This window comes from Zingiber officinale, chromosome 2B (genome assembly GCF_018446385.1).
Source record: "Zingiber officinale cultivar Zhangliang chromosome 2B, Zo_v1.1, whole genome shotgun sequence".
Taxonomy (NCBI): Eukaryota; Viridiplantae; Streptophyta; class Magnoliopsida; order Zingiberales; family Zingiberaceae; genus Zingiber; species Zingiber officinale.
The window spans coordinates 93,246,099-93,318,187 of NC_055989.1; the positions used below are offsets into that span (position 1 = coordinate 93,246,099).

At 38.9% G+C, this 72,089-nt stretch overlaps 3 protein-coding genes and 1 long non-coding RNA gene across 16 annotated transcripts; 3 read left to right on the forward strand and 1 right to left on the reverse strand.

Annotated features, from left to right (window-relative positions):
• Positions 1 to 9,620: 9,620 nt before the first annotated feature.
• LOC122048456 (CBL-interacting protein kinase 21-like) lies at positions 9,621 to 10,693 on the forward strand. The gene is made up of 3 exons (XM_042610020.1): positions 9,621 to 9,882; positions 10,082 to 10,221; positions 10,265 to 10,693. The coding sequence occupies exons 1-3, from the start codon at positions 9,621 to 9,623 to the stop codon at positions 10,691 to 10,693; spliced, it is 831 nt and encodes a 276-aa protein (XP_042465954.1).
• A 2,239-nt stretch (positions 10,694 to 12,932) lies between these two features.
• Positions 12,933 to 17,547, forward strand: LOC122046396 (RNA-binding protein 38-like). Of its 2 annotated transcripts, none has more exons than XM_042607081.1 (6): positions 12,933 to 13,318; positions 13,417 to 13,549; positions 13,921 to 14,083; positions 14,418 to 14,454; positions 16,021 to 16,321; positions 16,393 to 17,547. In XM_042607081.1, the coding sequence occupies exons 1-6, from the start codon at positions 13,139 to 13,141 to the stop codon at positions 16,491 to 16,493; spliced, it is 915 nt and encodes a 304-aa protein (XP_042463015.1). In that variant the 5' UTR covers positions 12,933 to 13,138; the 3' UTR covers positions 16,494 to 17,547. The 2 variants fall into 2 exon arrangements, with proteins under 2 accessions (XP_042463015.1, XP_042463016.1); XM_042607082.1 differs by having other exon boundaries at positions 13,969 to 14,083.
• Positions 17,548 to 24,080: 6,533 nt separating this feature from the next.
• LOC122046398 lies at positions 24,081 to 36,494 on the forward strand. Of its 12 annotated transcripts, XR_006130282.1 has the most exons (8): positions 24,081 to 24,345; positions 24,611 to 24,803; positions 24,929 to 25,126; positions 25,211 to 25,443; positions 25,528 to 27,578; positions 27,662 to 27,769; positions 28,622 to 31,471; positions 34,065 to 36,494. It is a non-coding gene; the product is annotated as an uncharacterized LOC122046398 (long non-coding RNA). The 12 variants fall into 12 exon arrangements; XR_006130274.1 differs by having other exon boundaries at positions 25,528 to 31,471; positions 34,065 to 34,347; positions 34,547 to 36,494; XR_006130275.1 differs by having other exon boundaries at positions 25,528 to 30,776; positions 31,399 to 31,471.
• Positions 34,652 to 38,649, reverse strand: LOC122046397 (PHD finger protein At1g33420-like). The gene is made up of 5 exons (XM_042607083.1): positions 38,056 to 38,649; positions 37,736 to 37,862; positions 36,554 to 36,769; positions 35,715 to 36,308; positions 34,652 to 35,612 (listed from the first exon to the last, which is right to left on the reverse strand). The coding sequence occupies exons 1-5, from the start codon at positions 38,408 to 38,410 to the stop codon at positions 34,772 to 34,774; spliced, it is 2,133 nt and encodes a 710-aa protein (XP_042463017.1). The 5' UTR covers positions 38,411 to 38,649; the 3' UTR covers positions 34,652 to 34,771.
• Between the last annotated feature and the right edge of the window lie 33,440 nt (positions 38,650 to 72,089).

Sequence of the window (72,089 nt, forward strand, 5' to 3'; positions counted from 1 at the left end):
GGAGCTTAGGAACACAGGAAGTCGAGCGGAAGACGCGGCTAGCGAGAAGGACTGCACGGGAGAGAGCCGACGGGCTCGGTGCGTCCGAGGGACGAGGTGTCCGCGGAAGAGTACACCGGTGGATGAGAAGAGCGTGCGCGGCGCTCGAGGGACGAGAAACCGGGAAGGAAGGCTGCTCGAGGAGAAGGCCGGAACATGGGTTCGGGTGAGCCCTATTCCGGAAGGCCGAGATCACCCAAGCTAGCGGAGCCGGAGCGAACAGACCCGGACCGAGACTGGGACTTAACGAAGAAGTGATCCCGGACAAAAAGTCAACTACAGTTGACTTTTTGCTCTGGGGCGCCCGGAACCATTCCGGGCGCCCGGACCAGTACTATAAATAAAGTACTTATCCGTACATTGAAAACAACTCACTTGTAATCAATTCTTTCTGTGTTTTCAATTCTGTTCTTTTCATTTGTGCTGTCAACATTGTAAAGAGGCTACTCCGCCCAGAGGAGAATCAGATAGTGCGCTTACATTCCTTGGATTAGCAATCCCCTGATTGCAAACCAAGTAAAACTCTGGTGTCTGCTTTTCTTTACTTAGTCTCTTTTATTTATTTATTACAAGTGTTCATTATATAGTTGAAATCCGAGAAAGGTTCGAGTTTTATTTTGTAGGGCAATTCACCCCTCCCCTCTTGTCGGCCTCCAAAGGGACCAACAAGTGGTATCAGAGTCGAGTACGCTTCAGGAGGACTAACCGCCGATCGAAGCAACAAGATGGCCGGACCAAGCATCGTCCCACCAAAATTCGAGGGGAACTTCGCAGACTGGAAGCGTCGTATGGAGGTATTCCTAAAAACAGATTTTGAAATTCGATTTATTATGAAATATGGTTTTGTAGCTCCAATAGATAAAGATGGAAAAGAAAAAGAAGAGAGCGATTGGACAAAGAAGGAGCAGAATGAGTCGGTAGCAAACAGCCGTTCGGAACATCACCTGCTGAGTGTGTTACCGTCTCAAGAGGTCAACCGCATCGGAAACTATTTATCTGCTAAAGAACTTTGGGAGAAATTCTTGGAACTCCACGAAGGCACGTCCGAAGCAAAACTCGCTAGAAGGGACATCCTCCGCAACAAACTGATGAACATCCGTCTGGAGAAAGGTGAGAAAGTAGCTGGTCTACATGCGAAGGTAAAAGAACTAGTTAGTGGTCTCGAAAACCTTGGTGAAACGGTAACAAACCGGGACACTATACGCTACGCGCTCAACGCGTCTCCAAGAACTCCGGAGTGGACATCAATCGTCGACGCCTACTACATCTCAAAAGACCTGGAGGTAAGTACTTTAGAAGAGTTGTTTTCTACTCTTGAATTGCATGAAACCAGGTGTACAGGAACGACAAAGGATACAACCCAGACTATGGCGCTGAACGCATCCCAGAAGGATGAACTCGAGTCAGACTCCGAAGACGATCAAGAAGCATACATGGTAAGAAATTTTAAAAAGTTTTTTAGATCTAATAAATTTAAAATGCAGAATAAAAAAAATAAAAAAGGTGGAAGAAAGGTGCGGTGCTACCAGTGTCAGAAGGAGGGACACCTAAGAGAAGACTGTCCAGAACTCAAAAAGGTCAAAGGAAGTCTCCCAAGAAACACAACCTAAAAGCAACTTGGGACGACACTTCTTCATCCGAATCAGAAGCTCAAGAATATGCCGGGATAGCACTAATGGCAAGCTATGATAGACAAAGTATATCAGAACCTAGCATCGATGAAGGGGGAGCGACCTCGGATGAAAGCAGTGAAGCAGGGGGAGATTCAGGCTTCAAGTCCGACATGGTAAGTGAGGTATGCCTCTTACCCCCTGATCAGCTTTACTCCGGTATCAAAGCTATGACTAAATCCATGTATAAATTAGAAAATAAAAATGCCAAATTAGAAAATAAAATTTTAGAAACAAAGAGAATTTTGGCAAAATCATGTCTTATAGAGGATTTTGAAAAATTGAAAATTGAAAATGAAAAACTAAAAGAAGAAATAGAAAGATTGAAAAAATCCAATGGTTCAAATATTTCTACTTTTAGAAATTATAGAGGTTTAAATTGGTATTATAAATTTCATCAAAGTCAAATTAGAAATATATCAAAAATCTATATACCTAAAAAATACTTGGTTAATCCTGTAGGTAGGAACCTCTACTGGGTTCCAAAAACCTGTTTAACTTAAAATTAAAGTCAGACTTAGCATTTTCAGCAAGGAAATTAAACAACTAATTTCTTTATGAGGCTTTGTCTAAGGAAGTGGTTGTTGCTCCAATAACCAAGAAGGCCTAGTGCCTCGCCACGACCTGGAAGTCAAGTATCGAAATGAAAAGTTTAATTGACTAACCTGAAAAAGCATTAATTTAAATTATTTAATGCTTTAAAAAGAGTTATTCAATTTATGTTAGAAAACATTTAAAAAAATTTTAGAAATTTTTTGTCTTAGAAATTTTTATGAAAATTGACTCAGAATTTTTTTTGAAAAAAAAGTTAACTTAGAATTTTTTTTTCCTCCTTATAATATTGCTTAAAATTGACTTAGAATTATTTTTTATGAATATTAACTTAGAATTTTTTTTATATTAAGTTTCAAACTTAAAATGTTGTTTATCTGAAGAGTGTTTTTACTTAAATATTTTTACACTCAAAAGTTTTGTTTGAATTAACCTTAGACTTGTTTATAACCCCAATTTTTATGTGATCAAAGGGGGAGAAGTATGTTAAGTCTAGGGGGAGGTAATATAATTTTTCATTTGAAAAATACTTGGACTTATTTGAATATAAATTGTTTTTATTTCATATGTTTACCCTAACTTAACTTGGGTTGCTCACATCAAAAAGGAGGAGATTGTTGGAACCCCAAGGTGTTTTGATGTGATCAAACAAGCTAAGTTAGGTCCTGCGTTTGTTTAACCCTTGTGTCTAAGTGTGCAGGAGCTTAGGAACACAGGAAGTCGAGCGGAAGACGCGGCTAGCGAGAAGGACGGCACGGGAGAGAGCCGACGGGCTCGGTGCGTTCGAGGGACGAGGTGTCCGCAGAAGAGTACACCGGTGGACGAGAAGAGCGTGCGCGGCGCTCGAGGGACGAGAAACCGGGAAGGAAGGCTGCTCGAGGAGAAGGCCGGAACATGGGTTCGGGTGAGCCCTATTCCGGAAGGCCGAGATCACCCAAGCTAGCGGAGCCGGAGCGAACAGACCCGGACTGAGACTGGGACTTAACGGAGAAGTGACCCCGGATAAAAAGTCAACCGCAGTTGACTTTTTGCTCCGGGGCGCCCGGAACATGATTTTGACCAAGATCGTGATTTTCGCAATCTGATCGTTGGGGGATAAAATTTATCCCCCGGGGGCGCCCGGAACCACTTTCAGGTGCCCGGACCAGTACTATAAATAAAGTACTGATCCGTACATTGAAAGCAACTCACTTGTAATCAATTCTTTCTGTGCTTTCAATTCTGTTCTTTTCATTTGTGCTGTCAACGTTGTAAAGAGGCTACTCCGCCCAGAGGAGAATCAGATAGTGCGCTTACATTCCTTGGATTAGCAATCCCCTGATTGCAAACCAAGTAAAACTCTGGTGTCTGCTTTTCTTTACTTAGTCTCTTTTATTTATTTATTACAAGTGTTCATTATATAGTTGAAATCCGAGAAAGGTTCGAGTTTTATTTTGTAGGGCAATTCACCCCTCCCCTCTTGCCAGCCTCCAAAGGGACCAACACTATCAAGAGGCAATTAAAAGTGACAAAGAAGCATTCAAAATAAAGATTTGTGTAAAGTTGTTACATTCATTTGTATTTGTATATTTGTTTTGTTCTTATGTTATTTTGTAAAATAGTTTGTAAGAGGTTTCTCCGCTTTCGAAAAGTACTCGAGAAGGAGAAGATTTAGAGGAGGTAAATCATTAGGACTAGGCCTTGTATTAGTCTCCTTAAGAGACGGATACCAAGTAAAACCAAGGTATTGTACATGTGGCGTCAAGTTTAATTCAAGTATTCCACTACACATTCAAATAACAAGCCCACAATCAAGACAAAGTGATCCAAGCTATTCAACCCCCCTCTAGCTTCCAAGGTCCTAACAGGAGGCTCCTACCTTGGGCATATGACACTGTGTAGAGACAACAGAATGAAAATTTTGTTGGGAGATCTTTGGATTGGATAAAAAGGGGGTTAAATAGCCCGTTACCTAAATCGCTTTCCTATGTATTTGTTAGAACAGTGGAAATACAAACAATACAAATATGAATATGAAAGCTAAACTACAAAGATAAGAAATCAAACTATTGTACGTCGATTTACGTGGTTCGGAGATAACTTGCTTCTACTCTAAGGTTGTCCGTAAGATGGGCGATCTCTGTTCATTGGTGAATTAGCCTTCAACAAACTCTTACTACCTCAAGTCTCCTTGTGAGTGAAGAAATCTCACCACAATACTAACCAAGACCTCTTGGATTACAAAGAGCACTTAAGAACTAGTGCCTACTTATTAGAGTTAACCATCACTAATTTTGTCAACTCTAACCAAACTCCAAAGCCATGGTTATATAGACCACAGGTTGGAAAACCCCGCATATCAGTCGACTGGTAAGTATACCAGTAGACTGCCCTTGTGGAAATTTAACCATTACACTTCAACGACTCAATAGAAATCGACTAGTGACTTTACAGTCGACTGCTCCACGTTAGTTGAACAAACAAAAATATTATGTTCACTCCCAGTCGACTGAACCAGTTAACTGATAAAGTCATCAGTTGACTGGTAAACCCTAAGCCTAGCATTTTACCCCGAGTACAATCTCTCAGCACTCGAACCCTCATGACTCACTTGACTCTTCCTTGTACCTTGACATCTTATCTTTAAGCCTACTTCCTTTGGCTCTTGTCCCTCGGATGCATTCAAGTCCACAGTTTGCCCCAATGTCATCTTTCGCGTATGCCTCAAAGAGTGCTTCCCTAGGCTTATCTTTGTTACCTTGTTCACGATCTCTTCGATGCTTCATCCTTCATCGGACCTGAAGCTGTCAAGCTAAGTCATATGTGTATCCTGTAAATCTGCACAACTCAAATATACATATCAAATATAATGATAAACCTAACTTAAACTCTTTGCCTAAACATCAAAACTCATGGTCACAATAGACCCTCAAGATTGCTATAACAAAATACATTCAACTTTATCTCCTACATTCTCTACTTCCCTGTCGGGCAACCCTGCTGGCATCTCTTCTTTTGTTTTCCTGATGATAATGTCTGGATACAAATCAATTTGCTACAAGTTATTTGTACTTGATTGCTAACATAGAAAAGTCATTGTATCTTGAAAAATAAATACTCTTGTAAACCTCTAAGCACCGTCAAAGAGGGAACAAATCTATTTTTAAAAAAATTGTGTCTGACTGAGACCTTGGTAGTGCTCAGCACATCTCTTTGCCTGAAAGCCCTCCTTCTCGCCTGGCAACCTAGCTATCTTATCGGCCTTGACTTCACCAAGGTTTTCTAAAGTATTTTTAAAATCATTTTCAAAACAAATTTTCAACTACGATCTATGAGCTAAATGCACATGACCTGCATGTTAGTTTTTCCCATAAATGAACTTCACAAAATCTATGTGTTTTGTTAAAATTAAAACTCAAATAGATACACTAAATCAACATCTTGAGTTTTACTCATCCTCCTAATATTTTACTTGTATCTAATATATCTTAATATATATACAAGTCAACTCTATAGTCTTTATAAGATGTAAAATAGATTTTTCCTAAACTAAGAGATCATGCACCTCTATCTAATTAAGTATTTTAACTTTTCAATTTATGTCATTGTTCTTAATTTCAAGAAATTAGGAATTTATGCATGTAAATAAATATGTCATACATCAAATGAGCATTTTACAAAAAAAAAAAAAAAACTATTATAGTTTAATGATGCAGGTATGACATAACATGTAACATTTGTCAAAATAATATAAATATAAAATATGATATCATGGCATATGATAGGACATACAAAATATGGCAATTTTGGCATAAAGACATATCTAGATTTACTATCTATATTTTAATAACTAATCACTATGACAAAAGAGTCATAAGTTGCTCTCATTTCCATAGAAAATATCAAAATTCTAACTTAGCATTCCTTTAAATTGTATCATATTTGTGTCAATTTGATCAAGCTCAATATTTTAAAATTTTTAATTGGCACACTTTTACTTTTTAAAAGTAAAAAATTTACTTCTCATTTTTAAGCTATGACAATACCTTGAAAATTTCTTAAAGTATCAACTTCACTATAGTTGGATTAACCACCCTTCCAATTAGAGTTGACACATTCTAAAATCATTTAGTGTATAGAGATCATACTCTTAGGAACCCAAAATCTATTGATCCTCATTAGGTGTTCTAGATATTCACTAGGGATAACTTCCTTAGAAATCTTCCTAATAACTTTCCTAGGCTTCTTAGAAGCTTTAATCACACTAGTCTCTTCAAAGTCAACTCTAGGGATAGTCTTCCTTGTAACCTTGACTTGACTTCTAGACCTAGAGTTAATTCCATAGCTATATGGAACTTTATAATATAATTTCTCCATTAAAACAAACTATTGCTCTATGTCTATCATGAAGAAGTTCTCTATTCTTGATTTCCATAAGTTGAAGCTTCCAACTATGAAGGGAGGAGGTGCCCATACATCATATCCAAATCTATCTCGTGGATTCATTTTGAAGTTGAGCTCTCTCAATGATGAGTCCTTTGACATGTTGATATTTAGAACTTCACTTTCAACTTCTTCTTCTTCCTCTAGTTCATTACTCTCTTCGGCGATTAGTCCATAGAAGAACAACCTCACTTTGATATCACTTGTTAGGACATGTATGAGCTAGGGGTGAATAGCTACCTTCACCTTTTCAAACTTAATTTGCAGCGAAAACTTGGAGCATAGACTCCACAATGCCAACTCCTTCATTTTTACTTGGCATCCACCTCCTTGAGATGACTAATTCAAAGGTTCACTCCTCACTCACAATTTCACTATAAAAATATCCTTCTCAGAGACGGGGAATGTTGGATCGAGATGCACGTAAGAGGGGGGAGGGTGAATCAATTGGTTTTAAAAACTTTTCTTTTTCTTTTTAAAACTAAGTACAAATGCAGCAGAATAACGAGAAAACAAGAAAAAGAAAAACATACATTCTATTTTTACTTAATTCGGAGCCTTTGGTGACTCCTACTCTAAGATCCAGGTCTCATGGACCTATCGATAGGTAATCCATTAATAATCTCTTGCGGAACTACCAGAAGAGGGGATCGGGTACAATAAAAAATAATACAAGTGTAACACACTACACTTTCTTTTTCTGTAAAAATTAAGTGCAAAATTTACTTTCATTACTTAACACTTGTAGATGATATGATCAAATTTGATGTTGGTCGGCTTCTTAGTGGTAGTCGGCCGCAATAGTATCGTAGCAGAGTAGCAACATAAAGTCGAAGCAGTTGGAACATTAAACGGATGCATAGAAGCTTGTAATTGAAGTGTTATGAAAGCCTTGGTCGAATGTTTCTTTTATAAGGGATGGAAGGCACCTTCGATAGCACCGAAGGCACCTTTCATAGGCAAAAACTTATCCTGCAAAGCCAGTGTCGTATCACTGTTGAGATCTTCTGAGTCATCTGACTGAAGGTGTCTTTCAAGCTCCCAAAGGCGCCTTCCATGAGCAGTACTCTAGGCGCCTTCTATCACATTGAAGGTATCTCGGATACTGTTCACCCAAGGTAACTTGTGCTCCTTTTACCCTACAAGTTCATGTTCGTCCAAAACAAATAATAATATGCAAAACAGAGTTAGCACAATAAATCTAGTATTAAACAGTAATTAGATCTTATCTCCTCGAGACCAGAATTTAGTCAGGGTCTAAATTTAGGTTTTTGAAATAGACCTAAATTGGATCGACGCCTACTATCCCCTCAATCGGGATGATTCCTTAATGAGTCACCCTCCTCCAGTGACTTACTTCCACTTACCAAATGTCAAGTTACCTCTTTGACATCCAATCTGACCCACCAGGTTTTCCTACTAGAATCCCACATTAGGACTTCGTCAATCGGGAATCAAACATCCCGATATCCTGCCGGAATCGCACATCTGGACTTCCACCCGTCGGGAATCGAACATCTCGACCTCCTGCCAGAATCCCACATCTGGACTTCGCTAATAGGGAATCACACATCTTAGCTAGACTTCATGCCTTGTGTCTGGTCCTCTTGACCCGTCAAATTACTATACCCTGCGCACTCGGTAATAAGATTAAATCAACAACACATCTAACTTTAATCTACTTATCATTCATCAAAACTTAGGTTTGACCATTGGCGCCAAATGCACTAACAAAGAAGTCTCATACAAACTCGAGCATAAGAATACAATAAGAAATGAAAGCAAATACAATGAATACAAACAACTTTACATGAATCTTGCTTTCTTGTTGCTTGGAAATACCTTTTGATCGATTAAAAATGTAGCGGCACTTCACTTCAAACTTCTCAAGAATTGGCGTGTTGTTCTCTTTGTGAAATCCCCTTTTCTAGGGTTTCTCTCGGGCTATAAAATACCTCATAATAGATTGATCTTACCCCCAATCATTTGTCATGTCAGATCGACCATTCAAAACTTATAGAATGACTCTTTTTCGCTTGTCCAAACGATTGATGAGTCATACTAATCGATTAACAATTTCTAATCTATTGGCTCAATCAATTTAGAAACTTTCTATTCTCGCGAAAAGCACTCTAATTTATTAGGCCAATCAATTGGAGCTACTAAATCGATTAACTCAACCAATTCAACAACCTTTCGTTCTCTTCACAAAAATACTCCAGTTGATTGCCTCTAAGCCCAATTGATTGACTATTCGATTCCGGCCCTCATTGTGCTCTCATGAAAAAGTTCCCGATCGATTATCCCTAATCGAATGGCCTTGGGATAATCGATTGTCCAACCTTAAATTTTGAATCCGAGTTCCTTTGCCCAATTCTAAAGTCATATGTGACTCGTTAGGACTTTCTGTTGCTTAGCATCCAATTAACCTTGACATGTCAAGACTTTTTCATTAAGTATTGGTCATCCTTGATCTACTTGGGCTTTTTTTTGACAACTTCCCATTGGACTTTTTTTTGACAACTTCCCATTGGACTTTTAATCACTAAGTGTTCGTTCAACGTTTGATTCACTTGTACTTTTTTCATCAAGAATCCAGTCCTTCTTAAGCTACATGGATTTTTCTCTTGCTAACATTTTCGTTGAACTTCCTTTGCTTAACCTCCAGTTAGGACTAGTCACTTGGTAGACTTCTCTCCCTTGCCTAACCTCCAATTTTAACTTCTCTTTACCTAATCTCAGTTAGGATTTTCCGTTGTCTAATCTCCCGTTAGGACTTTCTCAGTCAAGTATATGTTCTTCCCTTGATCTACTTGACTTCTCTTTTCATATTGTCAGACATCGAAATTCAAACTCAAGTCCATCCAAGCTTAATCAACTTGGTCGATCTTGATCCGAAAATAATTGCACTAACATATATCAACATGCCCAGTACGAATGACCTCAAGTTTTTTTGACTCTCGTAAGGTCAGGAAGAATGACCCTAAGATCCTCCATAGCGATACGAAGATCTATTCATTTGACGAGGAGGAGGGTGAAGTTGACGACAATAAAACAGTGAAGTGGAGAGCTGTCAAAAGGGAGAGACCTTTGTACCCGAAGGATGTCAATGTTTGGCACTTGTTCGAAGAGGGGCCTAAATTTGAGGATGAGCCATTAAAATACGACTCAAAGGTCTACAACGAAGAATATGCCGAAGGTGTCAAGGCATTCTTAGGAGCAGAAAAGCCGGCATAAAAGAAAGCACCATTTGTTGACAATGATTGTGAAGAAATAGAAACAGAGTTCACGGGAGATCCAGTACATGACGAGTAGACCGTAAACGAAGTATTGTTGAAAAGAGATGTCGGGAGGGCTTTGGCAGTTCGGCAGATTGATTGTGGAATAATCTGTTTCAGTCGAGTCGACGTGTACCATCCGTGGTAAGGTCTCAGTGAGCACAACTAAGATTTACATGGTCCTGGAATATGTTAATGAGGGCAAGTTGTTTGACAAAATTGCGTTGAAGGGAAGGCTCTCAGAATGTGAAGGGAGGAAGGTCTTCCAGCAGCTGATTGATGTTGTATTACTGCCACGATAAGGGTGTCTACCACATAGACCTAAAGCCAGAAAACGTTCTTATTGATGCGAAAGGGAACGTCAAAGTATTTGATTTCGGCCTCGGTGCTTTACCACAACATTTGAGTATTGATGAATTGCTGCACACAACCTGTGGAAGCCTCAACCACATTGCTCCTGAGGTCCTTTCAAATAGAGACTATGATGGTGCAAGATCAGATATATGGTTTTGTGGTCTCATCCTATGTGTTACTCTGACAGGATCTCTGCCATTTGATGACAGAAACCTTGTTGTTCTGTATCAGAAGATTGTTAGGGGCGATATAAAGTTTCCTAAATGCATCTCTCCTGGTGCTCAAGACATCCTAAGGAGAATCCTTGATCCAAATCCTATCACAAGGATAAATATAACTGGAATCAAAGAACATGTTTTCTCCTGCTGGCCCCATTGATGATGTTGAGGCCATTTGAGAGCTAGGAAGAAGGAGATCTAAAATAAGCCAGATTTTGACAACGAGGATGAATTGCTTGGCCTTCCAAAGGGATGGGATGAGAGTGGAAAAGAGCAAACCGAGTGGGCTTTGAATCCCATTCTCGAGCATAGTGTTGGCCAGTATAACAAGCTTAGTTTAAAGATCGAAAGATTAAATCATGTGAGATATTCAAAAAGATCAACGATAATATTTATCGATTGTCACTCAAAGACTTGTGTTGTTTTTAATACAACAAAATATATTCTTTTTCATGGTAATTTTTCTAACGATTATAACCATTCGAGAGGTAATTTTCTTCACCCTAAAGAGAATGATGAGGGAACTTAAAAGTAATTATATTTTAGTCCTTTTTATTATTTTCATGGAGTTGGGATTTTGAGAATATTTTAATGTTAGGATCTGGAGTCTTTTAAATAATCATTTAATTGGTTTTAAATCCTTTAGTTTTAAATTAATAAAAATTTATGTTCGCGTCAATTCTTTTCAAATGCCGAGTTTGGTTAACTATATCTTGATATTATGTGGAATCAACAGATTTAAAAATTTATTTTTGATATTTATACATGAATTAATGGATTCAATAGCGTGAGTTGTATTAAAATGTAAAAAAGGAAAAGAGATGACGAAGACTCCTCAAAATAATCAATATTCCTTAGCTGACCCAATCCCATCTGAGATGAGGTCTGACCGGATGTTAGAGGAAACTCGATCGACCTACTACCGAAGCGTATTTAAGGTCCATCAACCCAATGATTTAATATTCCTTTTTAACGTTTCATATAATAGTTATTAGAAAATCAAGGAAATATTTTCTGTGCAATATCCATACTAAGGAAGCTTCTATCTTGAAAAACATAGAAATTGTGACTCTAATTTATGAAAGTTGTCAGAGTATCAGAATTGTCAATCATTTTTAGAAATATATCGATATTCATGCACAAAGAAAATTTAATATTATATTAGGGGGTTCCTTCTAAAGGTATAGATATACACAATTCAACACTCATAACTCATTACTCATTTTTATTATTTATTGTATTCGATTTTCTCCCAATCATTTATCTGATTTAAATGTCAGAGTGTCTACATCGAAGACTCCTCCTTGACTCAATTGTTAACGTTCTTTTTCATCTATATTTTTTTTTACACGTAGGACCGATTAACTCTATTTTCCTCCGGCCCAAAGTTTTTTTACGGTCAACGATAAATCCAGCTAACCTACTGGTCGTCTTGCCCGATTCTAAATAGGATCAATATCCAACTACTCAACTAAAAAGTATAATATTATATATCTACTTAATTTATTCGATAAACTAATTATTGAATAAAACTAATATGATTATTTGTAAAGCACTAAAGTATATGAGTGTAAGCATGTGCTCCCCTGCCGAAGAACACACCGGCTGCAAAGCATGTGGCGCTTCCTCTCGGTGCATATATCAATCCACTCCAACTCCTGAGGTCATCGTCGGCAATCCATTGGACAAGCACCTTTGTCCAACTCGAATACTCCCTCTTCTGTTCTACTCCCCACATACCGTACGTGACAATGTGGCAAACTCACTGCCACCACAGTGCAGGTGTGGTTTTATCATGATACACTCCAACGTTGAAGCCCCTTTAATTTACCTGGGTTTAATTTAGTTTTATGTGATAAGATAATCGAGTCGAATCTAAAATGAATTAAGTCGTTGAAATAATTATTTAAATTTGATTTAATTTTTTTTTATCAATTTGAGTTTGATTCAATTTTTTAACTTGAGCTTTATTCGTTTAGATTGATTTTTTAAAATTTTTACATGTTAAACTTATTTATTTATTTTTAAAGTTTTTTATTTCTTCAAAAGGTTCTTACAAGTTAAAACTTGTCCATTTAATTTAACGAGTTAACCAAATTTAATTAATTTTATTTGTATTAAACAAAGATAAATTAAATAGGCTCTTCCTAAGTTAAAACTTATTCAGTTTAATTCATTCACCACCCTATCTTTATCCGGCTAATTAACTCGATTTCTTGCCTACAAGTGGCAAAAAAAAAAAAAATGGTGAAATCGTTCGCTCGATACTCCGTCGCACCCGATCCCAGACCATCACAAGGGAAGTAAATCACGACAGTCAAAAGAGCAAGTGATAATGGGGTGAGTCGATTTCTTGCCTACAAGGTCGCACATATGTTTGCATGACCTAATTAGAGTTAGGCCAATGCTGGCTATTTTCTCTCTCCTCTCTTTTGGGTTTACTAGGTCTCTTGCTTTCTCACTGGCCTTCAACTTTTCTTAATCTGTTCCTCCTCTCTCTTTCTCTCCCTCCTTCTTCCCTCCCTTATGCTAGGCATCAGCTCGCTTCTTTAGGGTTTCATCAGCAGGCTGCTGCTGGAGGCTGGATTAATCGGAGATCAGGAAGATGAGCCCTAATTTAGTAGGACAATTTGGAGACACCACCTTCACCAAGATCTTCGTAGGGGGGCTGGCTTGGGAGACCAAAAGCGAGACAATGAGGAAGTACTTCGAGCAGTTCGGGGAGATCTTGGAGGCCGTGGTCATCACCGACAAGGCCACCGGGAGATCAAAGGGATATGGATTTGTGAGTCCTTCCTGTTCTCAATATACCATCATCATGCTCTCTCTCTCTCTCTCTCTCTCTATATATATATATGCGCGTCTATAATGTTCCGATCGCAGGTGACCTTCAAGGAGGCGGCAGCGGCAGTGAAGTCTTGCGTCGATCCAGCTCCGGTGATCGACGGTCGGAGGGCCAACTGCAATCTCGCTTCGATCGGCGCTAAGCGGTCTCAGCCTACGACACCTCGCCACGGTACGACTGCTCATGATAAGCTAGCTAGTTTTAATTTTGCATCAGAAATTATGCCTTCAAGCAGAAGCAATGAAGGAGTTAATTAAGTATAGCTTAATTAATTAGGTATCATGGCACTAATGAAGTGCCTAGACCTGCAAATATTATATTGATTAAGCAATAAAGGAATCTCTTGGCTTTGGGTAAAAGTGGGCACGTATAGTCAAGGTACAGGATGTTAGTTATCCTAGGAGTGAGAGATCGATCCAGACAATATTGTTCGGCTTAGTGCACTGTGCACCCTTTGACCGGTCTTGATTCTCGAGCATGAAACCTTCAAATATGTTTTTTTTGCCATTTATGATCATGCGTGATCTCTCGTGCATTTACAGGGGGAAACAGGAGTTTTAGGGCGGTGAAACCTTTTCATAATGTTACAGGATACCAGCAAGGTGTGGGTGGTGCTGGTGGTGCTGGTGCAGCTTTACCTCCAGCCATTGCCAGCTGCTTCCCTCATTATGCCATCCAACAAGGTGTCCCTTTTGGTCTCTACGGGTAAGCCTCCGATCGAGATGATGGGTAGTTAGACTAATCTCATTAGTTAATTGCGTCATTAGTGATGATTAATTGGAAAGAGGCAGCACATGCACGCTGATAGCTAAAGCTGCCATTTGGAGTGTGCACAGTTGTGCATGAGAAGGGCCTTTGAGGGCATGCTTGCTGTCTTTGCTTTTTACAGCTCTTTAATCACTTCTTCCGGACTCTCTCTCTCTCTCTCTCGAAACAAATTATATATATAATGCAGTGTAGTGTAACATAACAGAAAATTAAGGTCCATCTCTAAATATTATAAGTTGTATAACTTAATTTGTATGTCATTAAATTGCAGGTACGCTCCTTACTCTTTGGACTACAGCTACCCTACGGTATGTTGCTTAACTCCTTGTGTTTTTTTCTCATTACGTGCTAATTACAAGCTCCATATATTTCTTAATTATATATGCTAGAATCTGTTCCTCTAGATATTGCCGATCATCATTATAAAAAAAATAAATCGAACTACACCTTGTAATTGATTAAGCAGTTGAAATTAACTTTCTACGTACGATAAATTGTAATTAATGAAAAGGTAAATTGTCGTGAACTTGAGATGTTAAAACTTTGGAGGAGTTCTTGAATGTTCCTTTGGGCACTTGATCTTAATGAGGGCGAGAATTTTGAAGTATTTTCTTTTATGTTCTTCGTACTTGAAAGATTTTCAAGAGTTTATATCTTTAGTCAATTGAAATAGCCATTTAATTGAATGTTCATATTGCTCAAAAATTAGACTTTCAATCTCCACTACAGCTTGAATACTACTAGTTGTTATAATATTTTCAAATTGCTATAATATTTCTTGTTTGTTATTGTAGTTTCAGCCTGGGCAAACTCCTTACATATATACCTCTAATCATGATTTCAGACATGATTAAAATCCTAGAAAAAGGAGTTCTAACTTCTAATCATGTGGCTTACATGTGGGGCTATGCTCTTGCACATGATAGGCCACCTGCATGGAAAACTTGTTAACCCTAAAAAATAACTTATATAAAAGATTTTTCACAAAGGAACACTTTGAGAGTTATTAGGAAAGAAATCAATTTATATAGATAGTTAATTAAATTTCTCCATCTAAAACTAATGGACATAGAACCTCCTCCTAGCTTCAATAATTTCAAAGTAATATACCAAATTAGGGGAAAAGAGAAAAGGATGATAATATTTGTGACGACAAATATGGTCGCAATGAAAGAGATGATGACAATCCACATCATTCGTCCTTGAATAGTAAAACTTTTCGACTTTGGGTGCAACTACATGATCATAGGGCAACAACTTTGATTAATAGATAGATGACAATTGATAAGATATTAGCCACAATATTTTACATACTTAAACTATACAAAAGCTTCAAAAGGGAGCTAGCTTCTTTTGAAATTTGACAGTTTATAATTAAGTCAATAACAGACCACATGAATACTTAAATAGGTCTGAAGACTTTGACAGATGTCCAATCTAGATGTAATGTTCAAAGACCCCTAGTAGTCATTGAACACCAACTTTAAACTTTGTGATGACATGTTTCACATTTCTTACAATATTCATATCTTATATATATAATTAGAGACCTGTGAGCATGAATTCAATGGTCAAGCACATCACATGGCCTGCTACCTTTTCATCCCCAAACAATGTGTAGGTTGTCAGTCCTGATAGAGCAATAGAGGTGTCAGGTGTGGACCAAGTCATTCACTATTATATTAAACTTTGGTTCAGTGAAAAGAGAGTTAAGCTTTAAAACCTTTCCATTGTCTTGTACTTTAAAATCTAAATTAAAACAATTGGGAGCAAGCTAAGTTAGTTAGTGTTGTTTGCTAATTAATTTGTTAGATTACAAGTAAAAGTAATGCTATTGTTTAGCTTAACTAGACTGCATGATCAATTTTGGGCAGAGCTATTACAATGTGTATGAAGGAGCCACTGCACAGTATCCGGCATATGGCTCGCCGGCGGCCTACTACCCCAATTATTTCCAGTTCGGGGGTGGCGGCGGCGCCACTGGCAGGACTGCTCCGGCAGCAGCAACTGCTCTGGCCAATGGCGGACAAATGGGCTACAACGTTTCATACCCAACGGCAATGCTCCATTACCCGACGGCAGTGGCATCGACCCCGGCGGGAATAACTGCCTTCGGGCAGCATTTCGGAGCCGGGCCATTGCCCATTGCTGCAACTTCTACTGCACAATCTGGAGGTACACATATTGAAGTAGTGTAGTATTGTTTTCTTTGTTACGCTCAGTGACTGAAATTTCCCTTAAACTAGGCATAACGACGACCCTGCCGCCGTCGCCCACCGGCTATCCTTACCGCCTGGTTCCTGCTCACTTCTCTGCCTCAACGGCGCCACAGCAGCCCTTGGCTTAACCATGATTCACGTTGATTCTTCCAAACTCCCCAAATCATGCACCATATTTTTTACAAGTCATGCATACCTCAAGTTTAGTCCCATGGAAGGGGCCTAAACTATCCGAATTCTAGTGTTGAATTTGGAGAATCCTCAAGTTGCCTTCAGGCCCTCGGTTGGGCTTGAAGCAATCTTCTCCCATGGCGGAGAACACTAACTTTGCATATATAAATCAACTAATTTTCCTTGCATGCATGGCCTTAATTAATTAATAATTTCAAGTGTTTAAACCAGTCCGAGGAGGACGCCTGCCACTAAGACGGGCAAATTCAAGGAGAGAACAAGACAGTTCTTCTCTTGGAGATCAACACCAAGAGCGATATCAGTGGGGTTTAGGAGGCTGTGAGAAAAGAAGAATTAATTGAAAACCTCAGTGACTCCTTCCTAACACCTTTAACTCGACCCAACATTGGGTTTGAGAAATTAACCATTAGTTAAGGTAGATGACACCGGTCACACTGAGCTTATCCAGGAATTGGTGTGATCGAACAGGCATTCATGAGGTTGTGGTAGAACACCCCATGCAAGCAAAGGCACAGGTTCAAGGAGCACTGCTGATGTTTGTTTATTCTCGGCATGCTCTTGGCACTACCTCCTGGCCTCCATCACTTACTGACTCCATTAATGAGCTCCACAGGGTCTGGAGCTCCAAACATGAAGCTGAGGGTGGATATTTATGATCCCTTGGGTTCCACACTTTCATCTCTCTCCCTCGTTCACTCACTGATCTGCATGCATGCATCACCATGGTTTAGCTTCACAGCATATCTCTCTTCTCTTTTGTTGAGGACATTTGGAGCTTTTAATTTGTGTATTGAATAAGTACGCAAGACTTATGGATTGTAATAATACGAAGAGTACTTAACATTCATATTCATGCATCATGAGTTGTGTAAGGGATATTCAAGTCATGCGCTGCCTTTGATTTCTTTTTGTACTTTTAGGGTGTGGCCTTTGTTTAAAATTTGGCTTTTAGTGTGTTCTTAATTGTAATTATTCAAGTCATCATCGTAAGATATTAGCCTTAACTAGAGTCGCCAAACGGACCGACTCGTGATAGAATGGGCCGACTCCTAAAGGGATGGATCGGCCTGTGGTGGCGGCTCAGGACAATGATGTATATAATTTGCAAGTGTATAGTTGTCGTCAAGTAATAAAAAATATTGAACCTACAAGGAATGAATATAAGCACTAGAGACTAATTACGATGAATTAACTAAACAATCGGGAATTGAGAATCTTTGCACTAAAGTAAAGAGAAGTAAGTAGAGAGACATAGAGTAAAGAGAGTTTGGTTGAGGAAACTTGGTTGAGGAAATCATTATAGGAGCTCGGTTTGATTGTGATATTAATCAATGTATTAGGAATCACTAATTATTCATCCTCTATCCCTATACATATGTAGAAAGTTTTAATTCAATTCTGAGACTATCCCGTGACGGTTGGGACGGAGTGCTATCTCTATTGGTATCAAATGCTACCGAATGTAAGTGGTTCCTAGGAAGTTCGGTTCAAGGGATATTTTTATCACTAAGGCCCTCGGTCATATACATTCACAAGGATGCACTAAACATTTGATAACATAGATATAGAAATAATCCATTAAGTATAATTCCATACTTCCTTATAGAGAATTATCCTCCCCTTCAAGGCGGTGCTCAAGATCCGGTTAAAGGGATACCATTATCACTAGAGCCCCCCCCCCCACCCCCCCCCCCCTCAGTCATACGATCTAAAGCATCCCCTCTACGGGGTAAACAAATCAATACAATCATTCAATTATACATGAGATTTAAGCACAAATACACCGTACACATATAAGATCAAATAAATACAAGGTATAAGCAATGCCATATGGAAAGGAAATTGACAAATTCAAAGAGTATACATTAATTTCACACCACAACTACTTCCTCAATCCTAGAACAATGAGATATACTCCATAAAAGGAAGAAATGAATCCAAAGACATTAAAATTAAAAGCTTAAAACTCAATCTACAAAGAGAAGGGAGAAAAGCTTATCCAAGCCATTGAGTGATCTTCGGATCCAATCCTAAGCTTTTAGAGTCAAAGGAGATAATGAAAATAGATTTAGATCTTCGATTGGAGTGCAAAGAGAGTGTAGATCTGGACCAAGATTAGTCTTCCAAGAGGGGGAACCTTCCTCCTTTGAAAAGGGGAAGAACTCACCTTTATAGAGCTAAACACGACCCTGCACATGGCTCGTGTCACGACCATGCCTTTTGGCACAGCCACAGCTTAAAATGGCTATGTTGAAATGGCATGGTCATGCCAATTGGCACGACCAAAGTGTGAAGCTACTTTGCTAGAATGGCACGGTCGTGCCAATTGGCACCGCCATACCCTATATTGACTCTAGTTGAGTGGCATGGTTGTGCCTTTTGGCACTACCATGCTTTGCCTGCCCATGGGTGAAGAGACACGGCCGTGTGAAACTACATGGTTGGGCTCTGCTCTTCTTCTTTGTCTCTCCGAAGCACGTTTCAACATCGTTTTCGCTCAAAAATACATCCTATCAACATAAAATCAAACAAGAGCAGATCTCCGACAAAGAGAATAATTATACTAAAAATATGATAAAGACGGGTGAAAATACATAAAACATGTGCAAAGAAAGCAAGTAAATATACGTTAAAACATGCATAAAAGTATATATAATCTACGTATATCAGACAGGGTGGCCGACCAGTCATCTTGGCAGATTAAAAAATCCTCAACCTAACTGAACTCAACTCAAGGTCTCTCTCTCTCTCTCTCTCTCTCTCTCTATATATATATATATATATATATATATTGCTATTAGCTTCCACCTTTAACAATCTTTTGCTTGGTCATACGTAGACAAATGTATCATTGTATTAATGAGACGACGGGTCATTTAAATATTTCACATGTTCTTTTGTTTACTTGAACTGATAGGACAATTAGGTAAATCAAATGGTGTTTGATCCATTAGTTTTTATCATAAAAAATAACTTCACCTCCAATTGGTATTGTGCCCATGTATCCCCTTGCGAAATAAACCTTGGCATAGCCAAGACTTGCAAAAACACCACTATCTATCGAAAGTTAGGATTTGAATGAGGTTAAGTTGTGTGAGAAAAGAGGGTCGAGCAACCACTAGTCAACAAAAAGGAGGGGCAATAATGATACATAGATAACTTTGGTGTGCTAAGAATTGGTGATGATCATACAACAAAGTACAAGCAAGAATTGGTGATGACCACACAACAAAACTCCAAACTCATGAACCCCACTAAAGAGGACATAATATACAAAATAGGGTGATAATGCATGTACAAGAGTTAAAACCAAGTGACTACGTACTCTAGTACGCTAAAAAATATTCCACTTTAGCTTTAAATTTAGGATAATTATTTTTTCCTCAACATGCGGACCAACCCAAGACAGGCACAGGCCAACCCGCGTGGGTCACGGGCACAAGTGGGTCAGCGTGTCTGGATCCATCTTTAAACAGGTTGATAAAATTTCAACCTAACCCGTTTAAATTGTTTAAAAGGGTCGGCCAATCTGACATGCCCAACTCAAATTGATAGTTCTAGTTTTGGCATACTTAAAGCAATTGATTGAGTAACAATAACACTTGGTCGAGTGACTAGGTGGTCAGTCTAGCAACCACAAATGTGACATCAAATGGTTGGCAGAGTGCAACAACATATGCGACCAGGCATTATTTTCCCAGGCAACATTGCAATGACAAGGTGTTTGATAGATTAACCAAATACCCATAGTTCAATTCCAAGCTATGTCATACTATAGGGCATTTTTCCTAGTGGTATGGAAAATCTGGGAAGTTAGCTACTAGGCGAGGAGTCGCACGCGCTTCCAAATTTACCTTGGTGGCGATAGGAGCTTCCGTGGGATCAGGTCAGTCACCTCTAAGACTTAGTTGGTTCGAAGAACTAGATATCTAAATTATAAAAACAACATATGTGTTATGTAGGTAGGCAAATGAGTGATTGATGGACAATATCATATGCAATAGGTTGAGTGGGAACTTCTCCTCTCCGCTCTCTCGTTCTCCAATGTATAAATGTAAACGAGCCAAGATGAATCAAGTTTCATGATGTTCAAACTTATTTGATAAGGTAAATGAGTCAAGTCAAGCCGAGTCTAAAATGAACCAAGTCATTACGTTGAAATGGTTGTTCAAGATTGATTTGATTTTTTTTATTAGTTTGAGCTTGGTTCAAGCTTGACTTAAATATTATCAGACTCTCAATTCAAACTTATTTAATTGTTTGAAACTTTTATATTTGTTCCGGCCAAATACCGTGGATAGTCAAGTCACCAATCAATGAACAATCCAATGTACACCCTCTCTGGAGATTGTCAGTGCAAGGGATGAGGAGGACATAAACACACTTCAATAGAGGGTTAGAATGATGCTAGGGAGAGATCCCGGTAGGCCACTCTGATGCTTAAATTAGGATTTTCTTGAGATATGAAACCTAGCGAAAGAAGGAGAAGAAGATGAGGGCTTAGTGTATCCAATCGAAGAGAGTGTGTAAGAGACTGCTCCCCTCTTTGCGCTTACCTCCTCTGGGGTTTGTATAACTATTAGAAGTGTATCCTCACATCAGATGCTATTGCATTCTCATTTATCATCCTCATATAGGTCAGTGAGGGGACTAGATTCTATAGCCATTAACTGCCTCTCCATCCAACTAAGCGTCACATGTTTGAAGGATGGCATCTAAAGGACTATATCTGACTACCACATAACCGCATCTCTATATTGGTGTAATTGATACCAATGATCAAACCTAAGTTTTGATGAATGATTAATGGATTAGAGTTAGATGTGTGTGATTTAACCTTTCTACTAAGTGTGCAAGACTTGATGGGTCTGACATCAAGCTAAAATTCAGCCAGGTCTAGAGGACCTGATAGTTAGTGTAGAAGTTCAGATATGTCAAGAAGTAATCCGATATCTGATAGAAAGTCCGGCTGAATCCACGGGACCTGATAGCTAGCCGAAGTCCAATTGGGTATGTGAACCTGACAACTGGCGGAAATATTTGGTGGAGCGAAAGAGAGTCAAGCGATTCTGCATGATAAGGTAAGTCATTAGAGGAGAGTATCCAGTGGGGGCGAGTCCCATTTAGGGACTTTAGGCATTAGTCTAGTTGAGGTCCATTTTAGAAATTTAGACTGAGATTGTGACTAGATCCTGGTCTCAGGAAGATAGGATATAATTAATAATGATTATAATTTATGTTAACTTTATTTTATAGGTTAAATATTTTTCTACTAGACTAACATATTTTTGTAGGAGCAAAAACTAAGTCAAGTCTCGGATGAACAGTGTTTGAGGGCCCTCGAAGGGTCATGGAGGTGTTGGTGCAATCCTAATAGTTCGTGCGACCATGTGTTTTGGTGTTTGAGCAAATGTTTAAGTTAGGTTCACCTTTGTATCTGATATGTGTATATGAGTGTGCAAATTTACAGGATACACATATGACTCCGCTTGATAACTTCGGGTCCGGTGAAGGATGGAGCATCTGAGGGACCGTAGACAAGGTAGCAAGGACAAGGTCCAAGGGAAGTGACTTTGAGGCATACACGAAGGATGACATTTAGGCCTATTCAACTGATCGATTAACCGGTTTACCGATTTATCAGTTCCGGTTAATTCTGATTTACCATGATTTATTTAAAATCGGTTAACCGGTATCTTATCGGTTCTATCGATTCCGGTTGAACCGGTTCCGGTCGGTTAACCGATTCCAACCGAGAGGCGGTAGATCGATGAACTAAACATACATGGGGAAGGGCGACATAACTATTTCCTTGTCATAATCCTGATACATGGAGTTACATGTAGCAGCATGCAACAACATCCATTCCTTGTCATAATTTAAATGTCGAATATACCCCTAGTCCACCGTGGCCGCCATCCACTGTCGTCGGCTGCCGCTGCCCACCGCCGTCGGCCCCCTCTTGCCGGTCGCCGCCGGTGATCACCGCCCGCCGTCGACGACCACCATCGGCGACCACTACCCCCCGCTGCCACCGGCGACCACCGCCGGTCGTCGCCCGCCGATTGCCGCTGCCGCCGGCGATCGTCGCCGACGACCACCATTGGCGATCTTTGCCGTCGCCAGTTGCTGGTGGCGGCTGCCGGCGGAGGAGGCCAACGGCGACTACCGTTGGTTGCCGCAAGCTTCGGCAGAGGTGCGGTGCGGTGGCCATCGGTAGAGGTCGCAGGATATCTTTGTCATTTTATAATAATAATATGAATTACATTCTTTATAAAAAATAATGGACACCAAACAAAAGAATGTAATCATCCTTGTAATCAAAGATTACGTACATTACATTACCAAACGTAGTAATGTAATCAAGATTACATTACATTACATTACAAATTTGATTACATTACAAGCAAGATTACATTACACCCAACCAAACGTAGCCATATTATAGTGTGTTCCATTGCTTTGTAGGGTCGGCGGAGGATAAATTGGGGATAAATAAAAAAACTATTTTTTATTACTGATCCGGTGATGACCCAGAAGGGCCCACCTCCAAGGAAGTTCAGCGCTTTGGTAGACGTCAAAGTCAAGGGGTGGTCAACCAAGAGACTAGCCGGTCAGAAGGCCCTTCGTCCCCGTCCCACTAGAAGAGTTCGGAGGGGGTTGGCCTAGCCTACAACACACCGAGGCAAGGGACTGCACGTCGATCGACACAGACATAGGCGCATGAGGCCAAAGAAGAGATCGGTCAGACCGATCAAGGTGGAGTCCAGCGAGGCAAAGGACATTCGCGCCAATCGGCCCTGACATAGGCACACGAGGCCAAAGAAGAGGTCGATCGGACCGATCAAGGGGAATCCGGCCAGACGGACAACCGACAAATAAGACGGGGGATACGTGCCAACATCCTTCTGGGAGTCAGTGTCACCGATTAATAGAGCGTATGGATAGAATGTCCTTTTGAGAGTCAGTTTCGCCGACTAACGACGAGGAAGGACAGAGGATCGTACGGAGGAAAATCCCGCCGCCGTGGCAGAGATACGCTTGTCCCGTTATGGTAAGATGTCAGGGATCCTTTCTTAATGTTAGCTTCTGAGGAAAGTTTGGGAATACACATCCGTCCGAGAAGCGTGCAGTCTACTCGGCGAAGCCCTATATAAGGAGAGGAGCAACCCTCCCCCCCCCTCATACGTCTTTGGGAGTCACTGTTCACTACTTCTTCTTTGCTCTGTTTTCCTCGCTTGCTGGTGTGTGACTTGATCGTCGGAGGGCCGTCACCGGGAACCCCTTCCCGGCTTGACACTAACGACTTGTGGTTGCAGAAACGGAGGAGCATCAGCGAAGACGAAGAGCGAGCTACCTCAGCGTTGCTTCCCGATTACCATCTACTCAACTTCAGGGCAGGACCAATTACCATTATAAACAATAAATTTTTTTTTTTTATAATATTCCCTTTTTTTTTTTTCTTATTTCTCCTGATTTAATATCTTCTCTCTTGTTTTTTCCTCAACTAAAAATGAAAAGACGCGATAAAGGCTTATAGGTAGTTTTAGGTATGTTGCTACCGCTGTTTTTCTTGGGGCCTAAAATCGAAGTCTCGTTAGGGGAATTCGTAACCTTCGGCAGCCTCTCTTCCCTCCGGCGAACGTTCACTGCGCTTAGGGTAGAGCAGGCGCATCAACTCTCTTCTTCATCTGCATCGCCAAGCTACCCTTTGCTCAGCCGATTCCCCTGCTATTGGGTTCACCTGCAAGTAATCCTCGCGCGCTGATCTCTCCTCGCTATCAGAAGGTCCTTTCTTAGGTTCTTCTCCACTGATTATCTTCTCTTGTTGTTCTTTGCTTACTCGGTAATGTTGAACTTGAGCTCTTGGGGATCTTAGTTAATGGTTGCCTGTGGGTGGGAAAGTTGCTCTTTTTTTGTCTTCTTTGTTGTAGTGTTTTAGGGATTTGTTTCTGAGGTGATGGTTCTTGGTGTTAGGGATTCTTGGTGATCTGTTTTCTCCCTTGTGATCGGCAGTTTTGATGGATATACATTGTTTCTTTAATTCTTTCAGGTGTCAGTTAAACTTCGAATTGTAGAGCAAGTTTTCCTTTCAATTCTGTCTATTGCTGGTTCAGGATAGATTCTAAACATGAGCCGTGTCTTTCAAGGGAAGAATGTTAGTGATCAATATAATTGTTCGGATAGATGGGTGAAATTATTTCATCTGCTGTATGATTTTAGATGAGAATGATGGTGGATTTAAGGTCAGTAACCCTCTTCTTTCGGTCAGAGAATCTCCTGGAATTTGATTTCTAGGGTTTCTTTATCTTGCAAAATGTTACTTATGTTTACTGACTGCGATTGAATTGTGATGCCTTATCTGAGGAAGGTCGAGGTGAGCGTCATAAAGAAAACGTGTAAATGTTAACCACAGAGTAAACACCTTGACTCTCCCAACCACACGCTATCTGCTTGTCAAGTATGCATCAAGGATGGCAATCACTTCCTACTCTGGGAAGAATATGAAACATGGGAAAAGGGGGAAAAAAAACTTTGTCCCAAGAAACAAAGGTAACAGTGATCAAAGGTATGCTCTACTGAAGCCCTCATCAACTTGACTTTTTGATTTCTAGGGTTTCTTTAGATTGCAAAATGTTTCTTCTGTTTACAGACTGCGATTGAATTGTGATGCCTTATCTGAGAAAGGTCGAGGTGAGCGTCATAAAGAAAACGTGTAAATGTTAACCACAGAGTAAACACCTTGACTCTCCCAACCACACGCGATCTGCTTGTCAAGTATGCACCGAGGATGGCAATCACTTCCTACTCTGGGAAGAATATGAAACATAGGAAAGGGGGAAAAAAAAACTTTGTCCCAAGAAACAAAGGTAACAGTGATCAAAGGTATGCTCTACTGAAGTCCTCATCAACTCGACTTTTTGATTTCTAGGGTTTCTTTAGATTGCAAAATGTTTCTTCTGTTTACAGACTGCGATTGAATTGTGATGCCTTATCTGAGAAAGGTCGAGGTGAGCGTCATAAAGAAAACTTGTAAATGTTAACCACAGAGTAAACACCTTGACTCTCCCAACCACACACGATCTGCTTGTCAAGTATGCACTGAGGATGGCAAACACTTCCTACTCTTGGAAGAATATGAAGCATAGAAACGGGGAAAAAAACTGTCCCAAGAAACAAAGGTAACAGTGATCAAAGGTATGCTCTACTGAAGCCCTCATCAACTCGACTTTTTGATCCACCATAACATGTTTTAATGATTTAGGCATCAAAGGATTGACAGCTATCAATGTTCATCCTTAGTCCGCAAGCTAACATTGTCCAATATGGGGAACCAACCAAACTTTTCCAGATCTTCTCATTGAAGAATAATAATTAATACATTATTCTTGGAGACTACTTAAACTACAACTTTACTCCAGAACTAACAAACCCTGTGATGCTGAAGCTATATTTCTCATTGGTCGTGAAATGTTGACTTTATTTTATGATTTCTGTTAGGTAAATTGACTTATATATCTCATCTTCATCTTCCAATCATGTTGGTCCTAAATAATTGGGTGTGCATCTATTGAAACTTATATGGCTAGTAATATTTAGATCTTCTAAATCACTTTTAGTTACACATTTATTTGTGTGATTGTTAGGAAACATGTATTAAAATTAATTTAATAGAGATGGGAATGTTAAGACGGTTACATTACTGGATAGGATAAAATAAAAGATATAAGAACATGTTCAAAGGTGATAAAAAAAGATTCTATAGGTAGAAATATTGAATTGATTAAGTGGAAATTGGAAGGGGTAGAGGGAGAACAAAAAAAAATAGCTTAATAAAAAATGTGTTAATTGATTTAAGAATGACTAGTGATGTAGCATTTCATTGAGCTCAATGGTAGGGACCGGATAAGATTCATATAGAAACCCCTAAATAGTTGGTACACACACCGGTAATGATAGTCATGCTGAGTTGTTTGTGACTCTTAAAGGGTCTCATTACCCATATGTACAAGCCTCAAATGGAAACGGGCTCTCTATGCCTCAAATGGAGACACTAGAGACATTTTTCAAGTTCATTTATTCAATAGTTGATACCACTTTGGTATCACTAACATTAGATACTTCAATATTGTCTGCATGTTCAGGACATGCAGCAACAACAACAACAATAACAACAATCAAGTCATATATTATTAGGTAAGGTCGGCTATATGGATCCTTCTATGTCATTGGGCTCTGTCCCTTATTATATAATTATCTTTATTTAAATAAATTTAATACTACTTTTATCATTGTTAATCAGGTCTTCTTTGGTCTTCCACTTCCTCCCTTAATCTGCATATTTATCATAATTTCACATCGCTTAATTAGATCATTTATTGGTCGTTTAAGTGCATATCTGCATCATCTTAAATATGTTTCTCGGTGTTTTTTCTCAATAGATGCAATCCTGACTTTCTATAATATTTTCATTTCTTATCCTCTCCATCATATGTCCACACATCTCCCTTAATATCCTTATCTTTGCGACTCATCTTCTGCTTGTATGCTCGAGTCATAGTCAAACATTCAACTATATATAACATAGCATATCTAACTGTCATTTTGTAGAATTGACCTTTAAGTTTTAGAGAAATTTTACGATTAGAAAGAATATCTCTCCTCAATTTTAATCATCCTGCTTGTATTCTAGATAAGACATCTCTTAATCCCTTCATTCTTTTGTAAAAACGATCTTAAATACTGAAAGTTCTCGGGTATAGATAACTCATCATCTCCTTTTGTTCAATACATGCAAAGTTAAGAAACATTCTGAATTACTTCTTCTGTTGGTTTAACAATTGCAATTTTCAAATGAGATGGAGGTAATGAAAATTATAGAGATAGCCATGACATTCTACTTTACCTTCCCAAAAGAAATTTCACTCCCATGGTGTGCAATATCAAAATTGCTGTGACATTTTTATTTTCTACAGATGTGTTTTTGTTTGTTCTCTTGAGCATTCCTTTCCCTATCCGAGGTACCTGATGAAATATTTTATATGCTTTCCTTTTAGTGGGATTGAGGGAAAATTGATTTGATTTTGACATCTTCTCTTGCTAGAGCTTGGCATTTACAGTGTTAGTGGGTAATGGAGGTGAAATAGGAATGCTGAGATGGAGTATAATCTTCCCTTTCAGAAGCACTCACATAACTTATTGCACATTGTAGGTAGGGACTAGAATGTTTTTTTTTTTCAAGTTGGAATAAGTTATATAGGAATATTTTCACCTGAACTTTCTTTTTCTTCTACAATTGAGACAAGTAATTCAAAGTTAATGGTCTGATCTATTGTGAAAAAAGTCCAAGATAACTAAACCAATCTATATGTAATGCAAACAAGGAGTCAAAGGTTTGAAAAGTTTTAGATGATTCATAAGGAATTGACTTAAATTTTGATTTTGGAATTTGATTTCTAGGGTTTCTTTAATGATTCAAAAGAAAGCTTGAATCGATTTTGGTGTTGCATCAATATGTTTTTTCTTACTAACAATGGGAATGACTTTTACTACTAAACAAGCATGTATTGGTGCTTATTTTTTGTTCTTTAACGTCATGCAAAGTGAGAACCTTGTGGCAATTTTGGCAAGTCACTTGAGTTTTAGGTAATTGAATGAAATAAATATTTTCATAAACTCACCACTTTGAAGAGAGGAAATAAGATGTGGTCATCAGGTTACTCTACCTAGACCAGCAGAATAGAGTTGGGTGTGAGAATTAGTGACAAAGTCATCCAAACTCATCTGCTGCCATGTTATCAAAAGAAGAAAAGTAGATTGCTTTCTTTTCTCTGTTTATCTTGAAAAAAATATGTTGCTTATATTTCACCCGCCTTTTTGTCCTTTTTTCTCTCTTATGACTTCTAGAAGTTATTTGCCGATTGAGCTTTATAAACTAGCAAATCTTATTCTATAAGATCAGGCACGATATATGAAAGTGTAAGTATCCCGGGTTAGTTTTGATGCTGATCAACCAAGTTAAGTTAGGTCATGTGTGTTTGATGTCTTATGTCTAAGTGTGCAGGAACTTAGGAACAAAGAAATCGAATGGAAGACGCAGCGAGTGAGAAGGATGACACGAGAAGAGAGTCGACGAGTTCGGTGCATCCGAGGGACGAAAAGTTGTGGAAGAGTACATCAGTGGAGCGAGAAGGACGCGCGAGGCGTATCTGAGGGATGAGTAGCTATGAGGAAAACTACTCGAGGAGAAGTCGAAGTTGGGTTCGGGTGAGCTCAATTCTGGATGGTTGGACCATCACCTAAGGGAGTGGAGTCAGAAAATGGTCACCTCGAAAGTTGCCCATTCGAGGCATCTCCGATTGAACGGAGTCACCCTGATGACTTGAAGACTCGAGGTGCCTTAGATTGCTTGAGGCGCCTCGAATGGCTAAAGAAGTTGTTGTTGCACGGGACTCGAGGCGCCTCCGATGAACCGAGGCACCTCCAAAGAGTTGGAGCCGTTGCCGAAGGGATAAGCCGTGGAGTTCAGCTCAGCCTAACCAAAGTGCCTCCAACATGCCAGAACAGTTTAACGTTGGCAGCAATAAGGATAAAGTTTATCCAGTTGGAGGCGCCTCCAAGCATTCGAGGCGCCTCCGAAGTGCCACGTCAGCAACGGTCACTTTTGATCAATGGACTATAAATAGAGCCCTAAAGCCAGTTGTAATGCAAAACACTTTGTATTCAATTTTGTAGTTGGTTTTGCGCTTTCAAATGTTGTAAGGGGCTACTCCGCCTCCGACTTTGTAGAAGAAGGAGCTTGATAATGCATTCTAAAGTTTTGGATTAACAACCACCCAGGTTATAACCAAGTAAACTTCTGCCTCTTATTTTAATCTATGTTATTGTTGTTTTTAATTAATTAGTGTGTCCTTGCTAAGTAAGTAGCAAGAAAAGTTGTAATTTCAATTTGCAGGTTATTCACCCCTCTAGCCGGTCCAACCGATCCAACCGATTCAACCGAAAGATCTAGAATATAGAAGGAAACATAAGAAGAGTATGATCATAGTCTAATTATTTTTAAATGAAGCTATTTATGATTCCATTTAGAAGTTTATCCTTAGTTATGGTAGTATCAGTCTCCTTGAATTCATGTACTAGAATCTGTTTTGTAAGAATAAACTTTTTTTATATTAATTTGGATAACTTTCATAGTCGTTATTCTTTATTTTTTGTGAAATTTGGTTATAAGATGCAAATGCATACTTATTAAATTGCTTCCTCTAATACTTAGGAACTTAGGAACAAAGAAATCGAATGAAAGACCCAGCGAGTGAGAAGGATGACACGAGAAGAGAGTCGACGAGCTCGGTGCATCCGAGGGACGAAAAGTTGTGGAAGAGTATACCAGTGGGCGTATCCGAGGGATGAGTAGCCATGAGAAAAACTACTCGAGGAGAAGGTCGGAGTTGGGTTCGGGTGAGCTCAATTCTGGATGGTCAGACCATCACCTAAGGGAGTGGAGTCAGAAAATGGTCACCTCGAAAGTTGACCATTCGAGGCATCTCTGATTGAACGGAGTCACCCTGATGACTTGAAGACTCGAGGTGCCTTAGATTGCTTGAGGCGCCTCGAATGGATAAAGAAGTTGTTGTCGCACGGGACTCGAGGCACCTCTGATGAACCGAGGCACCTCCAAAGAGTTGGAGCCGTTGTTGAAGGGATAAGCCGTGGAGTTCAGCTCAGCCTAACCAAAGTGCCTCCAACATGCCAGAACAGTTTAACGTTGGCAGTAATAAGGATAAAGTTTATTCAGTTGGAGGCGCCTCTAAGCATTCGAGGCGCCTCCGAAGTGTCACGTCAGCAACGGTCACTTTTGATCAATGGACTATAAATAGAGCCCTAAAGCCCGTTGTAATGCAAAACACTCTGTATTCAATTTTGTAATTAGTTTTGCGCTTTCAACTGTTGTAAGGGGCTACTTCGCCTCTGACTTTGTCGAAGAAGGAGCTTGATAATGCATTCCAAAGTTTTGGATTAACAACCACCCAGGTTATAACTAAGTAAACTTCTGCCTCTTATTTTAATCTATGTTATTGTTGTTTTTAATTAATTAGTGTGTCCTTGCTAAGTAAGTAGCAAGAAAAGTTGTAATTTCAATTTGCAGGCTATTCACCCCCTCTAGCCGGTCCAACCGATGCAACCGAAAGATCTAGAATATAGAAGGAAACATAAGAAGAGTATGATCATAGTCTAATTATTTTTAAATGAAGCTATTTATGATTCCATTTAGAAGTTTATCCTTGGTTATGGTAGTATCAGTCTCCTTGAATTCATGTACTAGAATCTGTTTTATAAGAATAAACTTTTGTTATATTAATTTGGATAACTTTCATAGTCGTTATTCTTTATTTTTTGTGAAATTTGGTTATAAGATGCAAATGCATACCTATTAAATTGCTTCCTCTAATACTTTTCATAGTTGTATGCTACTGGTAGCTTTTGGATACCTTTTCATTGTGATCGTTAGTACTTAGAAAGTTAGTATATGACCACCTAATCTTGTGCACCTTTTGGAGCCTGTGGTTTCAAATCTCAAGTTTCACTGCTAAGTAGATAGTTTTTCTCTGCCCTTATGAAATTATGTTACATTTAGTTCCTTTTTAACCGCTCCAAGCATTTAACAATCTCCCTATAAATGCCATCCTTAATCTAAGTTTTTCTTCTTGTTTGTCTCTTTTATAAGATGATCTACTTGTGAGTTTTGACTAATTAAGGAACTTGCATGAATTCTTCATTTTGTTCCTGGAAATTAATTTTTTTATATCAACATCTCACTAGATCATCTAAACTTGTATACAGCTGCTGCCTTCACATTGTACCATGATGGAAATAAGACCCTTTTACAGATAAAGATCCCTACTGAAATTATGAGGTACTTTTTCTCTTCACTTTGATTCTGGTGAATTGTATTTATTGTGAATTGTACTCTGCTAATGCATATTGTTTTGCTGCTGTTTTTACTGATGAAATTCTGCTAGTAGTGCCAAATGTGTAAATATTTTGAAGCAATAGATTAGCACAATTCATTCTGAAGGATAAACTACACGACTTTTGTTGGCAATTAATAATGGAATATGGTGTAGATTCTATGGTTCTGTCAATCAATTGCTAGTTTTAGTCATGCAACTTTATACAAATTCCTTGATGAGTTTCAACAAATTCATGGGAACTATATACTTAAACTCATTATGTGCATCAACAATGTCGGTAATTTAATTGCAAATGTATTTGAAAATTTCTTGGAAGACAAACCCTTGGTTGTTTACTTGAATGAATGGGCAAAAAAGTTGGTGGATTGTGTCAGAGTGATTGATGATACAATGGATGAACGCGATGCAAGTCCATTTTAGTCCATTCTCCCAAGTAAATTTTATTCCCATTCTCCCTGTTCTGCCTATCTTCCACTTAAATTAAGCAAAAGTTACAATAAGAAACTCTTATCTTTGATTCAACTAAGAAAGCAATGGCAACTTCATATCATAGTTTCACAACTTAAATATATAATTCCAATATTGACCAATATCAATATTGGGTTGGCATCGATAAATGTCATTAATATTCATGCTAATAGTGCTACCATGTGTTAGTAGTTGGTATTGTTTAGAACCGATTGAGATAGGAATATTTGCTTCCTATGACTCTTCCTTTCAATTCATCTGCCAATCATGGAGGGGAGACAAATACTAAATGCTTCCATATCTTATACCAACCAGAGCAATAGAAGTAAAAAAGGTGCAATGCTTTCAAGTTGGAGAAATTAAGATGCTTCCATATCCTATATATTTGATACAGGAACATATTCCAACTCTTGTTATTCTAGTTCATATCTAACTCCTATATTTATGGATATATGAAAAAATCAATTTCAATACCAGACATCCTAGTAGCATTGTTTAATGAGTCACTAATCTTATTAGGGTGTTAGAAGAACCAATGCTTGCATCTGATAGCCATTGCATATTAGGAAGGTTTAATCATTTGTCAATATTTGATTATTTGATATATATTGTAATTTATTGCTCTAAAATTTTAATTCAATCAGCTTTCTAATTGCTATAGGATATATTTGGAACTAAACAAACTAAGTGGAAAGATACTATAACTCTATAAGATGAAAGTTCATTTTGAGTTGATTTCAGGACTCTTTAAAGCATTTTGATTATTGACACGGCATGATGAAATTGGATTTTTTTTACTTGGAAACTGAAACTTTTGCATTCAATGATATTTTAAACATTACTTCAGGTCGATAATAAGGTGTCATTTTGGGCAAAAGGAAACAAAGGTCTTAGGAAATTATTAGTTTTTTCTTGGAGTGTTAGCTTTGAATAGTTGAACCTGCTAACACCGATCTTGGGACGACCGGCCTGACCCTACGGAAGTTTTCCACCGGCCGCCAGGGTGTCAACTTTGAATAGTGGTTAAATGGGTGGAACCTCTAGTAATGAATCTCTAGAATGGGTGATGGAATTGAAAATAAAATTATCTCAGATTTTCTCAAAGCGGTAGATTAGAAAATCAGAGAGAACACATTTTTTATGCTAGAGAAATGTTAAAACTTATGTTGGGTTTACTTGGATGGAGAGTTAGGAAAGGGAAGGAGAGAGAATGGTTCACAAAAGTGCACATGGAGATCCGTCACTTTGTATACATTTTTATGCCATTTCATTCATCCCCTTTTTTTCTACTATCTTTCCTTCCAAGTAAAACCCATCCTTAGGATTTGTTTATCCCAGAGGACAGAAGCACTTTCTGCTGAAAGGCATGAGAGTCAAAACGCTAAAATTACCCATCTGCCATTTGCCCACATCATACTTAGGAGGAAAGGATCCAAAATTTCTTTCCACAGGCTCAATTTTTTCCCCATAATTCATCCACCTGAAATCAAGGCAAAAGCTTGATTCCATTTTCTTCTCTCCCCCTCGCATCCTCTCTTCCACATTTTCCTCCTAAGTTAACTGGTTCTTAAAAGATCAATGCTTTACATCAAAGATTACCAGTTAGGAAGAACAGTAGCCCATTCACAACTTCAGCAGTTTGTTGCAGCAATGCAAACTAAAGCTGGAAATGTTTCTAGTTTCTAGTTTCTGCAACATTTGAGTTGTGGATGAGAAGATTTTGCTGAGTATCAAAGACACTGAATATAAATGGTTCCAAGGATGTATGTCAAAACTTTGGCCAAAGCTGAAAGAGTTTATTACAATTATTTAGAGGAATCTGAAGAGTTAAGCTGCAAAGGTGAATATGGTAGAGTAAAAGAGAAGAGGAAGTGATGCAAAAAGTAAGGCATGTCAGAATGGGATACTTAGAACTACTATGGATGCATAACACACTTTTCTCCGCAGTTTACACGAAATGGGAATGCTTGCAGATTCATTTTCAGTTGCCTTTGTTGTTATTTCAGTGCACTTGTATGCATAGATTTAGGATTCGCAATAATTTTCATTTTCCTCCTTGTGGAACAGGCATCTCATAGCCAAGATTATGAAGTTTCCTACGTGGAACAAGCATCTTTATCCTCAAGATCACGAAGAACCTTTCTTTTGATCATTCTTTTTTCAGCTAAAGATGGAAGAGTTTATTTCTATTATTATACTATTCTTTTTTCAGCTAAAACTGCAAAGGAGGAGAATATGGTAAGGCAAACGGGATGTATGTATGAGGCAGCGATGCCAAAAGGCATATCAGAATGTGATACTTAGAACTGTGATGGATGAATAACATGCACATGCTTTTCCACAGTTACAGGTGACGGGAATGTATGCTGATTCATTTCAGTTGCAATGCAAATAGGCATGTTAAAATGTGGTTGAACTATGCTGGATGCATAACAAATTTTTCTCCACAGTTGACACATGACGGGAATGCTTGCAGATTCATTTCATTTCCTTTATTATTATTATTATTTTTTAAGGTTAGATTCATTTGTTCATTCTTTGAACTGCAGAGTTTCTGATGGCAAGTTAGAACTCAATGTTATTCTGAGGATGCAGGTGGACTCGTAAAGCCTTGTGAGTTCACAGAAACTCAATCCATTATTGTCAGGTGCCAGAAAGCAAAATTAGACAGACTTCCATGCATTGAAAATTTACTACAAAAAAGGCCAGAGTTCACACACCAGCTTGCATGATCTACATACATACGTCTCAAAACTATACAAACACAAAGTTAATTAGCCAACGGTTGTCAGGCATTCGAAGCTACCAGCTCTTGCAAAAGAGGACCTTATTTCATCCTGGCATCGTCCAATAGGATTACCATTTTCAAGCCCCCCTGATGCTTTGCCTCTGCGTTTGCAAATGCTTGTACATTTTTCACAAACAAATCTTGCAGGCGGATCCTCTGAATCGTCAATTCCAGCACACCTGGTGTGATGCCAGACTCCGCAGACATCACAGGCCATCATCCTCTCTCCATCATCATCCTTGGCGCCACAAGAACAATCAACAATCCAGTTGTCCAACCCTCGTTCCTTTCTGTATTGCCCAAGGTTTTGGTTGTTGCCATCGCATCTTCCTCTGATCTGAACCATCCCACGTGAGCCGAACAGAGTCTTGATTGGGGTCACATCACTAGCATCTTCATAATTGACTAGTTGCTCAACTTTAAACCTTTGGAATATCAAATAAGTCTCTTGGAATGCTTTTGTAACCATCTTTTTTAGGTCAAAAATGGTGGCTTCCACCGGCATAACCAAGAGTTCTGGTGGTAGGACAATGTAATCATCTGGATAGTCAACAAGTTCAACATGACACCATAGAGCCATGACAAATGGATTTGTCGGCAACAGGTTTAACACAGGCTCATCATAGTGCCTTATAAGTTGCTTGCAGTCAAGAAGCTTAAAGGCAGAATTGAGAGCAGCTTCTCTCACGGTTTTAGGCCTGTACGGCTGCATGGTAATTGGATTGAGCAAACTGTCATACAAGAATCTAAGGTCATGGACGAGCTGCCCTCTAGACAGTCTGGGAAGACAAGGAGTGGCAGCCAACTGGGAATTTGTTGCTTCAAGCCTGAAATTTACAATGTCACAATGCCACTTATTTCAGATGTAACAGAAAGGAGCACGCTGCCAACTGCAATATGATAGAGCTACAAGATTTATTTGAAATTACCTGTATTCAATTGTCTTTGAATCCAGATTGTAGCGAGCAACTATCGATCCATTACTGACTTGTTCTCCAACAATAACCTTGAGACAATAGTCAAGCAGTTCAGGTGGCTTGATGGCATGGCATGAGGCCCGTCTAAGGGCACGCCAAGTCACCCATTGAGGGCCCACAACAGCTCGAAGAAACTTAATTACAGTTGCCTTAGCTAAGTCCACTTGATCCCTCGACCAAGCACAAAGAGCTCCAACTGCAGCCACTTCTGCAGATTTGTGTCCAGGAGGAGGAAAGTGTAGCAGCTGCATGAGATAGCAGAAAAGGTCTCTGATGGTCAATAGTTGACAGTCCGAGAGGCTACAATACAAGCTAATAGTGTTCTGCAGTTGTGTCCGGGGGAATCTAGTGCCAGAAAGGAAGATAGAAAGTTGCAGACTGGAAAGGGTGTCGACGGCCTTCTGATATGACTCGGCAGTGAGAGCAAAGCTGCCAGTGCCAAACTTATACCCCCAATTCCCGTACCAAGGATGACCAACGGTGACAGCGTGGAGGAGGCGGTAGTCCATCCCATGTTTCTTGGATATATCCATGACGCTCACCTTCCTGTTAGAGAAGTAATTTGGTCATATCCAGATAGATACATGTAACATAAATCAAGGTAATAAATCAATCTTCCACATCAAAACTGCTATAGATGTAATCATATTGAGTACGTTGTTAAGGTGTCATTAATGCACGACCAACTTGTTTACTTGTACAGTGAAACACTAATGAAATTGCATTAAATCCCAAGATTTTCTTTGACAATGAAACACTAAAGTCTACTTAGATAGGACGATTGAACAAACCTGACGTGGAGCATTTTGCATAGGCGATCCCAGAAGCTCATAATATTGAACCCTGTTAAATATTTAGAACCTCCTTCCCTGCCGTTTACTCTGAGAAGATGGCCATATCCATTAGCATGCACTATACCATGCAGCAAGTGCGTATAATCCTGCAACAGCAGGCATGCCCAGCTTTCATAGCTGTCGTAAGTTATCTCACAACTGCATGAGAGACACCTGTAACATGAATTCATATAAGAATTCAAGTCCACATCACCAAAATGTTTCATCTGAAATACCAAAAGGCATCAAGTACAAAGTAGCAGAATATCATTGTAAAAGAATCATAAATGAACCTCAAAATATTTATCACTCCAAAGTTTTTTTATTAGAATTTTTTTCTACAACATCAATCAACATTCATCAATTTACATCAGTATACAAAACACACTCACGCAAGTAAATTTCCACAAAATCTAACTTTATTAATATGACAATGAGTATATGGCTAACATGCCTAGCCATTGACAATATGCTTTTGTTGCTCTAACTCTTATCAATACGTTCATTGTTAGCTAAGCATGTACACCGCTAAAAAGAATACACTGGGATATGTAGACTGAACCACAAAAGATATGGTACTCACTCGCATAATTGTCCTTCACAAAATCTAGATTCATGTTTCAGATATTCAGAGAAATCTTCTTGTAACGCAACACCAAGTATAAAATAAGTATAAAATGATAAGCAATATTAGCATGCCTAGATGGCCAACGAAATCATTATACAGCCAGAAACAATAGACAGGACAACAATATGATTTCCCCATGAAAATTAATCCATCTTTAACATCAATACCAAATGTTTCAACCATATCAGCACACTTAATATAAATTGAATCAATCTGGGGAAACAAAATTAGAATGTGCTCTTGGCCATTGATGAAGCCAAGTACAGCTGATAAACACAGCAGTTAAAAATATATGCATTACTTAAAGGATGCACATCCCGTGAAATGTTTAGATTTGGTTTGAAAACACTGTGAACTGCTAATTTCGCCTAGAGTATAATTTCCAGTGACTAAAAGTTTGGACTTGTCGTCTCCCAACTTCCCTTGAACTTAATAACGCTACATTAAAAGCTCAATTGCCATTCAACTTTCATTATCATGCATAAAATTGAAGGTCTAAGTGCAGTCCCCACCTTAAATTAGAGTATGACAGCAGTGCCCCACAGCGGGTGCAGGCAACACCAGCACCAGACAAAGAACTCTTGTCATTTCGGATTATGAAATGGTATCTCTTCCCACACACTGGGTGATCGCTCCACCCTGCCAAAACATCAATAAGCATCACAGACAAAAAGTACAAAAGATCAAATACGAAAATTTATTATTCTTTTTTTTTTTAATACAATCATTTGTATCTAGAATTGGGAACTACGGATTTTTTTAAGAGTATAAAATTAAAAAATTGGGAATTTTTTTTTTAAAAAAAGTTTAAAAGAGTGAAAGATCAACTCACCGACTACTCGGCATTGGTCGCAGTATATCGACTTGGATTGGAGCACGTCTTCCTCCAAGACGTATAGCTCTACGTCTGGCGCCGGCGTCCCTTCTCGGCCGTCAGCGCTACTGACGCGGAACGGCACCCGCCAAGTGAGCAGATGCGGCCGATCGACGGAGGGGGCGGCTGAGGGTGCGAGGATCGGCAGCGCCGCCAAGGGCCGGCCGTGGAGCGAAAGGAAGATCCGGATGTTCTCCCGAAACGGCCCGTCGAGCCCCACCGCGCCGACGTCGCCTGGGAAGGTTAGGAAGTCGAAGGGGGTGGCCGTGACCCGGCGCTTGGCCCTTTTCTGAGGCCGATCGTTTACCACCATGGCGGCGTTCGGGGACCGTCGAGGATAGGGATCGAGGGAGACGAAAGGGGAAGGCGAAGGGAGGGCAGATCGAGGGTTAGGGTTACGGATCTCTGCGGCTTGTAAAAAAAGGGGGAGACGAGGGGACGATGGAGATTGAAGAGGACTAACTATGGTTGGGTTAGGGTTTCCGAAAAAGAGGGCGGGAGAATTGAGGGACAATGGATCGCGCCTTGCCTTGCCTTTCCTTGCCCTAACTTTTTTTTTATATATATTTTAAATTCTAAAAATAAGGCGGCGTAGGAATTAGGAGGATAAAAAGGAATCAAACGCCTCGGGTCTCGGGACAAGATCTGATCAGAGACTAAAGTTACCAAAATATCCTTTCGGATCGGATCATGAGTCATATTGGATTTGTTTATTCGGATTCACATTGTTAAGTGGTGAGTTTGATAATTACCTTCTTTTTGTGAAAAAAACATGCCAAATTTTCTTCCATTATTTTTTTTTTCACAAGCTATTTTCTTATACTTGGAAAAACTGCTTTGGAGTAAATTCTATATTAGAGACTATGAATAATAAATTGATAATTGACATATTGCAATCATATTTATTCATTTTTAAAAAATATTTTATAAGTGTCGTATGAATTCATAAATTATGATCGCTGAAAATTCACCCACACTCATATGAATTCAATTCAAGGCACTCAGCTAATGCTAACAAAAAGGTTTATATATATATATATATATATATATATATATATATATATATAATACCCTACACGCTCATTTGATAAACGACGTATGAGGAGTGAATCTGGATGTTCGAACTGCTCTTAGGCTCCTCGAGTGGACACTCGGGGCTCTCGAGAGTAGTTCAAATATCCAGATTCACTCTGAGTCATCCAACGTTACTCAACCGAACGGATGTATAGGGTAACAATTTTATATATATATATATATATATATATATATATATATATATATATATAAAAGGGCGAGCATTCGGTTAATTCGGTATTTATTTTGTATAAATTTTTTAATTATTTTTTAAATAAATTCGATTAATTCGGTGTTAATCAAAATAATCGATTTTAAATTTGATTTGGTTAATTCAATTTTAGTAAAATTTTGATTCGATTCGATTAATCAATATTAAATCGATTTTCAGTTAATTTATGGACCGAATTAACCGAATGTTCATCCTTGTATAATGTGTGCTTGTGTGTGATTGTGCATCGCTCCCCAGGACATAACACAGATGGTAGATGTATGACATCTCTATATAATGGTCAAGGTCAATTCTTAGGAACTGACGACCTAAGGTTTATCCTACCATACGCCTGATGTCTGTGAACTTATATTTACCTCCCTCCATATCCATGGGATCAGTATTAGGGGGTCATTAAGGTTGCGAATCTACCTTTTGTGTGTGACTGTGCATCGTCCTTTTTTTTGTTTGCGGTTAAGTGAGGTGTACGATGTAATATATATATGATACCCTACACACCCTTACATGGGCAACTGTAGGCGACAACAGATGTGGCATAGTGGCATGGCGTCAACTTAAAATTTTTAATCTTTCTCCTCCTTCACGTGGGTTTATTTGTTCTCGTTCTCTTCCTTCGCTTCCCTCTCTTCCATCTCTTCCCTAAAACAAAAGCTGTAAAATACCGGAAAAATGGCGAATAACGATAAGGAAATTTTCTGGAATTTTTAAAAAATTTCTGGGAATTTTTCGGAGCCCGTATGAATTAGGTTACGGGGATAAAACGGGTCTCCGGGAAAGCCTGTTTAGGCTACCTTGTTTTAGTGAGGAAAAGTTTTATTTTCCTTTTCCTATTTCTTTTTCTTATTTTTTCTTTTCCCTCCGCTACTGTACCGTTTCCTTCTTCCTTTTTCCCCCTCGAGTCTTGCCGCTGCCCTAGCGCCGGCGCCGCCTCTTCTTTACTCCTCTGCCCGACGCCGACGCCGCCGCCGCCGGGGAATAGAGAGCCGGCGGCAGAGCATCTTCTCTCTCCCTCTTCCTTTCTTCTTCCCTATCTTCGCCACTGGGATCGGGACGCGCCGCCGCACCTTTCGGCCGGAAGCCACTTCCAAGCTATGCCCTAGATCATCAATCGGCCACCTCTACCCTAGTTGTCTCCACCACCACCCGACTCCCTCTTGCCACTGGCTATTGCCGCCGTCGATCGGCCGGCACAGCTTAGAACCGCCGGCACCTCCTGGCGCAGACGAGCCCTTGCCGATCTCCCAGACTCTAGCCTTTGCCTATCTCACGGTAGATCGCCGGTTGTCATCGCTCCACTGTCTCCTATGCCCGAGCACCACAGTTGATGATCCTCTGCTTTCCCTCTTCCCTAGCACCGGCAGCCGATCTCACCCGTTCCCTAGATGAGATTATGGAGGGCTGTGAGGAGGGTTTCCAGCAGCAAGGTTCACCAGTGGTGAATCAATGAGGGAGCATCTAAGATTTGGGTGAGTTTGTTTGGATATGGTTGCTTGATTTCTAGGTTTGATATCTATGAAACTAAGCTGTTGCTGAGATGTGATGTCCGATCATGGTTCAAAAAAAAAAAAATTCAGGTAAGCTTATTTCTGTGATCTCTTTGAATTCCTATTGAGGATGATATGTTCATTACATATTTCCATTTGGGTTATTAGTTTACTTCTATATTAATTCAATTGGAGTATGTGATAGAATGATGAGATTTTGATTTAGTGATTAATTTGAGAAAGTTAAGGAATTGTTCGATGGATTAAGGATGGATTAATTATCTAATTTGATTTGGATTGTTAGGTGGAATTAAAATGAGAATACCTAACCGAATTAGGATTGAGTTTTGAGTTTAGCTAGTCGTTGCTTATAAGATTAGCTAAACTATACATTAAATGATATACAGGACTTTAACGCGAGACGAGCATCTCGACGTCGGATTTGGATCGGATTGGACTCTTTCTATTGGAGGCGGGTACCTCTTGACTTATCTTTTATGATATTGTCATTTGGATATGCATAGTATTTTATAACTACAAGCAATGAACATGTTTGCCTTTGGTATGTCACTGTTTGATATCTATAGCATGTTAGGTTTGTCGCCTGTGATGTATCCGTGTTTATATCTCGTGATTTGTTGCCATGAGTATCTTATTGCCATGAGTATCTTAGTTTCTAGAGTGACATACCATGCTTTACTGAGGTTAGGACTAGATTCTGGATTTTATTTCGGCATGTGTATCTAGATTATCTGATACCTAGGTTTTTATGCCATGCCTGGATTGTGTATTTCTATTAGTATATCTTATATGATTCGTGTACCTAGACCTTGTGGCTTTGATCTGTGCATATTGTTGGTACATATGCTATGTAAGGGGGATAGGTTTAGGATCTAGGTTGTTATACCATAGAGGACCTGTATACCCTAGATCCGTGGATTTGACCTACTGATACTGTGGTACCCATATTATGTATATATGGATTTTTCTATGATGATCAGGATATTCCATACTTATTATGTTCGGGACATAGGTTTTTGATGTTCTATTTGACCTGTGTACTCTAGATCTTGGTATGTGACCATCGATTTTACAGTACTCATTTTGTATATATGGATATGGTTATGTTGATCAGTTTTGCTATGCTTAGTGTCATGCATCATGATTGCATGCTGTGCGATTGTCGGCTCCACTATGGTTGAGCCCATCGCCAGTTACATGTACTGCACACACCACCACCACTCATGGGTTAGTGGTATATCAGACAGGTGTGTGGCGGTTCTGCTTGCTCCGTTGGTCCGAGGACTCGGTGGTAGCCGGACAGATTCCTTCTGTTTGGCTCGGCATTTAGTGTAGCGTGGTAGCCGGCAGATGGTGGACTCTGTTTGGCTCCGTTGGTCGATGACTCAACGTGGTAGCGGCGATTTCCTCCCGTCATCGTGTCTGGAGATGAGAGCATTGAGCTCCCCATTTATGATTTGGGGTCGGAGGATAGACAGCATTCCGTCCACTCGTTCACTATTCAGGAGCAGTAATGTTAGAGTGCACGGTCATCACATGCATTGATTGCATTTATTTGCTTGTGTTTGCTGCACTTATATGCTGCATTTTGGTGGATGCATTTGTTTGACATACATACAGGAGATATACTGCGTATCGGTTTGATGACCCTTTAGTTCAGGATAGGTGTTCCTGGTGAGTACAGCTTCCTTGGTTACTTTCCAGTTTTGTATATTTCCTATATATTATTCGGAAGCTGTATTCCATATTTATTGCTGTTAGATATATCTTACTAGACATGTCTATTGGTATCTGCTGAGTTGTTGAACTCACCCCCGTGGACTCTATATTTTTCAGGTACCATGTTGTTATGATGTCGCTTGGAGTATCCTGTCTGCTGGTCCCCACGTCACATCAGAAGACTTATCAGTTTCACGTATGTTTTGTTTGTTTATGTATCACTTTGTTTAGCTCTGTACTCCGGTTTTGTTTTTGGGAGTGTTGGTGTTGTTATGTGGTATTTTGTATTGGTTGTTGGTTGTGTAAGCCTAGCCGGCTAGCAGTATTTGTGCTTTGATTCGTATTGGGTTTCTGTCATTTTCCATTTTGTTGGTTTTGTTCCAGCCGTGTGGGCTGATGATATATATATATATATAACTGCGTGGTTGTGTGTATATTCCAGCCGCTTGTGGCTGATGTATATTATGCCTGTAGAAATGTTTCAGATTGTCACCCGTACAGGGGAGGTGCTGTCGAATTTTCTTCGGACAGGGACTCCTCTGGGACGTGACAATTTAGTGGTATCAGAGCAGGTATATGATACTTGTTATGTGTTTTGGATTTTCGAGATTTATCTAATACCAATTTATTTGGTATCAGAGCACAGTTTACAGGTCGTATTTCCTGTGTTTTGGATTTCGTGTTTTAGTTTTCTTGATGTGACTTTTCGGGTTTTGGGATCTGGCAGCGGCAGGACATCTCCAAGCTATAGGAGGTATGTTGGTATATTGTTATCCTACCTTTCTGTTAGTATATGCCCTGTTGACTATTACAGATTATGACATGTATTAGCACTCTTTACTAGTACCTGTCTAGTTGAGATAGCATATATTTTATGTATTAGGTAAAACCCTGATGATGATCGACCTTGATAGAGATTAAGGGTTACAGATTCTGGTGATTTATCATATCATACACCAGTAGTTTTTTTTTAGCTGCTGTTATTACTAGTGGTTAGCAGATTGAGGCACATACCAGCCTCTGCTATTATTAGCTGGGTAGTGGATAATATTTATATCTTTATGTTGACCTAGCCAGTAGTATAACATTTTATCTTAGTTAATTTTCATCGGTAAATATTGATTTACTCTTGTTAGATTGGTCAGTAGAAGTTTGATTTACACTTGTTGATTTGGGTAGTCGTGTATTGATATACCTTAGTTGTTTGTGGAGGATTAAGGTATTCTTGATTAGTTAGTAGATGACTGATTTAGTTTTGTTGGTTTGATCAGTAGAGGACAGTCATACTCTATTTTTAGAGGTTCGAATCTTTTGATTATTTGTGCTTAGTTAGATATCTAGAGTACATTTGGGTACATGACTCGTACTGATATGGAAAAGACTGAATTAACCGTTACCATTATCGGTTTGGTCAGTCTATAGAGGATCGATGTATCCTATTCCATGTCGACTTTTAATTTAGACTGTATGTACCTTGTGGGATAACTTAGAAGGTGGCGTAGGGTTTGTGTGGTAGATTGGATTTAAAATATGTTGATTATGCATATTTATGTGGTGTGTAGATATAATTATTACGTGTTGTAGGAGTCCTGTGGTGGACTGGCTGATTGCATCATTGAGATTATGCTGATTGTATTATGGAAGGTATCATGTTGATTAAACCGGTGTTATGGTAGATGCAGATGTGTTCGATGTAATATTCGAGGTATCTTGTTGATTATATTTGATTTGTGGATACACTTGTGTCAATTAGACTTTATTGGAAGTATAAAAGTGATTATACTCATTTGGTATGTGTTAGGTGAGTATTATTGGAGGTGTATTGTTGATTATACTACATTGATTATGCACACGTGTTCAGTGTGTATTGTTGGAGGTATCATACTCAATATACCTGAGTTATGAGTATGTTGGTGTGTACTAATTGGAGGATTATGTCGATCATACATGTGTTGAGTGTGCCAGGTGTATGGTGGGTAGTATCATGATGATTCTACCTATGTTGAATGTAGAATGCTTGGTGTCTACATTATGTTATTGTTTGTATTACCCTGTCAACTACTTCTCCTATTAATGGGTGACTGACCCACTAGGATGATGATAGAGTTGATTATGGATTTGATTTGCTTACTAGGTTGCTATACCCTAGGCTAACCACAGTGATCTGTGGTAGAGAGATTTCGTGCAGTCTCAAACTGGATAGTTAGGTGCCTTGGGCACTTATGTATTGGTTGTGGTGGAGCGTTGCTCCCACACATGTTACGGATTATTTGTGGTGGAGCGTTGCTCCCACATATTGCGGATTGCTTGTAGCGGAGCATTGCTCCCATATTTATTGTAGATACATATTTCGGATTATTTGTGGTGGAGCGTTGCTCCCACATATGGAGGATTTCTTGTGGTAGAGCGTTGCTCCCACATATGTGGTATTTTGTGTGATGGAGCATTGCTCTCGCACTAGAGGATCTATTCTTTGGTGATTATATATCGTTGGTGATCAGATTTCTGACTTGTTGTCGGAAATCTTAGTGTAAGGAATGTCTGTGATACAGACATTATGTGTTTTGGTTTTTGCCATATAGGCTTACGGTGCCTTAGATGTTTTCAGGGACTCGTTGATTCTGGTATTTTGAGGATGTTTGGATCGGTTTCCATTGTCTTTGTTGACGATGTTGCGATCTATTTCGGATCCGCGGTGAGTCACGCACACTATTTTGCATAGTTCTAGATATGTTTCGATGGGAACATTTATATGCGGAGTTCAGTAGTGCGTTTTGGGACTGTCTTCTGTGAGATTCTTGGGACACATGGTGACCAGTAGGAGTATACCGTGGTTCCATAGGAGATAGAGGTTGTTACCGTTGGGAGTAGACGGAGTCTATAGAGGAGGCTCGCAACTTCCTTTGTTTAGCTCGATATTTCCGGAGATACGTTGAGGGTTTCTCTCGGGTAGCTATGTCACTGACACGCCTGACCTGGAAAGGCGTGAAGTTCACTTTGACTGAGGATGACAAGACCAGCGTCTAGGAGCTGAAGCGGAGACGAGTGTCGGCTCCGATTTTGGTTTTACCTTTTGGAGAGGACGGATTTGTGCTCTATACCGTCGCATCTCTACAGGATTTGGGCATTGTTCGGATGCAGCACGACACGGTGGTATTCTATGTTTCTCGGTAGTTGAAGGAGCATGAGGAGAATTACCCAGTACATGACTTGTGATTGATCGTCATTATTTTTGCCTTGAAGATTTGGCAGTGTTATCTGTACGGTGTTACATTTGAGATTCTTACTGACCATAGTCTCAAATATCTGTTCACTTAGAAAGAAACTTAATCTCCGACTGAGGAGAAGGATGAAATTTCTGAAAGATTACGATTTGTACCATAAGCTATTACCCGGGGAAAGCTAATGTGGTTGCCGATGCATTCAGCAGGAAGTCCGGAGGGACTTTGGCTTGCTACCGAGTTTCAGTTACAGACTTGGTTCAGGGTTTCTCCGAGTTAGACCTTGAGGATCAAGGACAGACAGAGTAGGGTATTCTGGTTACCATGGTTGCTCAGTCGTCGATCAGGACGAGGATCCGAGAGGCCAGGCTGGTGATCAGCATTTGCAAAATATAGGCAGCCAGATAGCTTCCGGCAGCAGACCAAGTTCACACGAGACGAGGAGGGTATTATATACTTCCAAGGCAGATTGTGCGTACCTTAGTCTCACCCGGTTTTGTCGGAGCTACTTCAGGAGGCTCATCATTCTCGATTTGCGATCCATCCAGGCGGGATCTCCATGTATCGAGATTTGAGGCGTTCTTATGGTGGAACGGTATAAAGAAAGACATCGCGGAATTTGTAGCTAGATGTCTTGTCTGTCAGCAGGTGATGGTAGAGCACCAAATACCTGCCGGATTATTTTAGCGGATTTCTATTCCTGGGTGGAAATGAGAACATATTACCATGGACTTTGTGGTGAGTCTGCCTAGGACACGACGAGGCTATAACGCAATTTGGGTAATCGTTGATCGATTAACCAAATCCGCGCATTTCTTCGCGATCCGGAAGACTGATTCCCTGGATCGATTGGCAGATCTGTATTGCGAGAGATCATCAGATTACGTGGTATCCCTTTGACTATTATTTCGGATAGAGACCCCGGTTCACGTCTCGTTTCTGGCAGAGTCGGCAGCAGGTCTTGGGCACTTAGCTACGTTTCAGGACAGTTTTCCATCCGCGGACAGATGGACAGTCGGAGCGGACTATTCAGACTCTAGAGGATTTGCTGAGGTCTTGTGTATTGGATTTTGGAAACAATTGGGAGGACTATTTGCCATTGGTAGAGTTCGCTTACATCAACAGCTTTCATTCGGTTATCCATATGACACTGTTTTGAAGCATTGTATGGTAGGCCATGACGGACACCCACCCTCTGGGATGAGATTGGGGAGGCCCAGTTGTTGGGACCTCAGAGAGCTCAGCATGAGGCAGATTTAGTCTGTAATATCAGACGGAGGATGTTAGAGGTGCAGAGTTGCCAGAAGTGTTATGCTGATTGGAGACGCAGACCCTTGGAGTTCTCTATTGGCGACCATGCTTTTCTGCGAGTTTCTCCCATGAAAGGGGTGAAGAGATTTGACCTCAGAGGTAAGCTAGCTTCGCGATACATTGGACCTTTCCAGATCTTGGAGAGGATTGGAGCCATAGTTTATCGTTTGGCATTATCGCCATCCCTGACGGGCGTTCACGACGAATTCCATGTGACTATGCTGAGAAGGTATATGTCCGACTCGACATATGTTTTGACAGATATCTCAGTTCCAGTTCAGCCTGACGTCACTTATGAGGAGATTCCGGTACGGATTCTGGACCGGAAAGAGCATCAGTTGCGGAACAAGACTATTCGGCTGGTTTAAGTCGGATGACATCATCATACGGACGAGGAGGCTAACTGGGAGCTCGAGGATACTATCCGAGCTCGATACCCCCATCTTTTCGCTTGAGATATGTGATTTAAATTACCGTTCAGCATTTATACTCTTTACCTGTTGTTAGTATTTGCTGATGGTAGATAACGAAATTTGGGGACCAAATTTTTATTAGTGAGGGAGAATGTAAAATACCGGAAAAATGGCGAATAACGATAAGGAAATTTGCTGGAATTTTTAGAAATTTTCTGGGAATTTTTCGGAGCCCGTATGAATTAGGTTACGGGGATAAAACGGGTCTCCGGGAAAGCCTGTTTAGGCTACCTTGTTTTAGTGAGGAAAAGTTTTATTTTCCTTTTCCTATTTCTTTTTCTTATTTTTCTTTTCCCTCCGCTACTGTGTCGTTTCCTTCTCCCCCCCCCCCCCCCCCCGCGAGCCGTGCCCTACTTCACGCCGATTCCTCCTTTCCCTCTTCCTCTTAGCCGCTGCCCTAGCGCCGGCGCCGCCTCTTCTTTACTCCTCTGCCCGACGCCGACGACGCCGGGGAACAGAGAGCCGGCGGCAGAGCATCTTCTCTCTCCCTCTTCCTTTCTTCTTCCCTGTCTTCACCACTGGGATCGGGACGCGCCGCCGCCCCTTTCGGCCGGAAGCCACTTCCAAGCTATGCCCTAGATCATCAATCGTCCACCTCTACCCTAGTTGTCTCCACCACCACCCGACTCCCTCTTGCCACTGGTTATTGCCGCCGTCGATCGGCCGGCACAGCTTAGAACCGCCGGCACCTCCTGGCGCAGACGAGCCCTTGCCGATCTCCCAGACTCTAGCCTCTGCCTATCTCACGGTAGATCGCCGGTTGCCATCGCTCCACTGTCTCCTATGCCCGAGCACCACAGTTGATGATCCTCTGCTTTCCCTCTTCCCTAGCACCGGCAGCCGATCTCACCCGTTCCCTAGATGAGGTTATGGAGGGTTGTGAGGAGGGTTTCCAGCAGCAAGGTTCACCAGTGGTGAATCAATGAGGGAGCATCTAAGATTTGGGTGAGTTTGTTTGGATATGGTTGCTTGATTTCTAGGTTTGATATCTATGAGACTAAGCTGTTGCTGAGATGTGATATCCGATCATGGTTCAAAAAAAATAAAAATTCAGGTAAGCTTATTTATGTGATCTCTTTGAATTCCTATTAAGGATGATATGTTCATTACATATTTCCATTTGGGTTATTAGTTTACTTCTATATTAATTCAATTGGAGTATGTGATAGAATGATGAGATTTTGATTTAGTGATTAATTTGAGAAAGTTAAGGAATTGTTCGATGGATTAAGGATGGATTAATTATCTAATTTGATTTGGATTGTTAGGTGGAATTAAAATGAGAATACCTAACCGAATTAGGATTGAGTTTTGAGTTTAGCTAGTCGTTGCTTATAAGATTAGCTAAAATGTACATTAAATGATATACAAGACTTTAACGCGAGACGAGCATCTCGACGTCGGATTTGGATCTGATAGGACTCTTTCTATTGGAGGCGGGTACCTCTTGACTTATCTTTTATGATATTGTCATTTGGATATGCATAGTATTTTATAACTACAAGCAATGAACATGTTTGCCTTTGGTATGTCACTGTTTGATATCTATAGCATGTTAGGTTTGTCGCCTGTGATGTATCGTGTTTATATCTCGTGATTTGTTGCCATGAGTATCTTAGTTTCTAGAGTGACATACCATGCTTTACTGAGGTTAGGGCTAGATTCTGGATTTTATTTCGGCATGTGTATCTAGATTATCTGATACCTAGGTTTTTATGCCATGCCTGGATTGTGTATTTCTATTAGTATATCTTATATGATTCGTGTACCTAGACCTTGTGGCTTTGATCTGTGCATATTGTTGGTACATATGCTATGTAAGGGGGATAGGTTTAGGATCTAGGTTGTTATACCATAGAGGACCTGTATACCCTAGATCCGTGGATTTGACCTACTGATACTGTGGTACCCATATTATGTATATATGGATTTTTCTATGATGATCAGGATATTCCATACTTATTATGTTCGGGACATAGGTTTTTGATGTTCTATTTGACCTGTGTACTCTAGATCTTGGTATGTGACCATCGATTTTACAGTACTCATTTTGTATATATGGATATGGTTATGTTGATCAGTTTTGCTATGCTTAGTGTCATGCATCATGATTGCATGCTGTGCGATTGTCGGCTCCACTATGGTTGAGCCCATCGCCAGTTACATGTACTGCACACACCACCGCCACCCATGGGTTAGTGGTATATCAGACAGGTGTGTGGCGGTTCTGTTGTTTGGCTCCGTTGGTCTGAGGACTCAGCGTGGTAGTCGGCAGACAGTTCCGCTCTGTTTGGCTCCGCTGGCATTTAGTGTAGCAGCGTGGTAGCCGGCAGATGGTGGACTCTGTTTGGCTCCGTTGGTCAGATGACTCAGCGTGGTAGCCGGCAGAGATTTCCTTCCCGTCATCGTGTACCGGGAGATGAGAGCATTGAGCTCCCCCATTTATGATTTGGGGTCAGAGGACAGGAGTACTCCGACAGCATTCCGTCCACTCGGTCACTATTCAGGAGCAGTGATGTTAGAGTTCACGGTCATCACATGCATTGATTGCATTTATTTGCTTGTGTTTGCTGCACTTATATGCTGCATTTTGGTGGATGCATTTGTTTGACATACATACAGGAGATATACTGCGTATCGGTTTGATGACCCTTTAGTTCAGGATAGGTGTTCCTAGTGAGTACAGCTTCCTTGGTTACTTTCCAGTTTTGTATATTTCCTATATATTATTCGGAAGCTGTATTCCATATTTATTGCTGTTAGATATATCTTACTAGGCATGTCTATTGGTATCTGCTGAGTTGTTGAACTCACCCCCGTGGACTCTATATTTTTCAGGTACCATGTTGTTATGATGTCGCTTGGAGTATCCTGTCTGCTGGTCCCCACGTCACATCAGAAGACTTATCAGTTTCACGTATGTTTTGTTTGTTTATGTATCACTTTGTTTAGCTCTGTACTCCGGTTTTGTTTTTGGGAGTGTTGGTGTTGTTATGTGGTATTTTGTATTGGTTGTTGGTTGTGTAAGCCTAGCCGACTAGCAGTATTTGTGCTTTGATTCGTATTGGGTTTCTGTCATTTTCCATTTTGTTGGTTTTGTTCCAGCCGTGTGGGCTGATGATATATATATATATAACTGCGTGGTTGTGTGTATATTCCAGCCGCTTGTGGTTGATGTATATTATGCCTGTAGAAATGTTTCAGATTGTCACCCGTAAAGGGGAGGTGCTGTCGAATTTTCTTCAGACAGGGACTCCTCTGGGGCGTGACAAAAGCCCTAAACCCTCTTCGTCGATCATCCACTCCTCTCTTCCTCCGCTTCCGACCCTAGATACAGGTCATCTTCTTCAACTCTCAGCTCGTGCCAAGTGAGTTAGGGTTTTCACTCACAATTATATAGTTGGTCATCTCTCTCCTCCCTTTTTTTTACTCTTTTTTCAGAATAGTCATTCCATATCGACCTTAAGAACTGCAATTATTGATTTTAAGATTCCAGCACAAATATTTAGCTAGTTTTCTTTTAAAATCAGTACCAATGTGGTGGTTTTGAAAGACCAACACAAACTTGAGATGTTTTTCTTTCTATTTTTTGTCTTTTACCCATCGTAGTTTCTAAGAACTAGTTGTTTAAAAACCACTAGCAAAATACTTTGGTGCTTGATTTCGAAGAGCATGACAGTGTTGGTTTTCAATAATTACAACATTAGTGTGGTCTTCAAAATTCCATTGACTATAAGTTGGTGCATGCTGGTTTTGTGTAATCAATGGGATATTGAAGACCAACACTATGTTGTAATTATTGAAAACCAACACCTTTATGTTCTTCGAAATCAAGCACTAAAGTAGTTTTCTAGTGGTTTTTAAATAGCTGGTTCTTAGAAATTACAATGGGTAAAAAACAAACGCTCAACATACCTTTGCAACAACTTTTTACGCCATTTTGATACATGAGTAGAAAAAGGAGAGGAGGGAGATGACAAATGTAGTTGTGAGCGAAATCCTAACTCGGTGTGAGCTCAGTATAGTTGTGAGCGAAAATCCTAACTCACTTGGCGCAAGCTCAGTATAGTTGTGAGCGAACACCCTAACTCACTTGGCGTCCTGAGAGTTGAAGAAGATGACATTTATCTAGGGTTGGCAGCGAAAGAAGAGAGGAGCGGATGAGCGGCGAAGAAGGTTTAGGGCTTTCGTTTTAGGGAAGAGAGGGAAGCGAAGAAAGAGAATAAGAACAAATAAGTCTGATCAAAGGAAGAGAGAGATAAAAAATTTCAAATTGATGTTGTGTCACCATGCCAAATCTGTTGTCGCCTATACAAGGGTGTGTACGATAGATATATATATATATATATATATATATATATATATATATATATATATATATTAACTCTCTAGCATAATACATAAATAAAATAAAATAAAATAAAAATTAATAAAAAAATTATACTAATAACTCATCAAATAAATTTAAAATATAAAAAATTTAAATAATCAAACTTAAAAAAAAAAAAAAAAAAAAAAGGTTACACGTAAACAACTATTTCAATGTTCGATTCAATTATCTTATAAAAAACATCAACATCATAAAACTTATTAAACTTGACACGTTTTCAATCCTACCCCTGTCTAATCTTGAAAAGGAATGAGTTTATTTTTTTTTCCTATCAAATAAATTTAAAACATAATGTATGCACACTAAAAAATAATTTCTAAATTATTCAAACCTTGATTATGTATTACAATTCTACTACTTATCAATTAAGCTGCTAGTGGGGCTAGCCCACATATCTCATGTAATAAAAAGGTGATTTGTTCGCTCCAACATTTCTATCAATTTGTTCCTAGGCTAATAAAAAGAGTAAATCAAGAATACTTGCTAGCCCACATATCTCATACTTAATCAATCTGTTGTCACATTTTCCATATTAATGGCCAAATCAGTTAACATTAAAAAGTAACTCTCTTGCTCATTTTGATATGCGCAAACAAACATAAGAAATGATGTTATGTTCCTCAAAATGTTTTCCTTTGAATGGTGTGCTCAGTGAGGAGAGGGTTTGGTTAAATTAAACTCTATTATATTTCCCAGAGGTGACGGTTAGAAACTTAGAAGAGGATCAGTCGAATATTTTAGATTAATATTATCCTCTATGTTTCATTTTCTTAAGAAATAAGTTTCTCCCATTTAGGTATCATTCGATATCATAATTTATCATCCTTTCATAAACTTTGGGACAAACATCTTGGTATAAACATTATCATCTTTTTAACACATGAGACATGTGGGCTAGCCTAGGATGTTTTTTTTTTACCCTTGGAGCAATAGTTAGACCCTCTAATGGATAACTAAAGATCTAAGATTCAAATTTTAACTACAGTGTATTATAGGAGATTTTTCTTCTAGTGAGAAGCCGTCCTAAGAATGTTGATCATTTATGTGAATCTCAATGAGTACTTTCTAATTTATCCTGATGACTAATAAAAAATTTAGAATCGAATAAGTCACTTTCAAGATTAATCAGTTTGAACAATTAGACAACTGAATTAATAATAATAATAATAATAAATTAATTAAGATGTTTTCTTTTTTATAGTGTACTGTTTGAAAAAATTATATTATAATATTTGCTATATATAAATTTATTCCAATATAAATAATTTATGAAATTTTCTCTTTATCTTCAACTTTACATATTTTCTAACCTACACCAGAATTAACCGTACTTATTGTCTATATATGTTAAAATTTTAATCATACATCTTCATTTCATATTTGTCATAGCTATTTTATTAGTAAAACAATAGACTGAGAGACATATGATCATGCATATGTCATAATGTTTAGAATGAGCGAATTAGTTGAACCTTACTTCCCATGGTAAAAAGTGGTTCATTCTTCTCGGGTACCCTCATTAATCTATTCCTAAATTAATATAAAAGAAATAAATCATAAATAACAAATAATCATAAGTACAGATGGCTAAGCATGGAAAAAGATAATTGAACCTGGTAAATGATGGCCAAATAGTTTATATTTTATATTTTTAATTTTTTATGTTGGCAAATGTCGATGAAGCATATCTTGTCTTCAAGTAAAAGGAGTAGGTTTTTTTCCTCTTGTTTAAATTACTTATTTAGCTACAACTCAAAATATGCTGTCTTTTATAAAATAATCTTTGCTTATACGATACCTAAAACAACAATGCACAACTCATATTCCTTATTAATTTTTAGTGACAAAAGTAGAATTTAATGAATCATTTGAGTGATTTCACACAAGTATTGGCGTAATGATAAAATTATGATGTAGGAGTATTAGTTGAATTTTTTAATATTATTTTTAGTAAATTTTAGATTTTTTTAGTATTTTGGATAGTTTTACATAGTTGGCGTTAGGAGAAGTTTTTTAGATTAATAATATTTTTTTTGATATTGTCATTCATTTTTCTATTTTTTTTATTTTTGAATCAACATATTTTAATTTTTTTTTTGATGTTTGTATTCAAACCAACAAAATCAATATAACTTACAAAATAATTGTTATCCCACTTAACGTTAGTTGGTATCAGAACTCTAAGTCTCATGGATAGTTGTCGTTGTCGTGATTGAGGTCGTGACAGGTAGATTTAAACTGAGGAAGTTTCACACTGTAATCATAATATCCAAAATAAGATACTTAAAGATCTACATAGACAAGTCACAAATATTTCAACGTCCAAGATGTTAAAGATCATAAGTTTTCTTATTTTAATTCAAATTCCACTTTCGTAAAATCCTTTCATAATCACGAGAACTATGGTAGAGAAGAATTGTATGTAGAAATTAGGTTTCCGGTTAAACTTTTTGAGTTTTCTGATACATTGCGGACTGAAAAATTCTTTAATTAATTTGATGGGGTGAAAGAAATTGTTTATTATAACAAAGATGTGAATGATAAGAATGAAATAATTGGTGATCTAATTTATAATGATGATGAAGTAGAAGAAAGTATCAATGAAGTTGGATGAAGCATTTGTAGAACAATCAAATTCGAGCCTACACTAATTAGCCCATTTTTTCAACAATGATGAAGAGGAGGGGTTATCATCGAAGAGAAATCACTGTGCATTGTCGGGTGGTTCTAGCTATAGTTATCGAAGAACAGAACGACCAAATGCCGAATGCGAGCAGCCAAAGCCAAAAAGAAGATCAAGGACGTCTCCCATGAATGATCCTTGGTCAACAAGCAAAAGCCGATCTGGCTGAGGAAGCCTGAAGAGATCACAAAGGAAGAGTATGCTGCCTTACCAACGATTGGGAAGAGCATCTGACCGTGAAACGCTAGCTTCTCGAGGCAGGCCAGCTCGAGTTCAAGGCCCTCCTCTTCCTGCAAGGAAGGCTCCTTTCAATCTCTTTGACACGAAGAAGCACAACAGAATCAAGCTTTACGTTCGTCGTGTCTTCGTCATAGGCAACTGCGAAGAATTGATTCCGGACTACCTGAGCAATTCGTCAAGGGGATCATGGCTTCCGAAGACGTCCCACTCAACATCTCTAGAGAGACACTCCAGCATAACAAGATTTTCAAGGTCCTATGTGTTATATTTGAGAGATATCCTAAGATAATTGTATTATAATATGTACTATTTATTAAATAAATAAAAATTTATTATTTGAGTATATATTCTTAATATATATTATTGGATTTTAAACTTATTTACTGAATGTCTACAATATGATTCATAACATAACTTATGATTAAATCACAAATAGTGAGAATATCTACATGTGTAATTATAAATATATTAAAATAATCTTTAGTCGTCGAATTAATGAATTCGAACATCATAAATTCTGTGAGACTAACATGTATTATGCTCTTTGATTTATTCAAACAACAACTCCTCATTTGTTGGAGACATTGGGATTTCTAAAGTTAAATGTGAATGCTAGTTACGATAACTAGTTCATTGGAGTGACCTGTTATGAGATTTTATATTATTCTCTACATATATAGATATGTCAATGAAGATCTCATTGCAGTTTGAGTGCAAATTTCTTTCGACTTGAGGTGTTCAAGTCACCTTGATCATGAAGACTTATACTTTAACATCTTTATAAGTACCCCTTATTGGTTTTAATGCGATCAACTATGTTAAGTTAGACTTTGCGGTTGATGTTTTGTGTCTAAGTGTGCAGGGGCTTAGGAGCACAAGAAGTCGAGCAGAAGATGCGACTAGCGAGAAGGATGACATGGAAAGCGAATCGACAGGCTCGATATATCTAAAGTACGAGTTGCAGTGGAAGAGTCCACCAATGGACTAGAAGGACGCGTGTGACACTTCTAAGGGACGAGAAACTAGGGAGGAAGTCTGCTCGAGAAGGCCAGAGTTGGGTTCGGATGAGCTCAACTTTGAATGGCAGAAGATCACCCAATCGTCCGGACAAGTCAACCTAAGTTGACTGTGTCCAGGCGCCAACACTAAATCCAAGTGCCCAAAGTCCAGGTGTCTAGACTGGGTTCAGGTGCCTGCAATGTCCCGGTACCCGTTGCAGCGAGGATTAGACTGGAGTCCACGTCAGCAAGATTCTAAGCACTCGTACTGGTGGGATGGTGATAACTGATAACTTCGTTGACGAAGAGATGTTGTAGAGTGGATCAAGGTAATCACTTTCAGGCGCCCAGACCGGGTCCAAGCGCCCAAGAGCAGCCATGTCAGGAAATGGCTAGTTCGACCAATGAGCTATAAATAAAGCCCTAGTCTTCGAAGTTTAGTACAACACACTCAATCTAAACTTTCGAATTTTGTAATTTTTTGTTCGTGCTTTAACTTCTGTAAGAGGTCAACTCCGCCTCTGACGTTTTGCTCGAAGGAGTCTTTTTAGTGCTTTTACATAGTTCTTGAACTAACAACTATCTAATTGTAAACCAAGTAATCTCTAGTCTCTTATTTCATTTTCATGCATTTGTTTTTATTAACTAACATATGTTGTCTTTGCTAAGAAGAAAGCAAAATGTCATTTTTAAATCTAACTTGCAGGGATATATATATTCACCCTTCTTTAGTCGACTGCACGGGACCTATAAGTGGTATCAGAGCCCAATTGCCTCAAAAGGACTAATCGCCAACTGAAGCAGTAAAGAGATAGCCAGAGCAAGTATTCATCTACTATACTTTGAGGGGAATTTTGTGATTTGGAAAAAGAAAATTGAGGTATTTTTTAAAACAGACTTTGATATATTGTTTACTATTAAATATGATTTTGTAACACCCATAGATCATCACAGAACTGAAAAAGAAGAGCACTTGTGGAGCAAGAAAGAGAAAGCTGACTTCATGGTAAACGGAAAAGCAGAATTCCAGTAGGATCGATGACGTGCTAGAGGGGGGGGGGGGGGGGGGGAATAACACTCATAGCTAATTCGTTCATTTTGGAAAACTCATAATAACATAATAGAATAAAAAAATAAATACAATCGCTAACAAGTTTCTTTTACTTGGTTCGGAGCCTGTGACGGCTCTTACTCCAAGGCCCGCGATCGTTGATTACTTACGTTGGGCAATCACTAATAGCTCAGAAATTCTTTACAAGTACAAAACTAAACAAAGTATACCGACAATATAAGGACGAGTAAAAGAGTCATCGATCGTCAGAGCAGCATTTGAGCGTTGTTGAAGTGTTTTGGAGCAGCACACAGGAGCGCAAGTAGTCTGATTTTCGGTGTCACTGAAGTGCAGGCCGAGTTATAGCATTTTCAAACTTGATCCAGATCCTCTGATATTGGGATCAAGTTTTGACTCGACCCGAATCAGTGGACCGATCCCCAGGTTCGGTCGACCAAATCTGCTAAATCCTCCCGGCCTTCCGTCCAGATGCAGCCTCTCCGGATAGCGCATTCGTTCGATCGACCGATCCCTCCATTCGGTCGACCGATCAGCTGAAGGTCTTCGTCTTATCTGATCCGATCAACCTGGCTCGATCCTGTCACCGCTTATCCTCGGTTTGGTTAACCGATCCTAAGGTTCGGTTAACCGATCCTAAGGTTCGGTTAACCGATCCTAAGGTTCGGTTAACCGATCCCTCGATCGAACTCCGTTTGATCTATGAAAATCTGATCCTGCTGTACTGGGGGTTCGGTCGACTGATCCATACGTTCGGTCGACTGATTAGGATAAGTCCAACCCTGCAAAACTTGTTAGTTTCCTGCAAAATAGAGTTAGACAAATAACAATTAATATGTAAATAAATAACTTGATAGCCTTCGGACTGTCTAGTTCTGATTTCGGATTTCCTCCGAAAATTCTAGGTCGAACCGACATATACTATTCCCTCATCGGGGAACGCATCCTTGCCTACTTTTCTAAGGAGAAGTTACCTATTGCCAGACCGGTCCTTCAGACAAACTGGATTTTTGCTCAGCGCCCGAGACTTTAAGTGTTCATGCTGGACATCCGCTCACGACCCGTCTAGACTTCCACCTGGTCCGCGGCCGCCAGGGTTTTCACCTAGAGTCCCCGACTCTAGGATTTTGCCCAAAGAGCTCGACCTGCCAAGACTTTCTGCTTAGAGTTACCACCCCCTAGGACCTAGGGTTACCTCCCCCTAGGGTTTTCCATAACCTAAGGTTACCACCCGCTACTACCTAGGGTTACCTCCCCCTAGGATTTTCCACCTACCTAACCGTAGCTAGGACTTTCCATCACCTATGGTTACTGCCCCTAGGACCTAGGGTTATCATCCCCTAGGGTTTTCCACCTGCCTAGAATCCACTAGGACTTTTGCCTAAGACAACTTAGGACTTTCCTACAAGCTCAATCAATCTTGTTAGATCACAAGACAACTTAACTTTGGACCCTTTGACATAATCAAAACTCAGGTTCGATCGTTTGGTGCTTCCTGCACTAACAATCTTCCCCTTTTTGATTATGACCATCTGATTCAAAGTTAAGTAAAATATAACAATAATTAAAGGAATTTTAGCATGAGTATAAATACAATAATTTGTTAAAAAAAACTCCCTTATGCTCCCACTTTCATAAAAGTTATGTTTAACTCTTAACTTTAACTTTTCTCTCCCCCTTTGACATAAATCAAAAAGTAATATGAGTGGATAGAAGGTTGTTTGACAAAAAAGTTTTTACTTTGTTTAACTTTAAGCTTCCCCTGAAGGGTAGCACTAAAAAAAACTTAGCTAATTTTTAAGCGTTGAAAGTGAGTTAGCTTTTTCACAAAACTTAGTTAAACTTAGCTTTAAAGAACACTTAGCTAAATTATAAATGATTTAAAAAATACTTAGCTTTTTCAACAAAAAGTTAGCTAAACTTAAGTTTTGAAAATTACTTAGCTGTAAAAAAAAAACTTAGCTAATCTTAAGTTTTGAAACCGTCTTAGCTTTTTTTTAAAAAAAAACTTAACAAAATTTTATCTTTGAAAATAATTGTTTGGACAAACACTTAGCTAAATTCTTTGAAAGAAACTTTGTCAAGTACTTAACTTTTTGAAATTTTGATAAAAACTTGGCTTTAAAAAGACTTTGATAAAAACTTAGCTTTATAAAGGTTTTGAAAAGAGCTTAGTTAAAAGTACTAAGCTTAAAATTTTTTTTGATAAAAGCTTAGTTTAAAAAAATTAATAAAAACTGAGTTAAGTATTTAGCTTTAAAAAGAAGTTGATAAAAACTTAGTTAAGTACTTAGTTTGAAAAAGATTTTTATAAAAGTTTAGCTTTTAAAAAGATTTTGATAAACACTTAGCTCTAAAAATATTTTAATAAAAACTTAGTTTTAAAAAGATTTTGATAAAATACTTAGCTAATTAAATGATTTCTTTGAAAAATACTTTATCAAATACTTAGTTTCTGTCTTTTCAAAAATAATTTATTTTTCTTTTCAAAAATAGTTTAAAAAATTGAACTTCCTCTTTCAAAAGTATTTTGAACTTTTGAAAAGTTTAACTTTGAAAAATAATGCTTTAACAAAATAAAAATTAATGTCTTAACCTTCCTTTCACTCCCCCTTAATTAATGCAAAAAACAAATGAATGCTTTTTAGGATATCCTAAAGTCCAAGCATGTAAAATAAACATAAAAGTTATTATTTATTTTCCTAATTTTCCATCACACCCATTCTAGGTTATTAAACATGTTCAGCTTATAAATTTATGTGAGATAGAGTTAAATATTTATGATATTGAAGAATAATAACTTTGAAAAATAAGTTACATTAAATTTAGATTTCAATTGAATTTTGAATTTCAGAATATTTTAGTTTGAATTTTAGAATTTGAAATTAATTAATTAATTAAGATTTTAAAATTAATTATATTTTTGAAAATTGATCATGATTTGAAAATTAATTATGATATAAAAATTAATTATCCTTTAAAAGTAATTAATATTTTGAAATTAATATACTTGTGATTGAAATTAATTAAGATTTTGAAATTAATTAGATTTTGAAATTAATTAGATTTTAAAATTATTTATGATTTTGTAATTAATTAGATTTTGAAATTAATTATGAATTTTAATTGAGTTAGCTTTAATTTAATTAATTTAGATTTGGTTAACTACTTTAAACATATGTCCATCTCACCCTTTTTTAGATTTTCAATCAAAAAATTTTAATAGTTTTGTGAGATAGTTAATTTAATCTTCAATTTAAATTCCAATCTAAAGATTGATCAACATTTGAATTAGACTAAGGTTTAATAGTTAGTTCATTAAATATTTATTTTAATAATTGACTTCCAGGTTGTGGCGAGACACTAGACCTTCTTTGGTATTGGATCATCAACCACTTCTAGACAAAGTCTTTTAAAGAAATTGAATATTTAATTTCCTTTATGAAAATCTTGGGTTTAACTAATCAAGTGTGAATCAAGCCTAAGTTCTTATCTACCCTAATCAAAGCATGTATGATGGAAAACAGTAAAGCAAACATCAGACAATTCTATTTTATGATAAAGACGGTCTTTTTTGTTGGCTCCTCTTGGATAATAGCCTCTATAAGGCCTATCAAGGTAATAAATTTGATCCTTAGGGATCCAATATTGACCAAGTCCAACTTGATTAGTCAGATTAGACTTTGAGACACATGCTTGGACTATTCTTCTATGTGTTCGATTAACAAGCGATAGATAAGATCTAAACTTGCGGTTAGCCTTATATCCAAGTACAGATTGATTGTATATGGTCATTTGTTTTCCAAGAATCAGATCCAGATTCTTGAAACCCAAGGTGAACCATTGCAATGTATCTTTCAGTTACTTGACTTGACTTTTCAGGCTGAAATTTTCTTCCTCAAGCTTTTGGACTTGAGTTGAAGTTTCAATCTGACTCAATTCAGCCAAGGAGCTTGAGTTAGTTACTTCCTTAAGGGCTCTGACCTCTTCTTGGAGTGGCTTGACCCGGATATTGGACTTAGCTAGCTTTCTCGACAAATAAGAAATTAAGTTGTGCGATCTAATTAAAGAGATACTCACATTGGTTTGGGAGCCTTCTGAATCGAATGCGGATCCGTGGCTTCCTTCGAACTTGGTTTCAGATTCAGCTCCAGTTTCGGATTGGGACTCGGTTTCGGCAACGTAAGCTTGTACCAATAGGGCAAGGAAGCTCGCTTCTTCGTGTCCTTCTTTGTTTGATTCTTTTGATGACTCGGGCCACGTTGCCTTCAATGCCTTCCTTCTTCCTTGCTTCTGGTTTGGACACTTAAACTTATAGTGTCTCTTCTTGTTGCAGCCATAGCAAGTTACTTTTGACTTGATTTTAGGGCTTGGTTGCATTGTTTTTGATTGGATCACCTTTTTGGTCTTCTTTTTGATAAATCCTTTCTTTTTCTTCTATAGTCTCTGGACTAGATTTACGAGTTCGACATCAATCTCATCGTCATCTTTTGAGTCCGGTTCATCTTCGGACTTGGGTTCAGTATGACATTTGAGCTTTGACTCCCGTGTTCTGCTTGCACCTGCAATCAAAGCAATACCTTTCTCACCTGGCAATGCATTAGTCTGTTCATAAAGTTCAAATTCTGAAAAGAGTTCATCTAGTCTAATTGACGAAAGATCCTTGGATACTTTGTAGGCGTCTACCATTGATACCCATAATGTATTCCTCGAAAAAGTGTTTAGTGTGTACCTTATTACGTCGTGGTTCTCCACTTTCTGTTTGATCGGGCGGAGTTCGTTCAGAAGATCTTGTATGCGAACATGAAGCTGGCTCGCTGACTCACCTTCCCGTATTTTTATATTATATAATTTATTTAATATTAAGTCTTGTTTACTTACCTACGTGTCGGAAATGCTCTCGTGCAGCTCGATCAATTTTTCCCACAACTCCTTTGCACTGTTGAAGGGACCAACCCTGTTCATCTCTTCTTTAGTTAGGTCGCATTGAAGAGTTTGTGTTGCTTTTGCATCTGCTTCAATTTTCTTACGGGTTGGTGTGTCCCGACCCATTTGTCACAGGGAACAAGGATGCCATCTTCGGTGGGAAATATGAATCCTGTCTGGATTATTATCCACATTTCTACCCGCGTCTTGAGTGTTGGTGCAACATCCCTCAGGTCAAGGTTGACCTGGTTAACCAAGCTGAGTCTTGGTTTGGGTTTAGATGTTTGACAATAAGATATTGATTGAAGAAGAGTCAAGTAGGTCAAGGTTGACCGGATACTTGACTGGGAAGTCCTAACTGGGATGTTAGGCAGAATGAAAGTCCTGGCGAGTGAAGCCAGGCAGAAGGAAAATCCTAGTGAGTGAAGCTAGGTGAAAGTCCTGGTGAGTGAAGCCAGGTGAAAATCCTAGTGAGTGAAGCTAGGTGAAAGTCCTGGTGAGTGAAGCCAGGCAGAAGGAAAGTCCTAGTGAGTGAAGCTAGGCAGATGGAAAACCCTAGTGAGTGAAGCTAGGTGAAAGTCCTGGTGAGTGAAGCCAGGCAAGGGAAAATCCAGATGGATCAAGGATGATCGGACATCTGGTGTTGGGAAGTCCAAGTAGGTCAAAGGATTGACTGGATACTTGGCACGAAGATAAAAGTCCAAGTGGGTCAAAGGGATTGACCGGACACTTGGTGGGGAGTCCTAGCAGGTCAAGGGAGTGACCAGATGCTAGACATGATATACCAACAGGTCAAGGTTGACCGGATGTTGGTTTGAGAGGCTTGGGACTTGGTTTTGGGCAAAAACCAAGAGCTGGATCGATCAGTGGATCGATCCAGGCCTTTCCCAGCAAACAGAGAGCCTCTGGATCGATCAGTGGATCGATCCAGAGGTCCCAATCGATCAGTAGATCGATTGAAACGCTGCTGCTTCGCGCGATAAGCGCTGGATCGATCCATGAATCGATCCAGGCATTTTTCCAGAGCACAGAGGCGCTCTGGATCGATCCGTGGATCGATCCAAAGCCTCCCCGATCGATTGGGAATAATCGAATCGATCGGGATCCGACCGTTGCGTCGTATTTGAGCCGCAGGCGAGCGTTGTCTTCGGCATCTCTTCATCGATTCATTTCAGATCCTCACCAGCTTCTCCACAGCTCTTCTCAAGCTCGAGATCGCCAGTTCTTGAAGGCTCTTGGAGGTTCTTCCAAGTCAAGAGGCGGATCAAAGCAAGAAGAAGAAACTAGGGTTAGGGTTTTTGCTCTCATTGTAAGCTTGTAAGCTTGTATTTCATTACCTTTCCCTTTCTTCTTGTATTGAGTCTTGTAGGGCTTCTCCGCCCTTGGTAGTTACCAAAAAGGGGAGTTTTATTAGTGGAGGGTGTGTGTGTTGGTGTAGATCCTTGGATTAGTCACCTCTTGTGAGGTGGATACCAAGTAAAATCCAAGTGTTAGCGTGTTTGTATTTGCTTCTTTGTATTTCCGCTGCGCATCCTTGAAGAAACAAGCAACGCCGAGCAACGAGCACGCGAAGAGCTATTCACCCCCCCCCTCTAGCTCACTTTTGGTCCTAACAAGTGGTATCAGAGCGAGGCCGCTCTTCACCGGAATCATCGCCGGAAGGGTCAAGCATAACAAGAAGAGCTAGAGGGTGAAGAAGTTGGAGCAAATTCATCAAAGTCAAAGAATTCAAGAAGCTCAACTTCAAGATGCAATTCCAAGATGGACTTGGATTTGACACAAGGGTGGCTCCACCGTACACATCCACAAGCTTCGATTCTTGGAAATCAAGAATCGAAAATTTTCTTATGATGGAGATAGAGCAATGGTTTGCTCTAATGGAAGGCTTCAAAGCTCCAACAAACTCCAAGGGCAAAACTCTCAAGAAAAGCAAATGGAGCTCGGAGCAAGTCCAAAGGTGCGAGGCCAATGACAAAGTGACCAAGCTTTTGGTAAATTTATTGCCAAGCACCATCCTTTGCAAAATTGGAGAATTTGAAGATGCAAAGGATTTATGGAGTAAATTAGCCAAGCTTCATGAAGAGATCCCCTCCACTGTACAAGAGCAGGAAGTATCCAGAGAGGGTGACTCTTTGGAGCAAGACCAAGAGGAGGACTCAAAGGTTGAGAGATGCTCAACCTCCGAAGAAGGGGAAATCCAAGAAGCTTCATCCTCAAGGGAATGCAACGAAGGGAACAAGGAGGGAGCATACTCCTTGTTTCATATTCAAGATGATGAAGCCTCCACCTCTAGGATTGAGGGAGAGCAATTCTTGGTGACACCGGATCAAGAAGAAGGAGGAGCTTCTACATCCGGGTCAAGAGAAGAAGAGGAGGAAGAAGATTCTACCTCCACAAGTCAAGAAAAATCAAATGGAGGGGGATCAAGATCCGATCAAGAGGAAGCTTCTACCTCCGGATCCAAAGGAAAAGATGCCACCCCTACAAGCAAAGATATAAATATTTCAATTAATAATAAAAATCATATTATATGCTTTGAATGTAGGGAACATGGACACTACAAGAGCAAGTGCCCCAAATTGGCCAAGAAAAAGGGCCAAATGGCACAAAAAGGCAAGGAGAAGCTCAAGGAGACCATCCCCGGAACAAAGAAGAGCAAGGAGCACATTGTGTGCTTCTTGTGCAACCAAAAGGGGTATTACCGAAGTCAATGCCCCAAGGGGAAGAAGATGGTCAAGGCTCAAGAAGGAAGCTCAAGTTAAGGGGGAGCCTCTAAGGTAAAAAGGAAGGTAACATTTATTGAGCCTACCCCTTTACGTTATGGTGTTTTGTACACATTAGATACAAGTGAGATGTTAGGATGATGAACAAAACTCAATATGTTGATTTAGTGCATTCTTTTGAGTTTTAAATTCATCAAAACACATAGTTATGTGTGTTCCCATCATTGGGAAAGATAATGTACAAGTCATGTGCATTAAGCCCAAGGAATATGGTGGGATATTGGTTTTGAAAATGTTTTTAAAATAAGTTTGGAAAACTTTGGTGAAGTATATCTTTTGATAGTAATCACCATTGAATAGTTAGACACGAACTTGAAGAAAACACTAAAGTTTTTGTAAGTTCTCAAGTTTGTGTCAATCTTTGAAAATATGATGTATTTTCATAGAAAACTATTTTTCCATGATAAATTATACCCTAAATAATGTCTACACAAATTTTTACGATTTTTAGAATTTTTTAGAATTTTCTAGGGGTTTCTGAAGTTGACTGAAATGAAATCTCAGCAACTATCAGAGCTCCGATCGATCCATGGATCGATTGGAGTTCCTGAATCGATCAGTGGATCAATTCAGAAGGCAAGTCTCGCGAGCAGAAGCTCGCTGGATCGATCCGTGGATCGATCCACACATACTGAATCGATCAGTGGATCGATTCAGTTGGTTCCATCGATTAGATCCCAACTCCAATCGATCCAAGTTGTTGATTTTGGCTGGGAAAGCCTGATTTCAGCATCTTTGAACCATTTTTAGTCTATGTAACCGTTCCAAACCCCTCAAAATACTTTTGTATACTAAAAAGGGTGTTTTCGTGTTGAAAACAAGGATGGAATGGTTAAGGAAGACTAACTTGCAGTGTAGGTTGAGGTTTGTTTCAAGTGTTGAATATTTGAACCTCAAAACTTCTAAAATTAGGGTTTCCTAAAGTGTTATGGATTCCAAGTCATTGTTGGTGCAATGACAGAAGCTACCACCATGTCTTTAGGGGGAGGGACTCTTTAAAGACATGAAAACTATTTTTCATGAACCTTGGAAGGTGGTTAACCTTCTGTAGAGAAAATGCTCATGAATGAGCATTTGAACTTGAAATGGGGAGTGGATATCCTCATTATTTCAAGCAGTTTTTCGAGTGATTGAAAAAGGCTCAAGGTTGGGCCTTTGTCTACATTGAGGGAGAATGTAGGGAAAATGAAGGGTATGAGACCTTCATTATCGTGTTGATCACAATGAGTGAAGTTGTGATCACGATGAGCAACTCTTCAGGGGGAGAGTCTTTCAACAATGGATTTGTTGATGTGTGCCCAATATTGAGGCATGGGTTGATGTGTGCCAATAGGGGGAGAAAGAAAGGACTTGTGAAAGAGAGTAAGTTAGGCTTTCATTACCTAAGAGGGAGTTTGCCCTCTTAGGGGGAGAATGAAGAGCTTAACTTCTGCTTTCATTACCTAGTGGCATGAAGAATGAGGCTATGGGATTAGCCTAACTTACATGTGGGATTGTAAGTGTTATTGTGGTATTGTCAAACATCAAAATGAGGGAGATTGTTGGTGCAACATCCCTCAGGTCAAGGTTGACCTGGTTAACCAAGCTGAGTCTTGGTTTGGGTTTAGATGTTTGACAATAAGATATTGATTGAAGAAGAGTCAAGTAGGTCAAGGTTGACCAGATACTTGACTGGGAAGTCCTAACTGGGATGTTAGGCAGAATGAAAGTCCTGGCGAGTGAAGCCAGGCAGAAGGAAAATCCTAGTGAGTGAAGCTAGGTGAAAGTCCTGGTGAGTGAAGCCAGGTGAAAATCCTAGTGAGTGAAGCTAGGTGAAAGTCCTGGTGAGTGAAGCCAGGCAGAAGGAAAGTCCTAGTGAGTGAAGCTGGGCAGATGGAAAACCCTAGTGAGTGAAGCTAGGTGAAAGTCCTGGTGAATGAAGCCAGGCAAGGGAAAATTCAGATGGATCAAGGATGATCGGACATCTGGTGTTGGGAAGTCCAAGTAGGTCAAAGGATTGACTGGATACTTGGCACGAAGATAAAAGTCCAAGTGGGTCAAAGGGATTGATAGGACACTTGGTGGGGAGTCCTAGCAGGTCAAGGGAGTGACCAGATGCTAGGCATGATGTACCAACAGGTCAAGGTTGACCGGATGTACCACTGATCCAGGCCTTTCCCAGCGAACAGAGAGCCTCTGGATCGATCAGTGGATCGATCCAGAGGTCCCAATCGATCAGTGGATCAATTGGGACGCTGCTGCTTCGCGCGATAAGCGCTGGATCGATCCATGAATCGATCCAGGCGTTTTTCCAGAGCACAGAGGCGCTCTGGATCGATCCATGGATCGATCCAAAGTCTCCCCGATAGATTGGGAATAATCGAATCGATCGGGATCCGACCGTTGCGTCGTATTTGAGCCGCAGGCGAGCGTTGTCTTCGGCATCTCTTCACCGATTCATTTCAGATCCTCACCAGCTTCTCCACAGCTCTTCTCAAGCTCGAGATCGCCAGTTCTTGAAGGCTCTTGGAGGTTCTTCCAAGTCAAGAGGCAGATCAAAGCAAGAAGAAGAAACTAGGGTTAGGGTTTTTGCTCTCATTGTAAGCTTGTAAGCTTGTATTTCATTACCTTTCACTTTCTTCTTGTATTGAGTCTTGTAGGGCTTCTCCGCCCTTGGTAGTTACCATAAAGGAGAGTTTTATTAGTGGAGGGTGTGTGTGTTGGTGTGGATCCTTGGATTAGTCACCTCTTGTGAGGTGGATACCAAGTAAAATCCAAGTGTTAGCGTGTTTGTATTTGTTTCTTTGTATTTCCGCTGCGCATCCTTGAAGAAACAAGCAACGCCGAGCAACGAGCACGCGAAGAGCTATTCACCCCCCCTCTAGCTCACTTTTGGTCCTAACATTGAGATGGTACTCCATTCGTCCCTTCCAGTAGTTGAAATCTTCACCGGAGAAAAGAGACGAGCGAGCTGTGCTGTAACATTCTTGGTGGACCATTAAAAATGAATGTCACACAAAAAAAATAATAACAAATGTTTCAAGACTTGGTCTTGGATTAGTAGTGCGGGAGAAAAATAAAAATAACAATTCACTAATTTTGAGAAAAGAATAATAAAATATTAATACAAATTTTGGTAACTGTGATATTTTGCTAATACTAACTAATGGTGAAAAAGATGAAAAAGATTTTTTTCAAAAATAATTTTGGAGGGGAAAAGAACCCCCTCCAAAAAGAATTCTTTTTCTTTAAAAAAGAACCCCCTCTGCTCGATTGGTGGTTTCACCAATTCAGAGCAGCCTAGCTCTGATACCAATTGTAGGATCGATGACGTGCTAGAGGGGGGGGGGGCAAGGTGAATAACACTCGTGGCTAATTCGTTCGTTTCGGAAAACTCAGAATAACATAATAGAATTAAAAAACAAACACAATCGCTAACAGGTTTCTTTAATTTACTTGGTTCGGAGCCTGTGACGACTCCTACTCCAAGACCCGTGATCGTTGATCGCTTACGTTGGGCAATCACTAATAGCTAAGAAATTCTTTACAAGTAAGCAATTACAAGTACAAAACTAAACAAAGTATACTGACAATATAAGGATGAGTAAAAGAGTCATCGATTGTCAGAGCAGCAGTTGAGCATTGTTGAAGTGTTTTGGAGCAGCACACAAGAGCGCAAGTAGTCTGATTTTCGGTGTCACTGAAGTGCAAGCCGAGACCCCTTTTTATAGCATATTTAAACCTAATCCAGATCCTCTGATATCGGGATCAAGTTTTGACTCGACCTGGATCAGTGGACTGATCCCCAGGTTCGGTCGGCTGAACCTGCTGAATCCTCCCGGCCTTCCGTCTAGATGCATCCTCTCTGGATAGTGCCTTCGTTCGGTCGACCGATCCCTCCGTTCGGTTGACCGATAAGCTGAAGGTCTCTATCTTATCTGATCCGATCAACCTGGCTTGATCCAGTCACCGCTTATCCTTGGGTCGGTTGGTCGATCCTGAGGTTCGGTCGACCGATCCCTCGATCGAACTCAGTTTGATCTATGGAAATATGATCCTGCTATACTGGGGTTTGGTCGACTGATTAGGGCTAAGTCCAACCCTACAAAACTTGTTAGTTTCCTGCAAAATAGAGTTAGACAAATAATCATTAATATGTAAATAAATAACTTGACAACCTTCGGATTGTTCAATTTTAACTTTAGATTTCCTCCGAAAACCCTAGGTCGAACCGATACCTACTGTTCGCTCACCGAGGAATGCGTCCTCACCTATTCCTCTCAGAAGAAGTTACCTATTGCTAGACCGGTCCTCCAGACCGACTGGACTTTTGCTTAGCGCTCGAGACTTCAGGTCTTCATATTGGACGTCCGCTCCACGACCCGTCCAGACTTTCACCTAGTCCGCGACCACTAGGCTTTTCACCAAGAGTCCCCGACTCTAGAATTTTGCCCAAAGCACTCGTCTCGCCAAGACTTTCCGCCTAGGGTTACCACCTCATAGGACCTAGGGTTACCTCCCCCTAGGGTTTCCATAACCTAGGGTTACCACCCCCTATTACCTAGGGTTACATCCCCTAGGATTTTTCATCTGTCTAACTGCAGTTAGGACTTTCCATCACCTAGGGTTACCACCCCCTAGGATTTTCCACCTGCCTAGAATCCACTAGGACTTTTGCCTAAGACAACTTAGGACTTTCCTGCAAGCTTAATCAACTTTGTTAGTTCACAAGACAACTTAACTTTGAACTCTTTGAAATAATTAAATCCTAGGTTCGATCGTCTAGTGCTTCCTATACCAACAATTCCATCTGCTAACTATATTATCATCGTAAGAAGTTAATCGAATCAACACCTACGACTCCGCCAAAAAGCTATGGGAGAAGTTCCTAGAGCTTCACGAAGGGACTTCGGAGGCTAAGCTAACGAGACGAGACTTGCTAAGAAATTAGCTAACTAACCTCCAAATGGAAAAATAAGAATCAGTCACTCATCTACATGCAAGAATCAAAGAGCTGCTCATAGGACTCGCAAACCTCGGAGAACTGGTAACAAATCGGGACTTGCTAAGGTATGTGTTGAATGCCTTTTCAAGAACACCCGAGTGGACATCTATAGTAGTCTCTTTCTACATCTCCAAGGATCTCGAGATAAGTACTTTAGAAAATATATTTTCAACTTTTGAACTTCATGAGTCAAGATTTACAGATTTATAGTTTAATAATTTTTAGATGTTTTAGTATTTATGATATTTTTGGTAATTTTTGTCTTTTGTAACTTAAGTTTTGGGTCTACTTAAATCTTTACCTAGTTAATGTTGTGAGAAGTTTTTGAATTAATAATATTTTTCGACTGCTATTTATTTTCTTATTTTTTGGTATTCTTTCGAATCAACATATTTTAGAAGTTTGTTTTCAATGTTCATGTTCGAACCAATAGAATCAATATAGCCAGTAGGATAATCGCTATCATGTCCGACGTCAAGTTACTGTTGTGTGACTTAGAGATCACAGGTTCGAATATTAGAAACAACCTCTTGTAAAGTAATAACGCTGAATACAATAAATCCTTCTCCAAAATTCTACATTGATTGAAATTTCATGCAGGGTCGTCTCAACCATTCTTAAGACCCTAGGCGGAAAAAATTAAGGTCTTAATATTTTTTTTAAAATAATAAATATTAAAAATATTATTAAAGACATTTAATTTTATTAGTAAAATTTAAAAGGATAATTTTATATATTGTCAATGATTATTTATGCAATTGGAAGTAGTGACCAACTAGACCGCATAGGAATAACTTTATCTTAGTCCAACCTTACTTCTTAATTACTAAAATTTTAAAAATAAAAAATATTTTATGTTAACTAATTTGGCAACAAATAATAAATTACTGTAATATTATTAATAGAGATTTTAATTGCTATTTTTTAAAAAAACTATCAATCAATTTTAATTTCGATAAAGAAAAGTCTTAATGCAATGGTAAATTATTGTTGTGTAACCTAGAGGTAATAGACCATTCCCATAATACCTTATTAGTGGGAGCTTCGTAAATCAAGCTACTTTTTTTTTTTTTTTTTTTTTTTTATCAATTTTAACATTGATAAATTATTAATCAAATTTATTTAGTCAAAAATATTTAGCTAGTAAATGTCAATGACGAATTATTAAAAATAGGAGTGCCCTAAACTCTAAACCTTATAAAAAAATATCAATTAAATATAATCAATAAATATTTTAAATTTATAAACCAAACTTAATTTTGATTAGTAAATTAATTTTTTATCAGTAAAAAAATTAAAAATTAAGAAGTAAATTTTAATAATAAAATAAAATAAAATATCAACTAAATCTAATTTTAATAGTAAAAAAATTAAAATTATTGATGAAAATAAATTTTCATTAAAATTTATTTTAACCGTAATTTTAAATATTTAATATCCAAACTCATTCACATATATATATATATATATATATATATATATATATATAGTTTTGATCTCCTGCGCGCTCGCACAGTGCGCGATCGTTTTTTTTTTGATTTTTTTAATATTTTAAATTTAAAAAATCAATTAAAAAATTTAACATTTCCTTATATAAATTTTTAATACCTTAATATATCCCCTTAACATATTACAATACTCAATAAAAACTTAAATTAATTTTATTTTAATTTTTTTCTAAAACCAAACACTATAACCTAATTGGAAAGCCTAAACCCCAAAGGTAAAATCTAAAAAAAAAAATAGCTTTAACACTATACCCAAAGTCTGAACCCTAGAAATAAAAATTTTTAAAATTTTTTTTAATTATTTTTTTTAATTCAAAAATTAAAAAAAAAATAAAAAACAAATTAAAATCACTGATATCCTCTGCGCGCGCACAGTCACGCACTGTGCGACGCGCAGGATATCAAAACCGTATATATATATATATATATATATATAATTTGGTAAGTCCCAATATAATAGGGACCTTAAGCATAGGAGCCTTGGTTTCATGCACCAAGTTACCTTTCTTAGTTGAGTGATTTTTTATTTATAATCTTTTTTGCCTCGATCACTATCTCTTTCAGTCTCAGAGGATTTCGTGGCCATGCTGAACTTCGTTATGCTGGTTTGGGACAAGTTGGGTATACTATCGCAGGTGTCGTAAGATAGGTGTTTGAATCAGTTCAAAATAACTAAATAATTTTAAACGAATCAAAAAGACCATGAGGGATGTAATTGCAGTGAAATGCACAAACTATATATTAGTCATTAGATATCCTTGTATATCTTTTTTTGGTCAGCTCAAACAATGACATTTACTTTTACTGCTAGAAATATTATATGATGAATCCTTATTGGTTCAAAGGTTCGATAACACAGCCTTTGCACAGTTTAAC

Bases quoted from the DNA above. Each gene is read 5' to 3' on its own strand.
- LOC122048456 (XM_042610020.1), top strand. From the start codon at position 9,621: ATGACCTCAAGTTTTTTTGACTCTCGTAAGGTCAGGAAGAATGACCCT. The intron at 9,883-10,081 runs GTGTCAAGGCAT...AATCTGTTTCAG, and splicing joins CAACGAAGAATATGCCGAAG to TCGAGTCGACGTGTACCATC. The intron at 10,222-10,264 runs GTCTTCCAGCAG...TGCCACGATAAG, and splicing joins CAGAATGTGAAGGGAGGAAG to GGTGTCTACCACATAGACCT.
- LOC122046396 (XM_042607081.1), top strand. From the start codon at position 13,139: ATGAGCCCTAATTTAGTAGGACAATTTGGAGACACCACCTTCACCAAG. The intron at 13,550-13,920 runs GTACGACTGCTC...GTGCATTTACAG, and splicing joins GCCTACGACACCTCGCCACG to GGGGAAACAGGAGTTTTAGG. The intron at 14,455-16,020 runs GTATGTTGCTTA...AATTTTGGGCAG, and splicing joins TGGACTACAGCTACCCTACG to AGCTATTACAATGTGTATGA.
- LOC122046397 (XM_042607083.1), bottom strand. From the start codon at position 38,410: ATGGTGGTAAACGATCGGCCTCAGAAAAGGGCCAAGCGCCGGGTCACG. The intron at 36,770-37,735 runs GTGGGGACTGCA...TTCATGTTACAG, and splicing joins CTGTCATACTCTAATTTAAG to GTGTCTCTCATGCAGTTGTG. The intron at 36,309-36,553 runs GTTTGTTCAATC...CTTCTCTAACAG, and splicing joins TGCAAAATGCTCCACGTCAG to GAAGGTGAGCGTCATGGATA.